The 72,089-nt window shown below is 32.3% G+C and overlaps 3 protein-coding genes across 4 annotated transcripts; 2 read left to right on the top strand and 1 right to left on the bottom strand.

Annotated features, from left to right (window-relative positions):
- The first annotated feature begins 11,694 nt into the window (after positions 1–11,694).
- On the top strand, positions 11,695–18,403 carry LOC134718635 (phosphoserine aminotransferase-like). Its single transcript, XM_063581285.1, has 10 exons — positions 11,695–11,895; positions 13,229–13,289; positions 13,716–13,785; positions 14,470–14,675; positions 14,996–15,073; positions 15,756–15,850; positions 16,488–16,657; positions 17,036–17,164; positions 17,584–17,721; positions 18,247–18,403. Exons 1-10 carry the CDS (start codon positions 11,842–11,844, stop codon positions 18,347–18,349), a joined length of 1,104 nt encoding a protein of 367 aa, XP_063437355.1. The 5' UTR covers positions 11,695–11,841; the 3' UTR covers positions 18,350–18,403.
- Positions 18,404–25,002: 6,599 nt separating this feature from the next.
- Positions 25,003–58,728, bottom strand: LOC134717711 (methionyl-tRNA formyltransferase, mitochondrial-like). The gene is made up of 11 exons (XM_063580203.1): positions 58,670–58,728; positions 53,838–54,331; positions 53,417–53,474; positions 52,402–52,544; positions 51,891–52,013; positions 50,673–50,775; positions 43,919–43,994; positions 41,322–41,413; positions 40,470–40,542; positions 38,082–38,182; positions 25,003–25,155 (listed from the first exon to the last, which is right to left on the bottom strand). Exons 2-11 carry the CDS (start codon positions 54,209–54,211, stop codon positions 25,003–25,005), a joined length of 1,296 nt encoding a protein of 431 aa, XP_063436273.1. The 5' UTR covers positions 54,212–54,331; positions 58,670–58,728.
- A 165-nt stretch (positions 58,729–58,893) lies between these two features.
- LOC134718634 (ras-related protein Rab-11B-like) lies at positions 58,894–68,360 on the top strand. Of its 2 annotated transcripts, none has more exons than XM_063581282.1 (7): positions 58,894–59,145; positions 59,873–59,934; positions 61,816–61,927; positions 62,981–63,064; positions 64,030–64,223; positions 66,138–66,218; positions 67,317–68,360. In XM_063581282.1, the coding sequence occupies exons 2-7, from the start codon at positions 59,898–59,900 to the stop codon at positions 67,424–67,426; spliced, it is 618 nt and encodes a 205-aa protein (XP_063437352.1). In that variant the 5' UTR covers positions 58,894–59,145; positions 59,873–59,897; the 3' UTR covers positions 67,427–68,360. The 2 variants fall into 2 exon arrangements, with proteins under 2 accessions (XP_063437352.1, XP_063437353.1); XM_063581283.1 differs by lacking the exon at positions 58,894–59,145 and adding an exon at positions 59,157–59,265.
- Positions 68,361–72,089: the final 3,729 nt, after the last annotated feature.

Raw genomic sequence — 72,089 nt, 5'->3', positions numbered from 1 at the left:
GCTGGATTCGACCCTGACTGGTGTATATTTACCGTATATACTACCGTAACTATCATAACACGTCATGCATGTATCTCTAATTTCTCTTTTATGAACATCGTTTTTAGAAGGATGATGCGCCTGTCCCAAGTCAGGAGCCTCTGGCCTGTGTTAGTCTTGAATGATTTTTAATCTTAGTTTCTTGGGTATATTTCGGGGTTAAGTATGACGTAAATTATCCCTGAACTAATATGCATTTTTGTATAGAGGCTAGCTGAAGCACGTCTCAGGGTGTGGGAGTTTCTCGCTACATTGAAGACCAATTGGTGGCCTTCGGCTTTTGTCTGCTATTTGGCCGGGTTGTTGTATCTTTGACATATTGCTCATTTCCTTTCTTTTTTTTAAGACATATAAACGTTTTATTCCTAATCATTTCCTGTGTACATTTACCTTAGTCGTCCAGGATCAGGATAATGGTCCCTGTTTACAAAGTGAAACCATCTATCCGGGGGAAATAGAAGGCAATAAAAAAGTAGTCCACTTTTAACCTTGGATTTACATTTAGTGTAAAAATATATCCATATAATGTTAGAAGCATCTAACAGTTCTATACCTAATTTCAAAATAGTAAGTAAATAAGTATAAGACACCCACATAAAAGATGTGCATTTACTACAATAACCATGATAGGCTAATACTTTTTAATCATTTTTTTTATACAATCATTATTTTAATACCATAAACCATAAAAAATGTACTTTGTCTCAAGCTATGTTATACTATATAAAATGTATAATTTTTCAATATTACAGACTCCGATTATGTCTTATGAATGATATCAACGCCTTTCAAAAGAAGAAGAAATTTTAGATTATATTTCAAGTTTTTCCCATTTCCATTCTAATTTCATTTACATTCCTTGCTAGAGTGACACTTGCACAGCAGTATATCTCTCTGTTAACTTATAGATTACACGTCTGTATGGTTACTGTAGAGTATAGTTCTAAATAAACTCATCCTAGATACCAGGACTAAATTTCGTATTAACGCCAGACGCGCCTTTTGTCTAGAAGACTCATCAGTGACGCTCGAATCCAAAGAAAGTTAAAAAAGGCCGAATAAAGTATGAAGTTGAAGAGCATGAGGACAAAATTTCTAAAAGTTTTGCCAAAGTTTTTGCTAAAAAGCGCTGACACTGATGTGTTCGTTCAACAATTATACATGCATACCAATGGTATTAAAGGAGCATTCAATTTTTAGACGAGTGTTTGTTTCTGTATACTAGATGAATTATCGGGCAGGAACATATGTATAAATTTAATACAACCTTGAACGTTTTTAATGTAATTGTAAGCTATCATGGGGTGTTTCTTGACTTAGGAATTAAAAAAATGATTTAAAGATTTGTACTTTTAAGCTTTAAATAAACATATGTTTTTCTGAAACGTTAAAGGAAAATGAAAACGAATTGTAATGGTTGTTTGAAAAAGATTTTATAATAAAGTTGATGATATTAAAATTTGTTGTTTTTTTAAAGCTTTTAAAATCTAGCAATTAAATTTGTTTAAAATTTCATAATAATAAATTATAATGGTTGTTTAAAATCCTAACATATATACTATACAGACTGACTCACACATACTCATAAAACATCTTTATATAGAAAACATTTCCCTTTAACTTTAATAAATATATATTAATTTATGTAAATTTTTCCATTGAAGCTTTAAATGAACCAATGATTTTTTTCTGAAAGAAAAGAAAATGTCAATGGTTGTTAAAAATATAAAAGTAAAATAATAAATCACACAACTTAGTACTACTTAATTTATGCTTAAAAAGTAATCTTAAACAAAAGGCCCACTAACTTTACAAAATGTAAAGGATCTTAATAAGGCAAAATTAAAAAAGAATGGGACCAAATTATATCTTAAATTGTATGATTATACTTACTTCAGTGTTGGTAAACGCAACCACAACTTACTTATCCTCTACATCCCAAGTGGGACATAAGGCCACAAAAAAACGCAACCACAAACAATAATTAAATCCTTAAAATTGACTTATTTGCTGCTAACTATTTGTTTGAAGGTAGCAAACAAACACACTGGCTTTTTTGTTTGGGCTTTTCACTGTTACCCCTTTTTAAAGTCGTCTCCTTCGCCACTGCTGCATTTCGGTAACATTATAGGACATGTAGCAGAATCGTTTGATAATAGTTAACATTATTTTAAATTCGTATACAAAGCCTAATATAATAGTTATATGTTGTGAATGCGGCAATGAGATAACTATCCAAGTAGACCAATTTATATAGAAAGCATATAAAAGTCAAATATAAAACCATTTAAACTAAGCTTAACTTCAACATTTAAATGTAGGTTTTGATCAAACCTTAATATTGCTCTTTCCCATTTCCTTTCCGAATTTCTGTGGCGCAAGGCCTCTACGTGTATGCATGTATATTCGTATATATACGCGGAGTTGTTTTCAGTTCTCAAGTTATTTGTTGTCAAGATTGTTTTAAGCTAAGTTAAAACTGTAGGTCAATAAAGTTCCCATTAGGCATTACTTGTTATGTGGAAAGCCATGTTTTTTTTGTCGCAACAGATAGAAAGTCTCGCCGTTAGTATAAATAATAAATCTGAGCGTCAGATCTGAGCCTCGCGCCGGACCAAGGTTGATATTTTCTCTTTTATGCCGGAATGTAATACCTGGATTTCCTGAATCCACACTTGTTTTTTAGGGGGAAGGGAACGCAGTATGTATGGTTTTGTATATTTATTATTATTTTTTCTTCATTTGTCATCTTTCTTGGTGTTCAAGCCTCAGCTGTGCTTGTATCCACAAAATTTTCATCTTTTTTACACTTTAATTTTGGTATTTCACTTTTCAACACACCGCACTCAACCCATCTAATACTGGGAAAGACTTTATTTTCTATAAGCAATATGAAAAGGTTTAGTTTTAGTTTAAACATATTTATTTATAGTGGATTGGGAAACAAGTTTTGCAACTTATATTAATCCCTTTCCACTTTGCCTCAAGTGTGCAGATAGTAATATCTTTGGTAAGCTTGATTGCTATAGCTGATATAGCTGAACCGTGAAATCAGTTTTATGTTGGGTATAGTACCCTCCTTTCCGGCGGCGTCTTTCGCGTTTTGTCTTACCTTTGGTAATTTCTCTCAGCCTTAGTTCCTTAGTATCTTGTATCTATTTGTGGGTGAAATAGGACAACAGAGCTGACGATTTTTTAAATCATAATCATTTGCTTTACTAATTGATACATTCTTTCATTATGACATTTTTAAATCAGTTTTTTTTTCCCTTTCATTACGTTTTCATTCTTTTCTCTCTCTTTCTTTCTGTTTGTATATTCAATTTTCTTTTAGAAAATACGAAGAATCAGAATATTGTTTTTTTTCTTCAATAATGATTTCAGCGCAAACTTTGTTCGGTAACGTTGCACTTTTAGGAGAAAAATGAAAGCACCACCTTCAATTTGATTGGTTGTTATTTAGCGCTACTGCAATCTAATTAAAATATTTACGATGGGATGATTTCAAAGTTCCAACTTTGAACTCTTCGTTTAGTAGTTGGTTGTTTTTAGCGCCACTGCAATCTAATTAAAATATCGATCTCTGATTTCGTTATAACTGACGCCACTGTCACAGTCTTGACCTTCTTCAAGCTCAGTCATGTCAATAATCTTGACCTTATTCAAGCTCAGTCATGTCAATAGTCCTGATCTTCTATATGCTCAGTCATGCTAATAGTCCTGACCTTCTTCAGGCGCAGTCATGTCAATAGTCCTGACCTTCTTCAGGCGCAGTCATGTCAATAGTCCTGATCTTCTATATGCTCAGTCATGCTAATAGTCCTGACCTTCTTCAGGCGCAGTCATGTCAATAGTCCTGATCTTCTTCAGGCGCAGTCATGTCAATAGTCCTGATCTTCTATATGCTCAGTCGTGTCTATAGTCCTGACCTTCTTCAGGCGCAGTCATGTCAATAGTCCTGATCTTCTATATGCTCAGTCATGCTAATAGTCCTGACCTTCTTCAAGCTCAGTCATGCTAATAGTCCTGACCTTCTTCATGCTCAGTCGTGTCAAAAGTGCTGACCTTCTTCAGCTACAGTCATGTCAATAGTCCTGACCTTCTTCAGGCTCAGGCATGTCAAAAGTCCTGACCTTCTTCAGGCTCAGTCATCTATCATAGATTATAAGCAGGCAAAACATATGTTGACCGTAGAGGTAATATCCATAGATTTGGACACTGATTTTACTGTGTTAGGTGTGGAGCACATACAGAACCACCTCCCCCTGATCTTACACACTATCATGCAAAATTCAGCACTACTTATTCGTCAAAAAAGAAACAATTACTAGTATATATAGTCTTATTAAGTGAATCTCGACAATGTTGGTGTATGTTATTTACGTCATATTTATATTTTTCATATCCCTAGATGCGTATAGGAGGATCGTAATAGGGATACCTTACAATTTTTGTCAAATGACGTTAACGCTTATTGTTGGTGCATGACGATACAACTAGTGAACATGTTCTTTTAGACGATAAAAAAAATTCGACTTATTTTGATGAATCGTGTTACTGTAATGTTTATTTAATGAATGGCTATTATTTGTTTTGAATTTATTGAACCATAAAACTAATTTTTGATTATTCACATTGAATAATCCGCGAAGCGGATTATGTAAATTGTGAAGTCAAAAATTAGTTTTATGGTTCAATAAAATCAAAATAAATTATTGCCATTCATTATAAATAAATTTCTTTCAAAAATAAGGATCAAAGAACTTAGTATATTATTTATCTTGACAATAACATCGTACAGACATGTTGGCGTATTATATGAATACACAAAGTCAGAGTGGGCGTGTCGCCATCAAAATTAACAACATTGAAAATAAAACTAATAATTTTAACCAATCAGAAGACAGCAAATACACAAAATTTATTTATTGGTCGTTATGGTTATATATCTGGAGAATCTTGTATTTTATATGCAGATTTTATACAGAAAGAAGCGTTGTGTGGATTTAGACGTTTGGCGGGGAAATTAGTGGCAGGGTCGAAAGTTATAGGGTTGATAGTAAGGGACTCTCTATGCTCCGTACGGGTAACATTTAGAGAACACCCCTATCAAGTAAATAGTATAGTCGCCCTGGGGTATATAAGAGAGTGAGAATCGACACTCGAGGCTCTCGGTTGGCTGTCGATGAGCCGTCATCAGTCAACAGAGCGTATATATATATATATATATCTTTATTCTCATAAACCAAAGTACAATGGTACAAAGACATATACAAATAAATTAACATAGTACAGAGACATATACAAATAAATTAACATAGTATAAATTTTAAATACAAATGTAAAATAGAGACGTAAAGTGATTACCCAGGAGATTCTAGGCATTTAATAATAATTCTTATAAACTTGCACAGATTGTTTAGTTCAGACGGGTTGCTACTATTCATTAGACTTTGAAATTTTTAAATATTTGGTCTGTTTATAAAATGATGCTTTAGTAGCTGTTGTCTACTATCGTTTATTGTCGAGCATTTTAAAATATAATGGAACTCGTCGCCAATGTCACCGGAATTGCACAAAGTACAAATACGATTTTCTCTTTGAATGTTTTGCCATCTACCAATTTCGATAGGAATTTTTGTGTTCAGTGTTCTAAATCTACAAAAAGAAGCACGTACGTTAGTAATACTTTTAAAAGACGCTAGCTAGGAGAGCTTTATAATCAGGAGACACTTTGTACTGGGTACATTAGACATTAGACATTAGACATTATTTTATTTTTCCAATCATGGGCCCTTGTCAGGCAAGATACAAAAACATCATAATACAATGATTATATAAACATTAGTAAAATACACAATAAGTAATACACAAATAATACATTGATAATATGAGCAATGTAGGATATAATTATAGTAAGAGACATTGAGTGTAATATTAAAAGGATATGATATTAAGTTTATTTTAAAATACGGAAACTAAAAAAATAGTAAAAATAGAACCGGGAATATAGTATCTTAATCTGCAGTAGTTCTCCTCATGACCAGTGCACAGTAGTGAGGGACTTTTACATCACAACAATGCAAAGGTCATCAAGGGGAGATCCTTCAGAACTAGCTACAGATACATGAGATTGGTACAAGTGAACGTACAGGTTAATCGGATTTACTAGGCAGACTGTCCCACTATGACAAGCTGTACTAGCCCGCACTGTCTGGTAGTGACAGACTGTCCCACTCGGAGGACAAGTTGTACCAGCCCGCTCTGTCTTGTATTGACAGACTGTCCCATTCGGAGGACAAGCTGTACCAGCCCCATTGTCTTATAGTGACATAACGTCCCATTGGGAGGACAGGCTGTTATATTGTATAAACTTGTATATATAAGAGTTCATACTTACTTTGTATCGGCAAAGAGCCCGTGTATATATTTTGGTTCAATGTGTATAACGTAGATAGTTGTAGTTTTTAGTATTGCCGTATTGTTGGTGGACAATTAACTTGGATCCAGTTCAATTTATGACAAAAATAAGCAAAGCCCCATCGAAACAACATCTGATAAACAAATTTAATAACTTTTAGATATTTGGATGATAGTTTGGCTCTCAATAATGACGACTTCAGTATGTATATAAATGAAATTTATCCTGTTGAACTTACTCTAAATAAAGCTAATACTAACAATGACCACTGTCCTTTCCTCGATCTTGATATCTATATCACTAACGGAAAGCTGAATACTAAAATTAATGATAAAAGGGATGATTTTTCATTTCCTATCGTTAGTTATCCGTTTTTAGATGGTGACGTTCCCTTGTCACCATCTTACGGTTTTATATATCTCAACTTGTACGATTCGCTCGTGTATGTAACAATGTTTTAGATTTTAACGAGAGAAATTTATGTATTACTAAAAAATTATTACACCAGGGTTTTCGATATCACAAACTAGTCAAAACATTTACTGAATTTTATCATCGGTATAAAAACATCATTCGTAAATATAGCTCAACATGCAGACTTCTTATACGTTCAGGTATTTTACATCCATTTTTTTATGGAAATATTCTTTATAAAGCACAAAGGTGTCAGTATTCACCTCAGAAACTTACAAAACCTTTGAATAGACTTATTAAGAAGGGATATAATTACGATACTGTTGTCAAGTCATTAAAGATTGCATATTTTGGCGTTACTATTGAGTCACTGATAAGGCCTTTGCATCGGAACTAAAAACATTTATTCTAAAAACAGTTGTTGGCATGACACGGGTTGTGTTGTTCTCATATATGTTATGATGGTATGATACTAAACCCCAAACGGGAAGGATTGTGCCTGATGTTCATATGATGAAATCATAATCATTCAGTCAGTTAAATTGAAGTCTGGAGCTGGCATGTCAGTTAACTGCTAGTAGTCTGTTGTTATTTATGTATTATCATTTTGTTTATTTTCTTTGGTTACATCTTCCGACATCAGACTCGGACTTCTCTTGAACTGAATTTTAATGTGCATTTGTTATGCGTTTACTTTTCTTCATTGGTTAGAGGTATAGGGGGAGGGCTGAGATCTCACAAACATGTTTAACCCCGCCGCATTTTTGCGCCTGACCCAAGTCAGGAGCCTCTGGTATTTTTTAGTCTTGTATTATTTTAATTTTAGTTTCTTGTGTACAATTTGGAAATTAGTATGGCGTTCATTATCACTGAACTAGTATATATTTGTTTAGGGGCCAGCTGAAGGACGCCTCCGGTGCGCTAATTTCTCGCTACATTGAAGACCTGTTGGTAACCTTCTGCTGTTGTTTTTTTCATTTGGTCGGGTTGTTGTCTCTTTGACACATTCCCCATTTCAATTCTCAATTTTGTTGACTGGAACGGACGTTTGGGATATAAACGTCTGGTTACACGTTACATTACTTTTTCCAATGAATCACGATAAGGATATTTTGACGAATCACGATTAAATTGTAACTAATTTAACGAGAATGGTAACATAAAATGACCGTTTGAACTAATGAAAAAGGGCATTCATACATTTTACGTACCTTTGTATAGGGGTCATATCTGCAGATAATGCTATAGAATATTAGTATTACTATTTATGCAATAGAGGTCTAGTATAAACCAGAACAAACAGCATATCTAAAACTACTAATATATGTATATATCAAATTAAACCGCCATGATAAACTGGAAATCTATCAAGTTCAATAAAACTCTATTTTTTCTTTTCTTTCTTACAAGTTTAGAAGGTCGATAATAACTATATAATGGATCGAGCTAATATGTAAGGGTCATATCAGCAGGTGATGTTGTAAGTAAATATCTAGAATTGGTCAATAAATGCATTTTCTATGGTGCATATAGGTAGATGTTATCTCAGGATGTTATATCAGTACAAATGTAGGTGATCGATGGTTTTAGTAAGGACATGCAGGTCTATATGAACAAATTGTATGGTGTTTATAGGTATATACAGCGGTGATATTAGCAGGTGGTGTTATGAGCAAAGAAAGGGTCGATATTTTAAGTTAAATATTTATATAAATTTTACTTCTTAATCTTTGTGATCTTTTAAATAAATATTCATATAATTGCCAGCTTTACTTTTCTATTTAAAATTGGTTAATGTACAAAGGGAAACAACTTTAAATAGTAAATCTACATAATATGGGCAATCATTGTCAGATTTAGGGTGCAGATCTAGACGGCAAACTCCTGACTTATGATCATCCTCAAAGCTGACCTGATAAAACGATCTTCTGATCTAAACAATACATGCTCAGTTTATCAATGAACAGAGTCATAATTTTCAGTATACTTTGTCAAACCTTTATCTTGATAACTCATTTGACATGATCATTCGATAATCCATGGCGATCGTATGTTCCGGTTATATTTGATTTATGAATTAACAGATGTGTAACTTTTGTTTGTTGCATAGTAAGATTACAATTTACATGTAAGTAAGTATATCATGAAAAGTCCAGTCTATTCCGGTGAATACCAGTATATTGACTAACTAAGGTTTTATCCTGAAGGGCAAATAAACACATATTTATATATATATTTCAAAATATACATTAATTAAAAGTTGATAAATAGTTAGGCGGATAGTATATTGCGGGTCGCCACTTTAATTAAGGGACCTTCGTGAAGCGAATGTTACAATTTTTTTGTACTAATAAACTGGTTTATTCTTTTAACCTAGCCGGATTTGGAAAAAAAAAGATGGATAAAATATTGGTGTTTTTCTACCTCTTTTAAAAACATGTTTAACATGATTAAAATACTAAAACATCAACATTTCGATTCAGTCCTAATCGTATGACTGAAAGCATATCAGTTAAGAACATATACAAATTAACAATACAATATGAATATACAAGATATAAACAATACATATGATATACAGCAACACGACCTGTCACCATCTGATTTCCCGGAGTAAAAAAAACCGGGAGAGGGGTGAAAATGAATATCCAGGTCTTGCCAGCGCTGAAAATATATAAGCTTGCATAAGACAGTAGGATGACAATCAATTTTCTGCAACACAAATCGTGTACAAAATGTGAAAATTACCTTTTTCGCGGCAAAGGTCACGAAAATAAGCATACATAGTGACATATAAACTAAATGTATTGGAGTAGACAAAAAATCTTCTGCAACCCCTCTTCTCAGAATATCAAATGATCTTCCCCTGGCAAACGGTTATTGTTCAATAATCATAACGGGATCAGTCCTTAAGTTAAAATGACCTACAACTTAATTTAACTTTTTTGTTTATTCTTTGGGATATATGTTGAGTGTGTTGGTCTATTTCTTATTTTGTAGCATTCTTTTTAGGTTTCAGCACCCCGATAATTTCTATTCTTTATATTGTGTCGGGCTTCTATCTGCATCTGTATCTGTATTGCCGGGTACCATGTCACTACGTGTAGAATCCTGTTGAGGCTTTTATACACGTTGGAAAAGAGTGCCGTTGTTATGGACGATGTTCTTGTAGAGCGGCCTTAGATGCCTCTACAGAACCTGCATGCACAACTTTATCTGGTAGTTGTTTCCAGTGAATAGTTGTTTCCACGAAAAATTAGTTTATATACTGTGGACTGGTTTACCGTTTAGGCTGAGCCAGGCTTGTTGCTGTTTGGTACTTTCAGGCCTCTGGTATTATTGATTACTTGAATTTCAAGAATATGGTGTCTTTGATAGTTTGTATAGGTCGTGCTGGTGTGACAAAGTAGTCGGCTGGTAAAGCCGGTACCAGACCCTCAACCGCAAACTCACGGTTAATCAGGATAAGACAGAGGCTGTCTTCTTTCCTCTAGCGTCTCCATTTCAAGCTGGCGTCTCATATAGATATAGGAAGATGTATTGTGAGTGCCAATGAGACAACTCTCCATCCAAATAACAATTTAAAAAAGTAAACCATTATAGGTCAATGCACGGCCTTCAACACGGAGCCTTGGCAGTCATGTTGGTTATCAATATGGACCCAGAACTTTATCTGGTAGTTGATTCCAGTGAATAGTTGTTCCCATGAAAAATGAATGTTTATATACTGTGGCTTGTTTTAGTTTGGTACTTTAATAAGGCCTCTGGTGTTACTGATTACTTAAAATTGACGTTCAATAATATTGTAAGTTTCACAGTTTGAATATGCTTTGCCGGGCTGGTAGAACCGGTACCAGACCCTTAACCACCTTGTAAATCAGAATAAGACGAAGGCTGTCTTCTTTCCTCTAGCGTCTCCATTTCAACATGTTCAAGTTTAGACCGGAATAATCTGTCTCTAGTGTGGGTACATTTGTCATTTCATATTTTCTTTTCATCATTTGGCTATTTTTATATTTTTGGACACAAAAAAAATAAAATATATAAAATAGCCAAATGATGAAAAGAAAATATGAAATGACAAATGTACCCACACTAGAGACAGATTATTCGGTCTAGTTCAAGTTGGCGTCTCATGTTGAAAATGAACGGTACCCTGTTGTTTCTCGACTCCTGAAGCGGTTTTTTTAAGAATCGTTTGCCTCTGTTTTGGATACGTTCCAGTTTGTATATATTACCTTTCAGGTATGGGTTCCAAATTGTAGCGCCATATTCCATTTGTCGATGTATATGCATGCTTCTCTCCTGTCCAACATTCCTCTGCCTGGCACATTTCTCAAGGTCCATCTATTATTATTAAAGAAAGTCCGCAATGCTTCTATAACAAAGTAAAAAGTTATCAAATGTATCAGAATTATAATATTATAAGATTTAGTTTATAAAAACATATCATCTAGATCCTCATCTACAAGATTCAGATGCATCCGATTCCTCGAGGCTCAAGCTCTGGCTATATTTCTCGACATCATGATTTAATTACATTTTACAAATCTTTTCTTCGAGTCTGGGAACAGTAAATATCTAACATGTTGTTCCTGTTCGAGTAACATGAGTAGAGCGCAGATATATTTTAATCATAAATAATGAAAAACCATAACAAACTAATGACAACAACAAATGAGAGAGCGGAAATTTTAAGAAGTGTTCCACTATAATCAGGTCATCGGAATAAAATACTTTTCAATGAGGCATTAGGTCAGTGCGTGTTCGTCTGCTCGGCCAATAAGATTCAACAACATTGAAGTGACCAATCAAAAGGCGTCATGCATGCGGCGTGATATAAAAAGCTTTGTAACCGTAAAATCCTTCTCACTATTTTATAACTAACCCTAGAGAAACTAGGAAACTATATTTTACAAACTTATCAATTTATCATTTAGTAATTAACAGACTGTTAATTAGAAATCATGGCATCTAGAGTAATCAATTTCTCAGCCGGCCCTGCCAAGCTTCCAACTGAGGTAAGTTGACATTTTTTTTGCATTTTTACTCTGTTTACAATAAATAACGTATTATCTAGATTATTTTCAAAGTCGACGGAATTTTTATGTTTATAAAGAATGATTTCATACAAAAGTGTGGTACTGTTAACCCGCATTCTTTCAAATTAAAGCGATTTTTTCTTTGAAGTGGAGACGGAAATCTCGTATCCTGTTTGGAGGGCACATTCATTCCAAAATCTGAAACCAAAATTTTACGACTTTTCATACAAATCGCACATATTTTCTCCGTCGACGGAATTTTGACATTGGTATTGTCTGATTTTAGTGAAAAATGTACACCTTTTTTCTTGTCACTTAAGAATATAAGAACTTTTTCACTTGTGTCAATGGCGTATGCCAAATCCGGGCCGGATCATGTTGAGAAAATTCCGCTTCGGACCTGAATTTGATGATGAAATCACGACTGATGCAATCATATAGCCTTCTAATTTACATAAATTTTATCTAAATGATCACACAATTGGTTTTTATTTCAATTATATAACATGGCAATATTTATTTTTTGGTGTGCAGTGGAAAATCCCCATGCTTATGTAAATTTATGCAGGGTTGTTTATGGGATGTCATTGTGTGAACCTTTAGTTTTGCATATTGAGGTCACAGACAGTCGGGTCACGTTGTTTCAAGTCACGGTCTCCTATGAGGCTATATAACCTTGCTTATATAAATAGAAATTTATATAAACTAGGTAAAGGCTAAATCTACTTATGGAAACGGGGAATTTCTATTAATCGTGAACAATTATAATATTTACAAACAATGAAACCTGTTGATTTCATAAGTCATAGTTATCAGTGGTTATTATTACTTTTCTCTGGAAAACTAACACAGGCACTTGTTTCTGTCAATATGGGGTTTACTAACCATACCAGTACTAAAAAAACACGTCTGGCGTATGCAATTATAATCCTGGTAATTTGATAACTATTATTTATAATTTTCTATTTCGTATCTTCAAAACATCATTATGTATATATAATATATCTCGTCCCTTTTTTAAATATTTTAAATGTTTGAAAGTTTGTTTTGAAATAAAAAAAGTTTTAATACCACTCCATACAATTATCTTTAAAAATACAAGAATAAATGGCTTTTATTCTCAGGCAAAAAAACAATGAAATATTATAACACATAGTGTAAATTATTTAAAATTTGGCAGCCAGTTTAATTTTTAAATATATTGTTTTCATAACTGACATACTACTGATCCTGTTGTTAAAAGTCTGTCAAAATTAAGAGAAAAACATTTTCACCAAAATTATTGTTTTATTGTATTTATTTTATTGTGCAGGTATTGGAGAGAGCCCAGAAAGAAATGTTAAACTACAATGGTCTTGGAATCAGTGTTATGGGTAAGTTTAAAGAAAAAAAAATACCGGTATAAACTAAAGGGGTTTGTTAGTAAAGAAGAAGAAGATATTTTATTTCCAATTATGGGCCCCAAAGGGCATAAACATTGCAACATCAATAATTTTCATAATACAATACATGTACCAACAATTATATAAAAAGGTATATAAATGGTAGTTACCTTAAGTATGTTTTAATCCTTTAAAGTACAAATGTAAGAATAAATAAATACCAGAGAATACAAGCACATTTTTTTTTACATACAAATGATCAAGTATACAAGTTAATCATGTTAATCTTTGATACATGTATTTGAACTGACTATCATCTTATTGATTTTACCTATGTGTATTAGATTATAAAATGATAGATCCTGTATCTATTTTTAACCAATAACAGTTTGTTTCATTATGAGTTTTTTTTAACAGAGTTGAGTCACAGATCAGCTGATTTTACAAAGATAATCACCACAGCAGAGAATGATTTACGTCAGCTTCTGTAAGTATTAATTAAATGTTACCATGGTTACAGATAAGATTTTAAAATCTTAATCTTTCATACTTCACATAAATTATGTTCCCTGTTTATTCATAATTATTGGTGTACTGTCATGACTGGATTTATATTTATTTTCATGGATTAATAAAAAAATCTGTTATAAGTGTAATCCTTGGTTTTGCCAACTCCTACATGACCAGCTCTGGGCCATTGTTACTTTGTGGAACATTTGTATTCATGTTCCATCTCTCACCACTAAATCCTAAAAAATTTGTTCCCCAAGAAAAACTATTAATAATTTATTCACATTAGCTTGTAAATTGATCATATACATATCATGATTTCAAAAATGAGGACAACTGGTATGATTTCCAACATGTTCAATGTGACAACTGTCATCAAAGTTCAAAATAAAGTGCCTGCAATGACCTTCAACAATGCGAAAAATGGATAGAGGATGTAGAAACTATGCAGGCACGGATCCAGAAGTAGGGGGTTTCAGGGGTTGGAACCCCCTTTTTTTGGACGATCAATGCATTTGAATGAGGACATGTAGTTGGAACCCCTCCCCTTTGTCCTGGGTTAGGAACCCCCTTTTTAAAATGTCTGAATCCGCCCCTGCTATGTTTTGCATCGATAAAACCATCACAATAGTATTCTGAAATATTTTTTTGCAATTTTCAGGAATATTCCAGACAACTATAAAGTAATTTTCAAACAGGGAGGTGGAACTGGGCAGTTCTCTGCCATTCCATTGAATCTGATGAACTTCAAACCAGGGGGCACTGCAGATTATCTTGTGACTGGAACCTGGTCAGCTAAAGCTGCTATAGAAGCAGAGAAATATGGCAAGATCAACAAAGTTGTACCTAAAGTCACTAAATACACAAGTAAGAATGCTATTAGTTTGAAAAAAAGGTTGGAGTGAGAATATTTTAAAATATAAGAGAAACATTTTAAGCAATCGGTAAAAAGGAATATGTTCATGTGTTTGCAATTTTGATTTGAATGTTTTTGTGTTTGTAACTCAATTTATGCATTTAACTTGTGTTTCATGCTTATAAGTATAAAAGCAAAGTTTAAGCTTAAGTTTGAATCTAATTTTTTTATTTGAAATTTGATCTTATTTACTATAAGAAAAGGTAGATAAATTTCATTACATTTTTGTAATGCAAGTACATGTATAGATAATTTTTTTATAATATTTCAGGTATACCAGACCCTTCCACATGGAATCTCAACCCAGAAGCCTCATATGTCTATTATTGTTCTAATGAAACTATTCATGGTAAGTTTATGTCGTCTTTACAATTCAGTTGGTATACATTTTACATTGTTTGGTGAATGCTTTAAATTATGCAATATCAGCATAAAAAGTCTATTTCATTTCATGCATTTTGAACAGTTAAAATTCACAACACACTAAAATTGGATAATGAGATGTGTAAGAATTGCCAAAGTGACAACTATCCAACAAAGTTCAAATAAAGTGGATGTAAAAAAACATTGTTACATTTTATGAAATGTACATAGCAAAAAAAGCTTGCATTCTGATTTTCGTCCTTTTTAAAGATATAAAAAAAGAGACTTTGTTGGGCCATAATAAAAAATAGGTTTGTTTGCCCAAACGCTACCTACCCAGGAAAAAAGCTGCCTACTTTTTTTTTTAATCAAATAGGCATGAAGACTAATAAACATATGATACTTTAATTTCATTTTTTGAATAAAAAAAAGAAAATGCCTACCTACCTACCCACTGTCTCAACTTTGGGTAGGGTTTGGGCAAACCAAAATATTTTTAAGTGTGGCCTTGTGGAGTAATTAAACTATGGTAAAATAAGACATTGAAATGTTTAAAAATTGTTTGGAAAACACAAATATTAAAAACGTGTCTTCTAATGACAACATATATACCAATTTTGCTGATTAACCCTATGATATTTTAATGCTATAGTATTTATTTAACACAGGTATAGAATACCAGTATATACCAGAAACCAATGGTGTACCTTTAGTCTGTGATATGTCATCTAATATGTTATCCCGTCCATTTGATGTGTCTAAGGTAAGTTATTATATCCCTTTTATTTATTTTGGCAAATTTCATTCAAAATGATTTCTTCATAATTTGAAGTTTGTAATCTTAACAGAAAAAAACCGAAGAGCATATTATTTTATTGTGTAAAATTTATGAACTTAATTTAAAAAAAAAAAAAATTAAAAGCTAATATCATGAATATAGATCAAATCTGTTGCTAGTTAAGATTGACTTTGTATGATTAGATATTGGAATATGTGGTGTGAGTGCCAATGAGACAACTCTCCATCCAATAACAATTTAAAAAAAGTAAACCATTATAGGTCAATGTACGGCCTTCAACATGGAGCCTTGGCTCACACCGAACAACAAGCTATAAAGGGCCCCAAAATTACTAGTGTTTGACCAGAAGTTGTCAGCAATAAATGTATAGAGGAACTGCCTTGAGTAAAAAAAAATGTCTACTTTTGTTGGATAAGGAAATTTAATAGCCAAGGCTACCGGTCCCGTTGTCCTTGTATGTAATAACTATTCTTTGTTTTACAGTATGGTGTTATATTTGCTGGTCCCCTCCCTGTATGTAATAACTATTCTTTGTTTTACAGTATGGTGTTATATTTGCTGGTCCCCTCCCTGTATGTAATAACTATTCTTTGTTTTACAGTATGGTGCTATATTTGCTGGTGCCCAGAAGAATGTTGGTTGTGCTGGTGTTACACTTGTCATTATCAGAGAAGATCTCATTGGTCACGCTATGGACACTACTCCAGTTATATTTGACTACAAAATCCAAGTTGGAAATAATTCCGTGTACAATACAGCACCTACATACAAGTAAGTTATCAATCCACCATTTTAGACTAATGCATTGTGGTTAGTATTTTCACAACTTATATCAAAATGTTTTACAAGGTCATAAACAAAGAAAATTTAACCAACGACTGGAATAATTTCCATTTCGGGGGTATGAATAATAAAATAACCTACAATTCTTGAAAGGACTATTAAGGCTTTCAATAAAGTTTTAAAAGTTTCTAACTGTCCTTGCATACTGACTACTTAAAGACCCTGCTAAAGTAAATTGCAGATTTAATTGTTAGTATTTTTAATATTCAATGAAAAAGAACAACTTTCTCAGTATCGAAAAAAATGATTTTGACCAAGTTGAATATGTGAATGTTAATTCTAATTTGCAATTATCTATTTTTTCAGTATATACATCCTTGGTCTAGTTTTACAATGGTTGAAAGATAATGGTGGTGCCGAGAAGATGGAAGAGTTGTCTGCTGTAAAATCTAAAGCTGTCTATGACATCATTGATAACTCAAATGGATTTTACTAGTAAGTATATTGTAAAATTGTTAAAAGTTTCCATGTAACATGATCATGCTATCAACACGGTTTTATAGTTTGAATCAAAATAGATCAGAAAACCTTTTGTGGGGCAAAAACCTATGCATAATCACTGTAAAAAAACTAATATATATATAAAACAATTACTATCCACACTGATCTGTGTCCACACTTGTTTAAAGTTTAAATTTTTAAAAAATCATCTTTTCTGTAATTAAATAAATGGAATATTGCAATAGACTAAGTGTTACTAGATATTTGCAATACACAACATACTATGATTAAAAATAGCATTGAAAGTTAAGTTAAGTTAAGGAAAGAATAGGGAATAAAGGAATAAAAAAAAGCACTTTAAGTTAAATCATATCAATTTTGGCATCAAATTAATTTCTTTGTTTTGTTTACAGTTCTCCATTAGATAAGGCATGTCGTAGCAGAATGAATGTAACCTTTAGAATTGGTTGTCAAGAAGGAGATGAAGCTTTAGAAAAACTATTTCTCTCAGAAGCTGAAAAGCGTGGATTGACCTCTCTCAAAGGTCATAGGTATGTATGCATTAATATTTCGTGATATAATCTTGATGCATAAAATTTGCATGTTAAGTAGCTGTTTACAAACAGAAAAGCTTTTTATTCTCTTTGCTGTCCATGATTGTTTGTTTTCAAGTCATTTATAGAATACAGGATTTCCAAGATCATGAAGATAATGGCTGCTTCAACATTGAGTTTGAAAAGTTTTTTATTTATAATAATCAATAAGCCTTATTATTTGCATATCTTCAAATACTTGAATCAGATTGGTCCACTGGATTTTCCCCTTGTTTACACTAAGATGAACTATGTTCCGGAATAACTTACATAGCTGTCACTGTGATCCATCTCATTGTAATACGCAAGCATGGAGCCCTCTTAAGTCAGTCAGCGGGCCCTCCCTAGGAAAAGTTCTGGATCCGCAACTGGCAAGCATGGGATTAAGGAGATTCAGTATTCTTATGTTATTTTCAAATTGCAAAACTTCAAATTATAATAATGATGTGACAAATAATAATTTTTGACTTTGTTCTATTTCAGAGCTATTGGTGGAATCCGTGCATCATTGTATAACGCTCTATCAGTAGAAGAATGTATGGCTCTTGTGACATTTATGCAAGATTTCTTAGAAAAACATCAATGAAGAACCACAGACTCCAACAAGCATTCTTCATCATTTGAATCTCTCAAGAGTTGTCAGAACAATTTTTTCGACATTGAAAGGAATCATCGGACAAAATGAAACTAATGAAATTTGTCATTGGACAATATTTTACAATTTGTCAGCTGACAATATTTTATCGAATCCAATGTGAAAGATTGTTATAAGGTCGATGTTCATCTGACAGTAGATTGGACCATTCATTTTAAAGAAAAAATGTACCGGTAGTTCATCTGACTTTTGACTCAAAATTGAAAATCTAGTCACAATGAAACACAAATGTTTGTTCTCTAATCAATCACAATATCAGATTTATTATGTAACTTTTTATGTATAAATTTGGAAAATTTTAAAGTGCAGCTACTATAAAATATGGCTCAGTATAAAAACTGTTTTGCAGAGAAAAATGTTGTGATATTTTAATAGGGCATATATGTAGTCAGGTTAGTTTAGAATTATGTTATAGTTAATGTATTTTTAATCACCAAAGATCGACATTGTCAAAACGTTTTAGGGCCACACAAATTAATGTTTTTGAATAAGCTGATCAGAAATTGGCAGATGAAGATTTTCTTCAAGTTAAGAATAACCAAAAATTTATAAGAAAAGTGTTTCAAGTGAAAAGACTAAAATAAATTTGTGTAGCCTTTAATTCCAACTAAGATCTTTATAAATAAATATTGAATTCTACTTTTGAATACTCCATAAATAAATCATACTCATTGGACATGTCTTCATTACACTTGTGTTTGAGATGTGATGTTGATCAAGTCTTTATTTTCTATTTGAACATCATTTTGAATACTCTGGTCATACATGAATACTTTTCTATAAAAGTGGGTTGAAACTCTACAAAAATAAGATTAACTCAGTTTTAAAGTTCTGTAAAAGGGACAACTTTTATGCTAAAACATAACTTTTAACAAGCAATCTTTAATAAAGATTCTAAAAAATCAATTTGGTTTTTAGAAATGTCTGTTCAAACTATTGTTTTACAATTTGAGACTGATTTACCAGAAATATTATTTTACATAAATATATTATTTTATTTTTGCATCATTTGTTTTCCTTGTGTGGAGGAATGTTCCATTAATATATGGCAAGACCCTTGTATGTGATAATAATTTTCATATTTTAAATATCATCTCTATATCTTCCAGAAGGTATTTTATAAGGGGTCAAAAGGCTCTTTTATCAAAATTTTACTTGTAGAAAGATAGCATGAACAATTACCCATACAAGGAATTATTCATTAAAACTGTATGCACAGAGATGTATAGCAGTGCCTTCTACCCGTAACCCCCTTTTTTTTGTGGAATGGAATTCAGAAAAGGATAAAATACCTCCCAATAGAACACAATTTTGGTGCCTTAATACCCTCATGTGTTAATGGAATATTCCACATGTACAAGTGCATTGGCACTCGTATGTTGTTATAAGTTAGTGATTGTTATCATTTTATCCATTATAAATTACATGAATGTTAGCATTAATCATTGTAAATTATTTCATTACACAGTCATTATCATAAATACATGTATTATCATTATATGAGATTAAAAAAAGGGAAAAAGAAAAGTCTTTGTGTGATTAATTGATAATTTGCTAGCTGAAAATCTATTCTATTTGTTCGAAGATTTAGGTGCTAGTTTATTTACAAAAGATGACTAGTCTTTAAGGGAAGAGGTTACTCAGTTGTGGGTTTCATTGGGGTCTAAGCGTGACACGGGATTGCCAATTTTTGTAAGCATAAAGTTGAATTATTGTGCTGGGAAATAGGGAAATGGAGTCCATCAGGACCCGGGAAATTACAATAAAATGAGAATTGTTTAAGTACATAGTGTAAGCGGGATATGGGAATCTGTCAAAACAGTAAGGGGGATCCGCGACGGATCCGGGATCACAACCCCCAATGAGACCTCCTCAGTTGTGTCGGATCAATTTGACATTTTGAATAATAGAATTTGTTTGAAATAAGGTGGTGTGTGGCACATGTCAATGAAACTGCAACTTAATGACACAAATTTACAGAAATAGGCGTCTACAATATATGACAAGCTGTATATTCCATGTGAAATCTTAACAATTGAATAATTTAACCAGAAACAATTTAAGATCTGCCTTCTACACCACATAATCATGATTATCCAATAACCAGAAACAATTTAAGATCTGCCATCTACACCACATAATCATGATCATCCAATAACCAGAAACAATTTAAGATCTGCCATCTACACCACATAATCATGATTATCCAATAACCAGAAACAATTTAAGATCTGCCATCTACACCACATAATCATGATCATCCAATAACCAGAAACAATTTAAGATCTGCCATCTACACCACATACTCATGATCATCCAATAACCAGAAACAATTTAAGATCTGCCATCTACACCACATAATCATGATCATCCAATAACCAGAAACAATTTAAGATCTGCCTTCTACACCACATAATCATGATTATCCAATAACCAGAAACAATTTAAGATCTGCCATCTACACCACATAATCATGATTATCCAATCACAATAAAGCAACAATAAGAGAAGATATAAAACATCCATAAAAAAAACACTCCTGAGTTTAACATATAAAAATACATTGATGCATTTGAGACAACTCTCTACCCACCAGAGAGTATTATAATTGTTTTATACCAACCAAATAAACAATACACCTTATCACTATTCCTGGCTGACCCGGCCGCTTGAACTTTTGACATCAATAACAATTACTTTTACATTATGGCATCAGATATTTTGTTTTATGACATCATATTTTTATGGGAACCTGTGTGATATCCAGTAATGGCGGACACATAGCAATAAGGTGTATTATTTTGTGAGAAGGTGCAGTTCAACAGCTGGTATCTCAGTTTTTCATAAAAATTAGGGCAATAGAAGATGAACAATAACAAACATGTTAACCTATTGTTAATTCCAGGCATCAAATATAGTTGACCTTGATTATTTTAGTATCCAAGAAAAAAAGCCTTAATCAGGAAAACTTAACATTGACCAAAAGTCCATGTGAGCAAGGTTAAGGTAATATTAACCTTCCAAGATGAGACATGTATCCATTACAATCATTCAATACATTATACACCACACATAGTTGGAATTATACATGTAATATATATAAGAAAGGACCTAACCAATGAAACTTGACATTACCCTACAAATGAGGTCATGGACATATATTACCTGCCAGACAGACACATCCACTTTACTATCACTCTTTATGCCAAAAATAGTAGACTTATTGGTATAAATATTAAAAAAAACAGATCTAAACACAAATGTCGTGAGGAAAACTCTATATCAAAACACATATCTTTCTTATTTGGGCTACATACCATCATTTAACATCAAGAAGGTTGATAAATTCATATTACAAATACAATATTTAGCGATTACCAAATGAATAAGAATGGAAATGCAAGGCTGGGAGATCATTAATCTGGAAAGGTGAATTTTTGAACATTCAACAACAATGACCAAAGACTCCACCACTTTCCCAGGTCAGGGGAGGGTTTGGATCTCGCTAACATGTTTAACCACGCTTCATGAATGTGCCTGTCTCAGGAGCCTGTAATTCAGTTGTTGTCGTTTGTTGATGTTGCATAATTCTTATTTGTTGTTTATTTTTTTGTACATAAATTAGACCATTACCCAAGTCAAAGTGAACTGCAGTTATTTAGCAGTTTATTAGCATTCACAGTTCCCACTTGATAGCAGTTATTTGGCAGTTTATTAGCATTCACAGTTACCAAATATAAGGCAATGATTAATTTGCATAAAGGCATTCCAATAGCATTCCGTAGCTGTTTCTTAGCAGTTTATTTAGCCTTCACAGTTCTTTGGCAGTTATTTTTAACGAAAAATTTAAATGAGATCTGAATATTCATGAGAACTGCTATAATAACAGCTATCAAATAATGAATATTCATGAGAACTGCTATAATAACAGCTGTCAATAATGAATATTCATGGCAACTGCTAAGTTATACATCCTTATATGGTTTTATAAACTGCTAATAACTGCTGTTGAATGCTATCAGATCTGCCAAAAGTTGCAATACAAAAAGGTGACACATGAATACCGGTAATCAATATACAGTGTACAAGATACAAAAGCAAAATTATTAAAATTCTAATATTTTACTGTTAGTCTTTGTGAAATTTCAAAAAGTTGTACTTAAACTTATATTTGTAATTAGAGCAGTAACTATCTGACTATTCAATATAATAACAGACTTAATTTTAAGGGAATGTAAACAAAAATGTGAGAAGCACTTACTTTAGCTGGTCTTAGATCCCTTATTAATTATGTTAGACTATAGTGGCCGTAATGATATAGGAACAATTAAAAAAGCACTTTGATTATCAAGACATTTAAAAAAGCAACTTATTGAAGAGATATTACTGCTAAGAGGCTAATTTCTACCTTGACTAAGTGATTTTCAAATTAGAAGTTATTTCATTTATCATTATTTTATTACCAAACATGCCAAATGTACTGTTTTTATTCTATTAAATGTGGATAAAAAGACAACAGTTATATCCTTTCTCTTTTGGAATTTTAAACAAATAAATTCTTGATACATGTAATACATATTATGTTTCTTTTTCTGAAACAAACTAAAGTAAAATTATATATTATAAATTAATTTCATTAAATGGATTGTTTGGACAATTTTAACCAATCAGCTATTCACAGTCTACTGGTTTACCTCCCCCTTTTTCAACTCTTGAATATGATAAGATTGTTTTTTTTTACAAAATAATAGATTAAAATAATATTCATATCTATTTTTTTTCAAATAACATCTTGAGCTGTAAGTATATATATATGCTAACATTCTATTACAATCCTGTCAACATCAGATATTCTATTTAAATAAACTACAATCCCCCTTTTTTGGGCTTTCTGTATGATTTCTGTTTCCCCCTTTAAAGTTATGTCAGAATTGAGAATATACACAAGCATTAACTATAACTTTCAACTTACTGTACTGCAGGTGTTTAAAAGTGTTCAATTCATCCAAAATTAAGCTTATATTGACAAAAATACACTTTTTCACTAGCAAGGATTTCCACACAACATGGAGCCAAAATGCACATTTGAAAATGATCAAATTATCTTCAAATAAATGTTTAACTTCAAGCTGAAAACATAGCCAGATCCAAGCATTTTTATAACAAAGATTAATAGGTCAACTGCTATCGAACTGCTGTCATAACTGTTGTCCCGACTGCTAAGAGGAATGCTAAGATGAATGCTAAGACGAATGCTAAGCTGAATGCTAAGACGAATGCTAAGCCAAATGCTAAGAAATGGTGAAATGTGGCAGTTTTTCAAACTGCTATTAGATTGAATGCTTAGAACAGCTAAAGGACTGCTAAAAATATGAAAAACTGGTAAATAACAGCTAAAAAACAGCTAATAATAGCAGTTCAGTTTGACTTGGGTACTTTTCTTGTTTGAATTGTTTTACAATTGTCATTTCAGGGCCTTTTATAACTGACTATGCGGTATGGGCTCACCTCATTGTTGATGGCCTAGCAGTGACCTGTAGTTGTTAATGTCTGTGTCATTTGGTCTCTTGTTGAGAGTTGTCTCATTGGCAATCATACCACATCTTCTTTTTTTATAAAGACTCCAGTAAGTCTTTGTCTCATTTTAGTAAATTTGTATACCCTACACTACTCTTCAATTTCATTTTCCATAATTTGATGTACTACCTGTGTCTAAAGATTAAATAAGTCCTCTTTTGATTACATTGAAATACAAAGTGTTTGCTATCTTCTAAACATGTACAGTGGCATAATCAAATGGGTTAAGATCAAATTAAATCTATAATGGGTTAATTTATGTAAGTTTCAGTAAGTGATCACATTTATTGTGTAGTAATGAGTAAGTTTTACATTTATAGTTCAAATAATTTTATTATACTTCATGTCAAAATGCCAGATTTTGATTGGCTAATACGAGGGTGTCAATTTACTCTATTACCCTTCATGGAGACGCTTGATCAAGTGTGCGCTTTATTAAATACGACTCTATCCTATGACAAATACTCTATCACCCTTCACAGAGACGCTTGATCAAGTGTGCGCTTTATTAAATATGACTCTATCCTATGGCAAATACTCTAATACCCTTCACGGAGACGTTTGATCAAGTGTGAGCTTTATTAAATACGGATGGTTATGTACAAGATGTCACAGTTTATTAATTTGAATTTTAAAAAATCAACAGTAATAACAGAACATTCAGTATAATAAATTAAATAACACCGCGGTTGACAATGTTTTCTCGGGGTACCAATCTGCTCTATCACCCTCTCAGCTATGTGTTATTTATATAATGTCATCCAAAACCTGTTGTATGGATTTTTAATTTTTTTTTAATTTAATTTTTTTTTTTTTTTGATGGATGACATAAAAATTTCAAATTCAATATTAAAGAGTCAACATTAAGAGTGGGACCATATATGTAGCTCCATAAGGGGGTCCTGTCCAATCAATAAAGCCACCTCTGAGGACAAGTTGTTCAGGAATAAGAATGACAAAGATTTTTTTATATTACAAATTTAATGTTCTGTCAAAATACATATCAATTAGCTGCAATCTGATACACGCTCAGACAAATGATTTCTATATCTAGTGAACACATTGTTTTTATACATGTCATTTATCAGATAACCACTATAAAAGTCACTGGCTGTCAACTTCTTCTTAATGATAAACTCTTTGAATCCAACCCAACCATCCTGAAAGGATAAATAAATGAATACTGTAGTAAACCAACTAACTTTTAGAGAGCAATTTATTTTTTTGCAATAACAAAAAAACAAATATAATTTAACTACTGACCCCCTACAGATCCATAGAGGATGAATCAAATTCATAGGGGAATCAGCCTCAGGCCTCACCCCTATGGATTTTACTAACCCTCTATGGATCAGTAGGGGGTCAGTATCGAACCATATAACTTATAATCTATGATGAATTTATCTACAGTATAGTTAGCTCTGGAGAAGAGTAACCATCAACTATGTAGTAGAATATAAGGTTATAAATTGCATATGATATAAAACTCCTGAAAAGTACCCCGTACGTTCAACATTGTATTTTATATTGCTTTTAAATTTTTGATTGAAACTTCACTGATGATTCTATGCAGACCATGAAGACCAAAAGCATGGATGCAGTTTTAGATAATTTTAAATAGATATATCATGTCAAGGAGGGGTATTTTAAAAAAATACCAGTTAAGAGAATGTTAAATTTCGCGAGCCGTAAGGCGAGGGAAATTCATTCTCAAGATGGGTATTTTTCGCAAATATCCCTCAAGAACATGCTATATCTGTTTAATTACACCAAATGTTAATTGTCAAAAACGCATTGATGATCGTGACGTTACAAGCGTCCAGTGGGATAGAGTATTTTTTTGGCAAATACCACGGCAGAGAGGATAAATAAGGCATATCCTTTTTGCAAATACCCCGGCGGCATTAAAATATGACCAATATATTCATTTGAAAACTGAAAATTGGTGAAAAATACACTGGCTTTCAACCAATCAAAACCCAGGATTCTTACATAAGGTGTAATTATATATATAACCACGACAAGTCAACATCTTTTAAAATCTTAATCACTCATGCTCTGATCCCTTCAGTCAATTACTATGGGCAAGGCCGTAACTAGGCTCAATATTTTAGTGAGGCAAAACATCGAGCCGAGCGAAGCGAGGCGAGAATTTTTTGACAGGGTATGGAATGAATGGTGCAAAATCCTGCATTCTAGGCATTTTTAGAGCGTTTTACAATGTCTCAAATTTAGACACTTTTTATACATTCATTTATTATTTCAAGACATGTAGATAGTAACACCAAATAATATTTTTAAGTTAACCACTTTAATTTAGTTAATAAATCAGATAAATATCAAAATATCTATTTGAGTTTGTAGTCTGAACATAGAGCAAAGTACATAGGCTCAGTGGATATTTTTATTCAAACTGGAGCTTGCCAATTTTTCTATGGCCAGTTTCGTCGAAACGTTTCAAAATGTTTTGTCTGCTAACATCTTTATCCCGATGCACATGCAGCATGGCAAGACCGCACAATCTCTCACCACTCATGCATGCCCTTTCCCAAGTTTTCAGTCGTCTCAGGGCAGAAAAGGAACGTTCACAGCAGACGCTCGTTACTGGTAAGGTTAACATTAGCACAAGAACACGTCTTATGTTTGGATAAAAATCCTGGTGTGCATATACAAGAGCTTGTTGGAGGGAATTAGGAACAGATTCCCTTCCGGCGAACTTTGTTTTCCATCTTAGGATCTCCTGGTGCCAGTTTTCAATGTCCGGTAAATCAGGGTTGTATGCTTCTTTTATCTCATCTATGCATTCATCTGTCAGGTAGTCAAATTTTCCAGGTAAGAGATATTGACCCATCATCAGTTGTCGTTGTTCTTGTGGGAATCTTCTTTCAAGCTCAGTGCACACGTGATCTAAAAAGGCATAGAAAATTGAAACTCGCCAAAGCTGTTCTGCCGAGTCAACATTTGGATTGTCTCTGTGTAATTGCCTTCCAACTCTTCGCCGCGGCTGCAAAATTATTTCTACTACATCTGCTAAAACACGGGCTCTCTCGAAAAGTTTAGAAAATGCTTCCTCTGATCTGATCGATTTCAGAGTTCTAAGCAAGTTCCGTGCCTCATCAAAGGCCACTACCATATCACAGTCAACTTTTTGCAAGGAAAGTGTCAAAGGCTTCAAAAATGCTAAGACATACTGTGCAACAACTAGAGCCATAATGAATTCTGGGTCTTCCATCAACCTTCGATGACCACCTGCCTTAGATTTTGAATCGCCACTGCTTTTTTCCTCAATCTTGTTTACTGCATTGTGAAGTTTTTCGTAATTTGTGATTATTGCGGACAATGCATCTACCCGAGCCGTCCAACGGGTTTCACTCAATGGTTGTATGGATTTTTTACGCATAGCTTCCTGCAATAATTTACCGCTGCTATCGTCTTCCTCGTTAATTTCCATTATCTTAACCATAAGGTCAGACTCGGTAAACATTTCTTCTTTAAGTATATTCTTTCGGTTGGCTGAAGCACAAATGAACCAGGTTAGTTGCACCACATTATCCATTATATTGCGAATTGGGTGTACAACCTTGCAACTTTGGGTCACAACTAAATTAAGGTTGTGGGAACGACAATGGACATAGTAAGCTCTGGGACTAGTTCTCCGAATGCGAGTTTGGACACCGTTTACGTGTCCACTCATGACACTAGCACCGTCGTAGCCCTGTCCTCTTAACTTTTCAATCTCTAATCCCCACTTATCTAAGTATGTCAAAATATTCCCAGCAATATTTTCAGCGTCTGTTTTTGTCAGTTCTACGAATCCCATAAACTCCTCTCTGACCTCTGACTTTATCCCGTCTACATACCGAATGCACAATGAAAGCTGCTCCTTAACGCTGACATCGGTAGTCTCATCAGCACATATCGAATAAAATTCGGCTTGCTTACAGTCATTAACTATCCTCTCGCGTATCTCGGTCTCGCAGCAATAAATCAGTTCATTCTGTACCTTCGGCGATAGGTAATGTGGACCTTGTGACTGCAAATGGTTACGTAAAATTTCATCAAATTTAGCTACCCAATCCACAAAATACTGAAAATTACCGTCTTCCTTTTTCAGTTCCTTATCCCAGTTTCCCCGGAGCGCAATATTCCGTTGACCCAAACTAACAATAACATCTATAATTGCAAGCAGTATCTGACGATTACGAACTATCTTGTTCTCGTACGCTTTGCTTAGACTACTACAAATATCAGGTTTACTTTCATTCGAAACCATAATCAGATTATCGGCCTTTTCTTTCGCAGCAGAGTGTAATTTGCTATTCTCGTGTATTCTAAGTGAACCTCTCTTGTCACCGGATGCGTTTTTCCAGTCACGAAAACCAATCATTCCAAACATTCCGTCATCGTGACCGTCACCAAACACTAAGCAGTATGCACAATACGCGGCATCTTCTTCAACTGAGTAGCGCAGCCATGGATAAGTTTTTTCCCAGTCCTTGGAATATTTTCGTCCCTTTGTAGTTGGAAATGTTTTTACATCACTACTGCTCGGAGTAGAAAGAATCTTCAATTTTTCATTTTCAGAAAAACTTTGTTTCTTAATAACGAAAGGATCAAATGATGGGCCAATCTTCGTCACCTTTTCCATTACTTCACCAGTCTGTGGTTCTAATGGTAGCACGCTATCAACACAATGATCTACGTTAACTTCCGATTCCTTCTCCATTGGCACAACAGCAGCATCGGTAGTAACAGTTGTGTCTGAAAAAGGGAATTAGGCTTTCCCGTAAGCAAACAAACAAGACATTCAAATACACAGATAGAAAATTAACTGATAACGCCATGGCCAAATAAGAAAAAGACAAACATGATTTATATTGATTAGACCGTTGGTTTTCCGGTTTGAATGGTTTTACAACAGTAATTCAAATTATTTATGGGGCCCTTTATAGCTTGTTGTTCGGTGTGAGCCAATGTCCAAGTTTAAGGCCTTACATTTATCTATAATGCTTTTACTTTTATAAATTGTAACTTGGATGGAGAGTGGTCTCATTGACACTCATACCACATCTTCCTATATCTATATAATAGCAAAGGACATAACATAAAAAGCTAAAGACTAAGCAACATGAACCCCATCTAAAACTTGGGGTAATCTCATGTGCTCCGGAAGGGTGACGCCGTTATGGGATTGTAGTTACAACATGGGAACATGTCTGATATCATCTGTGTAACGGATATTCCACACTGACAGTCAACCAACTCGTGATGGCGTCCGTGAAATACATGTATATGATTTTATCCAGAGTAAGTTTACTTGTGAGATAATATGGGTACAGGAGAATTTAACTAGAGTTTTCGCCGTTTGTAAACATGTAGGTTTGTGACTTCAAATAATTTCGTTATTTCGGTATATAGTCAGCGGTAAAATATTTTAGATCATCAAGAATCGATAAATAAGGGGTGTGGGAGTATGGGTCCGATCCCGAATAGGATTGTCCTGAAAATATAGACACGTCACGAAAATAGTTAGTCCCGAATTAAAAAAGTCCAAATTATAATAATATCCCGTTTTAAAGGCCCTGTCGTTCTTGAACAGTGCAAATTGGAAAACGGAATGTTATTTTAATTTCTAAGGTAAAAGAAAAATGAACAATTAAAAACTAACACATGCAGGTTTCATAAATATCTATATTTATTTTTGGTTTATCTGTATAGGACGAATAAAGTTTGTGAAATGGAGATATAAAAAGGCATACAGAACTACTCCCTCTATAGACAGTAAATTATTAGTCTATTTATAGTTTTGGGGTTCCAATGAATCTATAATTCAATACTTTCTGAATGATCAACCCCTGTTGTGATCACGAACAACATCACTGGTGACAAATTTACAATTTATATTCCTTCCTCACCTTCATTATCGCTTTTCCTTTTTCTGCAAGAACCTGTTTTCAACCAGAGATCCATGATTATTACCGTTACTAAGTAAACCAGATGCTCCGCAGGGCGTAGCTTTATACGACCGCAGAGGTTGAACCCTGAACGGTTGGGGCAAGTATGGACACAACATTCAAGCTGGATTCAGCTCTTAATTTGGATTGTGATTAAATAGTTGACACAGCATAGGTTTCTGACACAGAATGAATGTGTTCTAATGAACTTAAAATTTTTGTTTTCTCTTAGAGCAATTCACTATGTTGTTGAATATTAATCCTCTCAAAAAAATGTTTGAAGAAATTTTCATTTTATTTATGAAATTTCATTTCAAATGAGAAAATTGAACCCATTTTTTTTTTTATCACATCCCCCTTTCCCTTATTCCAAATTAATCTCAATTAAATTTCTAATGGAGTTTGCAACAATAACTACTCATTTAAATACATCATAAAATATTAAGATGTAAAAAAACTGCTTGTTATCACTGAATGGTAAAGATTATTTTAATTTATCAGTTGGTAGTAAAAAGTGAATATACATTGTATATAAAAAAGATTTGAGTTGATTCTGGACAAAGAAAGATAACTCCAATTAAAAAAATATATTGCTATTTCACAATATTGTGCAATTAGATATTTCTTGCTTACTATTCTGGACAAAGAAAGATAACTCTAATTAAAAAAAAATATTGCTATTTCACAATATTGTGCAATTAGTTATTTCTTGCCATTGTGCAATACTGTGCAATTGAAAAGACTTGCTATTGCACAATACTTAATATAATATTTTAGATCCTGATTTGGACCAACTTGAAAACTGGGCCAATAATCAAAAGTCTAAGTACATGTTTGGATTCAGCATATCAAAGAACCCCAAGATTTCAATTTTTGTTAAAATCAAACTAAGTTTAATTTTGGACCCTTTGGACTTTAATGTAGACCAATTTGAAAACAGGACCAAAAATGAGGAATCTACATACACAGTTAGATTTGGCATATCAAAGAACCCCATTTATTCAATTTTTAATGAAATCAAACAAAGTTTAATTTTGGACCCCGATTTGGACCAACTTGAAAACTGGGCCAATAATCAAGAATCTAAAAACATTTTTAGATTCAGCATATCAAAGAACCCAACCGATTAATTTTTTGTCAAAATCAAACTAAGTTTAATTTTGGACCCTTTGGACCTTAATGTAGACCAATTTGAAAATGGACCAAAAATTAAGAATCTACATACACAGTTAGATTCCGCATATCAAAGAACCCCAATTATTCAATTCTTGATGAAATCAAACAAAGTTTAATTTTGGACCCTTTGGGCCCCTTTTTCCTAAACTGTTAGGACCAAAACTCCCAAAATCAATACCAACCTTCCTTTTATGGTCATAAACCTTGTGTTTAAATTTCATAGATTTCTATTTACTTGTACTAAAGTTATGGTGCGAAAACCAAGAAAAATGCTTATTTGGGTCCCTTTTTGGCCCCTAATTCCTAAACTGTTGGGACCTAAACTCCCAAAATCAATACCAACCTTCCTTTTGTGGTCATTAACATTGTGTATAAATTTCATAGATTTCTATTAACTTAAACTAAAGTGATTGTGCGAAAACCAAGAATAATGCTTATTTGGGCCCTTTTTTGGCCCCTAATTCCTAAACTGTTGAAACCAAAACTCCCAAAATCAATCCCAACCTTTCTTTTGTGGTCATAAACCTTTTGTCAAAATTTCATAGATTTCTATTAACTTAAACTAAAGTTATAGCGCGAAAACCAAGAAAATGCTTATTTGGGTCCTTTTTGGCCCCTAATTCCTAAAATGATTGGACCAAAACTCCCAAAATCAATACCAACCTTCCTTTTGTGGTCATAAACCTTGTGTTAAAATTTCATAGATTTCTATTCACTTTTACTAAAGTTAGAGTGCGAAAACTAAAAGTATTCGGACGACGACGACGACGACGACGACGACGACGACGACGACGACGCCAACGTGATAGCAATATACGACGAAAATTTTTTCAAAATTTGCGGTCGTATAAAAATGTAATCGAGAAACATCACCCGTTGAGATGCTGAGTTATATCCGGGAAGAATGATTTAAAAGGGATGGCGAAGTTAACTGTTATAGAAATTAAGGTGGAAAAAAACAAAAAACATATTAATGTATGCTCACATTTATTTACCATAAAGTAAACTACAAAAAAAAAAAAAAAAAAAAAAAAAAAAATATTTGTGTCGAAATTTTAGTGAGGCAATTGCCTCACTTGCCTCAATGGTAGTTACGGCCTTGAATTATTGGGGAGCCATTTTACTATTTATTCTATTTTTAAGATATCTCTAATAATATGAACAATATTTTATATTATTAATTAACTGGAGCTTATTTGACTAAATACGAGTAAAACTGCCAAATCGATAATTTTGTCCTATAAGGCCAATACGGATTTTTCCGTATTGGCCCGGGTTTAGCAAGCCCAATATTAGCATATTCGATTAGCTCTAGACTAATCGGTTGAAATCCGGATAACTCTAGAGTACTACGGCTAGTGTCGTCTGACAGGAGAAAATGACAACAAAACGATGGAGCAATAGCTCTATACAAAATATAGATCATGCGATGGATGCGTTAGTTGAAGACTATTTTCACTACGACGCTTTATCTAATAGGGAGGCAGAGTACATCAAGAGAAATCTCGCGGATGTCAATGGGGAAGGAAATTTGATTCTGGAAGAAGTTGATTCAGCGAATTTCAACTTCCCAAATGAAATTCTGCAGGACATTGAAAATGCACAGAATCATGAGATTGACGAATCAGACAAAGAAAATAGCTCGAGTAGCAAGAGGTTTCGCTCTGTCACTGATGAAGACACTGACTCTTTTCTAGCTTTAAGTGTTAACAAGAACACAAAAACTAAAACAAAGAGTGACTTGAAAGTGATGCTGGATTTTTTCATATCTGTTGGAGAAATGCGTGATTCAGTGGAAATACCTGCCAAAGACTTGGACAGTCTGTTATCAAGATTTTTTCTTGGAGTCCTGAAGAAAAATGGTGACGAATATGAGCCTGACTCTTTATCCTCTATGTTCAACAGCTTGGATAGACATTTGAAGGACTCAAAAAGTAGTATAAGGTACGATTATTTTCATGTAGATTATTTGATATCTGTGAGACATGTAACTCCCTTGTCTTGATATAGCATGATAGCCTTTGCATTATTCTGTCAAGCATTATGACTCGAATATTCAGTGCCAATATTTTAATTTTAGCCTTGTGTCATTTTTTTTGGTAAAAACTATATATATCATCTGGGTCAATGTGGTTTTGATGATCTTAAGCTTGTGTACAATGAATATTCCTTGGTTTCTCTTTGCTATAAGTATAAAACATGTACATACAAAAATTACATGTCAGATATTATGCATATCTTTTCTTTAATGTTTCAGTATTAAAAAGGATCCCGAGTTCAACCACACAAGACGGGTATTAGAAGCGAAGCGAAAGGCATTAAAGTCATTGGGCAAGGGCAGTAAGCCAAACAGAGCTGAACCTTTGACGACTGAGGAAATCCAAATCTTGAGGGAGAAAGGCGTTATTGGAACACGTAAGTTTAAAAAAAATGTTGTATTCCAGCGTGTCAGTCAGTAACTTTTAATTAAACATTTTTCTAACCTTGTGGCAAACAAATTATTTTATTTCCTTGTCGCCCTCTATCCATCCCTGATTATTAAATGGTTGTTCTAATAAAAAATGTTTAAAATACACATAAGGTCTTGAACAATGAGAGTGTCTCCAGAGGTCTTTTGCATTTTGATACAGTATTTGTCCTTTAAATACTATTTTAAGTTGGATATTTACATTAAGATACATGTATTTTAGTTAAGTTCTTTTTTTTTCTTTTTCCAGAAAACCCTGATGCATTACTGAATGCTGTGTTTTTAAATAATGCAACATACTTTGGTCTATGAGGTCGACAAGACCATGTTAACATGACACGGGGAGATGTCAAGTTAAAAGCTACATCTGATGGAAAGGAGTATTTGGAATTTATTGGTGAGATTATGTTATGATTTCCATCATTTAAATAGTTGATATTTTAAATCTTTTAGAAATCACAGAATATATACTTCTGTGGATAATGGATGTACATGTACAACAGTCCTGACAAAAGTTGGTAATTTGTGCTTTTAAGGATATTAACCATTGTTTTATATTTATCAAAACAAATCTTATTTACTATGCAATACATGTTTTTTGTTATATAAAAGTGAAAGTTTTGTACAGACAGGAAGGATAATTCTTCTTTAAATATTGACATAAGCATACTTTTTTCAGAAAGAAGCACCAAAACCCGTAGTGGAGCAAAAAGCAGGGATTTCCGGGATATTACGCCAAAGATTTTCGGGGAAGGAGGAAGTAATTGCCCTATTCATGTTTACAAGGAATACAAATGGCATAGACCTCAAGACACATTAACTGATGAACATAGATTTTATTTGAGGCCTTTAGATAATAAACATGAGGAAATATGGTACACTCGCCAAACCATAGGCAAAGATAAATTAGGTAAAATGGTAAAAAATATGGCAGAAAAAGGAGATCTTCAAGGAAGAAAGGTTAATCATTCGGGAGGTAAAACTTTTGCTACCACACTACTTCAAAATGGTAGACCTGCCAATGAAGTTGCTCAATTAGGAGGCTGGAAAGGCATTAGTACCTTAACTCATTATTCAGTACCGTCTATTGAACAACAGCAACAAGCTTCTCACACAATATCTAAGGTCATGTTGCCGAACTCAGATTTACAGACGACATCAGATTCAGAGGAACCTTGTGAACTTTCAAACTCAAATACATTAGTTCATAATAATTTAAATGCAAATGTATCAAATACAAATAATCAAACTGCTAACAAACATGACAACCCAATGGCCATGTTTGCAGGTGCAACTATAACAGGTGGTGTTTTCAATATTAACATATACTCAGGGGAAAGAAAGAATACTATAAACTGCAGCCAAGAGCTTTAATCTGAAAACTAGATAAAAGCATGTTTTTTACTTGTTGTGTTTATTTACTGTTGATTATTTAAGAAAATTGTTACTATTTTATTGTTTTGATTAAAATCCTCAATTTTCATTGATACATATTCAAATCACTACTATTGAAGTCCTGAATGTCAGATTTTCACACTATTTTCAATCTTCATATTGGGCCGGCTAGAGTTCATATTGGACTGGTTAATTAATAAAGGTATCATTGCGTAACAATTTTCATATTGGCTTAGTTATAGGTCCTCGGGCAGCCATATTGGCCTTCGGCTTCGCCTCAGGCCAATATGGTACCCTCAGGCCTATAACTAAGCCAATATGAAAATTGTTACGCAATAATACCATATTATATATAAGGTATCTTGTATTATCTTGTTTTTAAAAGATACTGACTACTGTGAATATCTTCATTTTCGTGGGTATTAATTTTTCAATAATTGCGGAAAACTTTCCTTTTTCATGAATATGGACCATAATTTGGTATTCGGCCTTTTGTTTCTTTTTGTATCCTTTTTTATAAGTTCTTAAATTTTAACTTTTATTTAGTGGGTTGTGTTGGTGTTAGAATAGTATGAATGGAACAATTGAGTTTTTCGAGAAAAAATTAATACATTTTGATTCACCGTTTACGTGACATGAAACCAAACAGGAAACCAATCTTTATTTTCTTTATTTTGCACAATATAATTCAAAAGGCATAAATAAACACCATTACTAGTGTTACTTGCTTCATGTTAATATTTAAAATCTATTTTCAATGTTATATTAAAGTTTTTTTTAAACCTGACAGGAAACCATAAGAAACCGAAAGCATTTTTTTAGTTTTATTTTATTGCAAAATCTGCTTAAAATAATCTGAACAGTATACTTTTTCTTAAAATCCATCGTAAATGTAACAGTATTATAAAACTCCTAAATATGTGCTTGTTTTGAAAACAATTAGTACAATTCATTCAGAATTTTCCATATTTTCTCCATTGATACAGGATACCATAATCGTTGAATCATGATGTTTAAGCAAAAAAAATGTTTTTATATTTGGTTTTGATTTTCCAGTTAATATATACAATTTATTCCAAATCATTGGCAATGTAACATTCTTTAAATCCAGTAAAGAAAAATCCTTCAACTTGGAATTAAAATCTTTAAAATAGACACAATGTGATACTTGTGACCTGTACACCATCTACAGGGTTTCCACATTTTAACCTACTTTAGTGGGCTAAAATCAATAAAGTACTTCCTTTCAAGTCATGCATGCTAAAAGTTTACCTCTCCTTTGACAAATTTATTGCGTTTCTAATAAGTGTTTGCAGAACATGAATAAAAAATATTAATTAAAAACTGTGACAGGATTCCAACTTTGTACATTCCAAGTGTAACGGTATATTAACATGTATTTTTTATTAAATTATATTTATTCACCTAAAATATCCAGTAATATTTACTGCTGAAGTTAAATCAATCCAACGAGCATTGGTACAATGATAAGAGACGTAATTTCGATTGATTTTTCCAAGGACTCTTCACGTCATTATCGGGAAACGAAGTGTGTTCTAACGTCTGTCAAATATGAAATCGATTTTGTCAAGTCATTGGACATTTATTTTCACACAGGATCGTATGTAACATTATGCACATAGGAAAAATAACAGACCACCGGCGCAATCTCTTTGACAATTGTATTTTCCCCTTTTAAACAAGACGAAACAAGTCTACAGATTATGTTTGCTAACATCCCGTTGGAAACAAAAACAATGTTTAGACCTAGTATTTCGTACATCCGGCGGTAATGGCGTGATCACATGTTAGTCACATGTTTCACGTATGACCGGAAATGGTTAGAACTTAAGGACAAAAACAATTTTAATAAATAACTGGACTTCTGTTTAGTGTGAAATGTAACGCATAACGGCAACGTAATTTTCTTACTTAATTATTACGAAGATCAAAACAAGACTGTAAATCATCTCGGATTTACCTGTTTGAACATCTCGCGAGAGTTCATATTTGCATATTGTTTTTAAGAATTCTATTACAACAAAGCAGATTACATCATCTAAAAATTGCGTTATGAAATCGGACACAAAAATCACGCCACTGTTCTTACATCTGCTACATAAATACTTATAGTTCTCGGCATTTTCTTCTCACTATTCTTATTGGTCGATGTTCTTTGTTATTTGAAAGCAAAAGTTACGAATTTGCCGGTGACGATTATCTATAAATCAGTCAGCGTTATGCTCTTCGGAAGCAATAAATAACGCGAGAAACGACACAAAAATACGGTTGTAGAATCTTTGAAATTCTTATATTTTAATTTTTTTTCTAGGGAAGTGTAGCATACACTTGTATGTTGATAAAGATAATAGCATCTTTAGATGTAGTTGCAACTTTTCTTACAGTAATTCACATTTTATCACTTTTCTATAGTTATAGGAAACGGAGCCCAATAGCAAATTATGGTCCATATGTGATTTCTTGGCTTAGCCACGCTCTGCCTACAACCTGATACAAAATTTGTAATTTGTTGAACATTTAAATTTGTGGTTCACCTGTACCCTCGAAAACTGAAATTTGGTATCAAACGATTAATAATGAATAAACTCATCATAGATACCAGGACTAAATTTTGTATACATGCCAGACACACGTTTCTTCTACAAAAGACTAATCAGTGGAGCTTGAATCCGAACAAGTTAAAAAGGCCAAATTTATTGTATCTTATAAACTTTATGAGACACCATTTTAAGACATCTTGAAGTTTATAGAATAAATAGCCAAACAGTTCAGAATAAATATCATCGAAATAACTCTGAGCATTGATAAAATGTAGAGGTGATTGTCATGGGGGTCTCATTGGGGGGTTCCGATCCCGGATCCCGCTTACTGTTTCGTCAGATTCCCGTATCCCGCTTACACTATATGCGTAAGCAATTCTAATTTTTTTGTCATTTCCCTGATCCTGTTAGACCTCATTTCCTGTTTTCAAGACACAATAATTTGACTTTCACGTGTCACGCTTACAAAAAATCGGCAATCCCATGTCACGCTTAGACAGCAATGAGACCCACACCATAGTGATATAACCTACCTTACATTTGATCCAACAAATCTTACTGTTTTTCCCATAACATGGTGTTCCTGGGGGCAGATTGAGGTGTGTGTTGCCGTAGTGATACAATATACTTTCATCTGCAATGAAATAAAATCTCTATATAAACCAATGTTCCAAGCATCAGAGTACTAGTATACATTTTAGTTAAGGGGCCAGCTGATTCCTGGTGTGGTATTTTTTACCAGCTTTAAAACGGGTCGGGTTGATGTTTTTTTGACACATTCCCATGTTCCATTTTCAATTTTATTCTGTTAGATTGGAATATATAATATAAGTGGAAAAATATAAAGCTGTCAAGAAAGAGGGTCTGGATAGGGTTCAAACAATAGAGAATAACGGGCCCAGAGAAGGAAAAATGGTCCAAAAAAAAAAAGAGAAAAGAATACTAGTAGATTAAAATAGGCATAAAATTAAAGAAAAGAGATCAATGCCAGGCAAACCATATAAATAAAGAATAATCATTTAAATAATGAGGAGTACTGAAATAAAGGTCCCCTCCATACCTAGGCCTTATAATGAATCAAATATAATTATTTTTAGAAAAATATGTGAATGACATAAACTTTCAATTCAATTCTAATAGAAGAGAGACAACTCTTGCATTTTCTATGGATTCTGATGATTTGTCAAAGATAGAAAAGATATTTCTTAATGAATAAACAAGATAAAAACAAGAGTGCACACGCTGAAACTCGTCTTCTTTACTAATATTTGATATTATGTTACAAGTCCTTAATATAGAGCTTTATTACAACTGTCACATTTAAAGGTACGTACTTACCAAATATAGTTATCCTATTACTTATAATAAGAGAGAATTTAACATACAAAAAATCTGAACTTTTTTTTAAATAGTCACTGAACCATGAAAAAGAGGTCAAGGACATTGGACATTTGACTAACGGAAACTTTGCATATCACTAACATGAGGCATATATATACAAAGTATGAAGCATTCAGGTCTCCAACATTCTAAAATATACAGCTTTTAAGAATTTAACTAACGCCGCCGTAGGATCACTATGATCCTTTTGTCGAGCTTTTATATTTCTGCAACAAAAGTTGCAGGCTCAACAAAAACTTTGACCTTATGAACACATTTATACCATCCCTTAAAATAATGAGAGAGGTTCTAGGATTTCATATTTTCATGTAAACGCTTTGGTGTTTGTGTTTAAATGATAACATATAATATTTGTAAGAATATCTGATGTAAATCTTTGGTAAAACCTCCTATATTCTTTTTTTTCTCCTCTTTTAAAACAACAAAGGAGTAGGTCCAGTAAGGACCTATTTTGGCCTCAAATTTCAGTTCCATCGGACGAAAGATTTTGACCACTTTTTAAACACTTAAGTGTCTATTTCATATGATTCAATTAATTTGTGTGAAAGATTTTAACTTATCCAGTCATTAAAAAACGATCTTATTCAAGCTCAAATATGAAAAATCTACCAAAGATGCAAAAAAAATGTCACTTTTCAGATGGTTTTTGTCAAAAACAAAAGTGGCTGCATCTGTGTTCATCCTCAATCTTTATATATGTTATGTATTATCATCAAATACAACTTCCATTTCAATATTTTGGATGAACACGAATGCGTCCACTTTCGTTTTACAAGGAAACCGTCTAAAATTTAAGTAAAATGCTGGAATTGTTAAGATTTCAGTAATTTAGCCTGACTTAATGGTGCTAGTACTCAATATATGTGCATTGTATTGTCAAAAACAGCCCATATTTATGTAGCAGAACCATTCTACTATCCAATAAATAACTAAAAGTTTACATTTTAACAATTTTGTAAAACTGCTATATTTTGGGGCCAAAAACGGGTATTACTGGACCTACTCCTTTCAATTATTCAAAACACAAGCCTTCATATTCAAACCATCAAGTGTGAGGAAATATAAAATCTCTTTATTCTCTATGGTATAATCAATAGTTCTGGAGAAAACTATTTTATCACCAGTGTCATGCTATTTTTTTTTGCTGATGAAAATTTTCTATCTATTTTGTTGTTTCCTTTAATGTGTATTTATCGTTATATGTGAATATGGGAGGGTAGGAAGGGACCTTCAAAATATCCCTACAACCATGACAACCAAGAACCATTTTTTTAGATAATTTTGCATAATGGTAAGAGACGAAAACTGACAAAGATTCATGACCCACATTTAATGATTACACTTTCCTTCCTACCCTCCCACACATATTTTAATGGAATAACCCTAACACAATATAGCCTGTAAAAGTTTATAAAAGGGGGAGGGGTTCCAGGGGTTTTTGGGGCCGATCAATGCATTTGAATGGGAGAATGTAGCTGGAACCCCTCTTTTTAAAATGTCTGGATCCGCGCCTGATTTACCTGTCTCATCTGTCACAGGAACCATACTTTTTAACTTGACAAGAACTTTACCATAATGACTCTTCAGTGGAAACTACAAAATAATTGTACACTTACAATAAAATTGAGAATGGAAATGGGGAATGTGTCATAGAGACAACAACCTGACCATAGAAAAAACAACAGCAGAAGGTCATCAACAGGTCATCAATATAGCAAGAAATTCCCGCAACCGGAGGTGTCCGTCAGCTGGCCCCTAAACAAATATATATACTAGTTCAGTGATAATGAAATTCATACTAATTTCTTGTTCTCAATTTTCTATAAAAGACACTGGATTCATAACTATATGTGTCAATGTAAAAGTTGAATAAAGCATATACATGTAATTATATTTTTGAAATAATATTCAATAGACTCTATGATAGAAAACATTACAGTGTAAGAGTATAAATGTAATGAAATGTTAAATTCTTTCTTAAACAGATTTAATCTGGAAAATTTGTCATGTTTGTATGAAATAAGTATGAAATTGAATATTTTCTAAATAATTCAATTTTGGATGCAACGTGTCTTCTGATTGGCTGACATTATTTTGTTATGAGCCCATAGACATAATGTGACTGTGACGTCATCAACGTCTTTTCATGTTTTTTTACGGTTCAATATGGAATTTAGAATTAAATTAAAAGAAATGACTGAATTATTTTTTCTGTCTATTCGAAATAACATAAAAAAAAATGAAAGTTATTTCTTCATAGACAGAAAAAATATTACAGTCATTTCTTAAATGGAATAGGCATGTCATGAACAATTTAAAGGCATAAGCTTCATTGGGAATAGTATATAAAAATTTGGGCACTTAACACTTACATCTTCATGTAAAGCTCTGTATTGTCTATTAATACTCTCTCTAGTCTGGTTTTCCCAGTCTATATAGGTCATCTCTGGTTTTGTTTTGTTTGCTGAAATGTAATCAAGATAATCCTATATTTTATCAGTAAAATCGTTAAAAAAACATATATTCTGGTTTAAGGTGGTACCTAACACTACAGGGAGATAACTCTGTAAAGTCAGTTAAAGGTTTTAATTACTTTGTGTTGTAAAGAGAATAATAAGCTTCTCAGTGATAAAAAGGTGTTTGTCAAATTGCTATATAACTGTTCCGGACCATATGAGTATTTGGACCATACGCGTATGGTCATGACCATATGCGTATACTCATATGGTCGGACCATATGAGAATGATACTCGTTTGGTTATTAACGGGCCGGACCATATGAGTATTTGGACCATATACTGTGAAGGTACTTTAATTCGTGGGTATCAATTTTCGTGGTTTGAGCAATATTTACATGTTCGTGGGTTTTTGAATTCGTGGATTTTAGTTTTCTAAAAAAAAATTAAAAAATTAAATCCTTTTAAAAGAAACGTTTACAAATAGTTTAGATTAAAGGAAATTGCAAAGTAAACATTGACCTGTGTAAATGTAGTGATAACACTAATTAACCCATGATAAAGTGATCAACAGATTAAAGACCATCAAAGGTGTTAATTAGGCCATAAACATGTCACCTAAAGAAAACAGTAGCATAAACAAATGCACTAAATGTATCTTGCATTGTCAAATAATTCTTATCAAAATCAAGCTCAGCATGAAATTTTTATTTCCCGTATGTACGAGAACTATGAAGATATAAAATGAACACTTTATCATATAAACATATCAACACAGGAAATCTTGACTTTCATCGATCAAAAATATTTTAGGAGAATTATAAGAGCAAAAGTTGTACAGTTTAGGTTATAAAAGATTAAATGGGTATAATCCTGCATGCGGTTGTAGTTCTGTGACTGTTATTAAAGTATTTTCAGATTTCAGATTCTATATATTCTCTAGATCATATCAGTAGTCAAACCTACCGATGGGGATCTTTGCATGTCTTGATTTGGACAATGGTTGTTTTATTTCGTTGGACACTTAAATTCGTGGATAAAGCCATCCACGAAAACCACGAAAATTGGTACCCCACGAATAAAAGTACTTTCACAGTAGATATTTGTTTTTCAATAATATGCATTAGAAAACTTTATAAAAAACAGTGATTTCTACATGCAATTGTATTATTTACATTTCAAATAGCATTAAATAATTATGCCAAAGCTACTTTTCATTGCTAATGGTATTCTTGCTTGTATGCGTAGGGTGACATTTACTTCCATACAGTACCATAGCTTTTCTTGGGTCCTTGGTCATTCCGATGTGGGTACAATGTTTTTAAAAAGCTCTAGATCTCCAATATTGTAACAAGACTGAAGTGCATCATATCACCAGACAACTTAGAAAATTAAACTAGGTTCCTTGCCGGTTACGTCATTAATTTTTTAACAACAAAAACATGTATTAGCATAAAAATTCTGAATATTGCACTGCTAAATAAAGGCTTATTATATAAAGTTTCAAAAGTAAGCAAATTATTACACTCTTTATCCTGTCGACTTTTACGTCAGTTTATACATGTTATAGTAAAACAATTGATTTCTTGTGTAACAGTTCATTAAGATATTTTTTGGAAGTTATCTTCCCAGGTCAAAAATTTGGCCATTCACTCGTAATAACACATCGAAAAATGAAAAAAAAAAATGTGTTTACTGTAGTTTTGACTCGTGATGAAATTTACTGTCTGAAACTGCTTATTTCATTTTGTTAATCTTGCTATTTTTAATTTATTTTATAGATCTATAATAAAATTACCTTTGGAAGGGTCTTTTTCATGACGTGACAACTAGAAGTAAATCTGTTAATTACCCCGACCATACGCGTACGGTCAAACCATATGCGTATGGTCGGACCATATGAGTATATACCCATATGGTCATGACCATACGCGTATGGTCCAAATACTCATATGGTCCGGAACATAACCAGAGTTTCTGATTAAACAGTTGGTTAAATTTTTTTGAAACTTTTATATTTTTGTCAAAGGGTCAAAGCAAATACTTTGTCAAAATTTTAAGAAAATTAAACGAGCCAAATTAATTTTAGTTAAAGTGTTAGGTACCACCTTAAATACACACTGATTCATATTTTCTAATCAGCAAGCATAGAAAATCTTCATAACTTTGAAAACTGTTTATGAGTGTTTATATAATTACTAAGTTTTTCAATTAAGATTAAGAATGGAAACGGGAATATGTCAAAGAGACAACAACCCAACCAAAGACCAGTCAACAGCAAAAGGCCACTGTATTAAAGCCATTAAGAATGTCCACTAGTCTTATTTTTTTACTTTAAGTCAGATATTCGGAATCCTAAATAGTTTTATAAATTTTGCCTGCTAACCCTCACTTTTCTTTTCATAATTTTCTTTTACATCGTTTAAAAAGTCAGGGAGTAGCAAACATCCTTAACATTGAATAATGAGTGTAATTTAAATCAATTGACAATTTTCATTTTTAATCTTACTAACCATAGGTAACTTCTTGTTCAGTCTGAGGAACTTCTTGTCTCTCAAGGGTTGATAGATTGAATAAACACTTTAATAACTGGAATAGAAAACTGTTTAATAATACATTGTGGATAACACAGTTAATTGTATTATACTAATAATTGTTGAGATGGACGATGTTTCTGTGAAGTCATAGTTTAATTTTGATTACTTCAATTCAATTCTAAATTCACGAAAGTCTTCATGCATACACTCTTCCATTGTGACTTGGAGATCGAAAATAAAATGCCACACATTCATCATATTTATGACAAAAAGGTACATTGTCTTAATTAAATTACCTGGCTAGTAATAAAGTTTAACACCTTTGAAGTCTTATCCACAATAATTGATTGTAATGACATGATTAACCTTGTTACCTAGGGGCAATCACCAGGTGTCATATATGGACCATAATTTGCTATTGGGCTCCGTTTCCTATAACTATAGAAAAGTGATAAAATGTGAATTACTGTAAGAAAAGTTGCAACTACATCTAAAGATGCCATGATTTTTATCAACATACAAGTGTATGCTACACTTCCCTAGAAAAAAAATTAAAATATACGAATTTCAAAGATTCTACAACCGTATTTTTGTTTCGTTTCTCGCGTTATTTATTGCTTCCGAAGAGGATAACGCTGACTGATTTATAGATAATCGTCACCGGCAAATTCGTAACTTTTGCTTTCAAATAACAAAGAACATCGACCAATAAGAATAGTGAGAAGAAAATGCCGAGAACTATAAGTATTTATGTAGCAGATGTAAGAAGAGTGGCATGATTTTTGTGTCCGATTTCATAACGCAATTTTTAGATGATGTAATCTGCTTTGTTGTAATAGAATTCTTAAAAACAATATGCAAATATGAACTCTCGCGAGATGTTCAAACAGGTAAATCCAAGATGATTTACATTCTTGTTTTGATCTTCGTAATAATTAAGTAAGAAAATTACGTTGCCGTTATGCGTTACATTTCACACGAAACAGAAGTCCAGTTATTTATTAAAATTGTTTTTGTCCTTAAGTTCTAACCATTTCCGGTCATACGTGAAACATGTGACTAACATGTGATCACGCCATTACAGCTGGATGTACAACATACTAGGTCTAAACATTGTTTTTGTTTCCAACAGGATGTTAGCAAACATAATCTGTAGACTTGTTTCGTCTTGTTTAAAAGGGGAAAATACAATTGTCAAAGAGATTGCGCCGGTGGTCTGTTATTTTTCCTATGTGCATAATGTTACATACGATCCTGTGTGAAAATAAATGCCCAATGACTTGACAAAATCGATTTCATATTTGACAGACGTTAGAACACACTTCATTTCCCAATAATGACGTGAAGAGTCCTTGGAAAAATCAATCGAAATTACGTCTCTTTTCATTGTACCAATGGTCGTTGGATTGATTTAACTTCAGCAGTAAATATTACTGGATATTTTAGGTGAATAGATATAATTTAATAAAAAATACATGTTAATATACTGTTACACTTGGAATGTACAAAGTTGGAATCCTGTCACAGTTTTTAATTAATATTTTTTATTCATGTTCTGCAAACACTTATCAGAAACGCAATAAATTTGTCAAACGAGAAGTAAACTTTTAGCATGCATGACTTGAAAGGAAGTACTTTATTGATTTTAGCCCACTAAAGTAGGTTGAAATGTGGAAACCCTGAAGATGGTGTACAGGTCACAAGTATCACATTGTGTCTATTTTAAAGATTTTAATTCCAAGTTAAAGGATTTTTCTTTACTGGATTTAAAGAATGTTACATTGCCAATGATTTGGAATAAATTGTATATATTAACTGGAAAATCAAAACCAAATATAAATACATTTTTTTTGCTTAAACATCATGATTCAACGATTATGGTATCCTGTATCAATGGAGAAAATATGGAAAATTCTGAATAAATTGTACTAATTGTTTTCAAAACAAGCACATATTTAGGAGTTTTATAATACTGTTACTTTTAAGATGGATTTTAAGAAAAAGTATACTGTTCAGATTATTTTAAGCAGATTTTGCAATAAAATAAAACTAAAAAATGCTTTCGGTTTCTTATGGTTTCCTGTCAGGTTTAAAAATCAAAGTGCTGGATAGCACCTGTGGAAAGTTTGTAACGGTAGATTGTAATATTTCAAATAGATAGTATGTAGATTGCATGGTTAACTTTTTTTTCCTACTTAAAAAAGAAAAAAACTTTATCAAGAAATGATTGTAACAGGATGCTGCTACAAAGTCTCCCAAACAAAGCTCTCAAAATTAGTCATTCCCACGGGTCGCCTGACATTAAGCAAAGTCCAATACAAATTGGTCTGGTCTAGTAAAGTGATATTCATGATTTGGGGGTGGGGATCTAGACAGTTTACAAGTTCTCAAACAGGCAGGAGGTAGGATAAGAGTGGCCCTATGGGACTAGCCTTTTATTTCATCTGATTTGTTTTATTATTCCGTACAAGAATGTATGTTGTTTCAGTGTGGGGATTTCAAAAGTTTTCAAGTTTTCGAAAAGGGGGTGGATCTTGACTGTTTACAAGTTCTCAAAACAGGATGGGGTGGGGTTACACCAAGGGACATAATTATATTTCAATTTATTCGTTTTATTGTCCAATACAAGAATATTTATGATTAAGGGTTGGGGATCTCAACCGTTTACAAGTTCTCAAACATGAGGGGTTGGGGATGACTCTGAGGTACTCCCACTATATTTCATTGGTTTTGTTTTGTTGCCCCATAAAATAGAATATATATGGTTTAGGGGTGATCATCTCGACCGTATAAGTTTTCAAAAAGAAGTTTGTTGGGTCACCCCTGTGGACTTCTTCTATATTTCAATTTGATTTATTATATTTTCTCATACAAAAATATATATGGTTTGTGGGTGGGGATCTCAGCCGTTTACAAGTTCTCAAACAACAAGGGGATGGGAGTGACCCCTAGGGACTCGCCTTCTTTTGAATTTGATTTGTTTTATTGTCCAGTACAAGAATATATGGTTAAGGGGTGGGGATCTTGACCATTTTCAAGTTGTCAAACAACAGGGGGTGGGGCTGACTCAAAGGGACTCCCACTTTATTTCATTGAATTTGTTTTGTTGCCCTATACAAAAATAGATATGGTTTAGGGGTGGGGATCTCGACCGTTTACAAGTTTTCAGATATGAGGGGTGGGGCTGACCCAAAGGGACTCCCACTTTATTTCATTTGATTTGTTTAGTTGCCCTATACAAAAATATATATGGTTTAGGGGTGGGGATCTCAACCGTTTACAAGTTCTCAGACATGAGGGAGTGGGGCTGACCCAAAGGGACTCCCACTTTATTTCATTGAATTTTTTTTTTTGCCCTATACAAAAATATATATGGTTTAGGCATGGGGATCTCGACCGTTTACAAGTTCTCAGACATAAGGGGGTGGGGCTGACCCAAAGGGACACCCACTTTATTCAATTTGATTTGTTTTGTTGCCCTATACACAAATATATATGGTTTAGGGGTGGGGATCTCGACAGTTTACAAGTTCTCAGACATGAGGGGGTGGGGCTGACCCAAAGGGACTCCCACTTTATTTCATTGAATTTGTTTTGTTGCCCTATACAAAAATATATATGGTTTAGGGTTGGGGATCTCAACCGTTTACAAGTTCTCAAACATGAGGGGGTGGGGCTGACCCAAAGGGACTCCCACTTTATTTCATTGAATTTTTTTTGTTGCCCTATACAAAAATATATATGGTTTAGGGGTTGGGATCTCGACAGTTTACAAGTTCTCAGACATGAGGGGGTGGGGCTGACCCAAAGGGACTCCCACTTTATTTCATTGAATTTGTGTTGTTACAATAATATATATGGTATATGGGTAGAGATCTCAACTGTTAATAAGTTCTCAACAAACCAGGGGGTAAGAGTGACCCCAGGGGACTCGCCTTTTATTTCATTTGATTTGTTTTATTGTAACGTACTAGTATAAAGAACATATAATGTTTAGGAGTTGGGATCTGACTGTTTTAAGTATTCAAACATGAGGGGTTAGGTGGGGTGACATCATTGACTCAACCTGAAATTTAATTAATTTTATTTGTTTTATGGTCCTGTGATCATTACTGAAAACCATGTGTGTCTGTCACTTACTGTTTTCTTCAAGTTTATAATTTATTATTGTTATTGAAAATTTAAAAAAAAATCCCTTAGGGTTCTTTAGTAAATTCCTCCCTCCTGTCTAGTGTTGGCCCCTCAAAATACAACTAAATAGACCCCAAGGAGAAAAATAATAAGAACTGAGCAAAAACTTTGTTTAGGAGTCTTAATAGCAATTAGTATAATTACGATTTTTGTTATAGTCCGATTTCTAATGCCGAATATGTAAAAGGCCGAGTTTATTATAGTCCGAGTTTGTTGTGGGCCGAGATCAGATGAGATACCATGATACTTCCGATATTCTCGGGCTTTTACATATTGAATAGAAATTTGTAAAAATCGTAGTATAAAGCGACGAAAAATGTTTATCCATGAAATATTAATTTTCTCTTCAACCGGAGGAAGGTAGGAAACCTTTGAAACCGGGATTGTAGTACTCCCGTTTGGAGGCACACATATATTGATCTGACGCATGTCTGAAGAATACCGATAAAATCATAACGTAGAAACTGCTGTCTCGTGTGTGTATTGATTTTACTTTCCGCGTAGCGCAGATCCGCGAAGTAGTGTTTGTTCGTCTTTCAAATGAAGTTGAATTATTTGATTTATCGATGAAAATTCAGTACATTTATTATTCAAGCTGTATGCTATTAAAATAGAAAAGAGCTCAAAATTTCAAAAGCATCTTTCTATTATTAGTTTTCAAACATAAGTACTACATTATTTAGAAGTAGGACACACTTCCTAAAGTAAGTTAGGCTGTCTCCTTTCCGGTTAGGCCGATGCCTTAAGAAAGTTTATTGCTATAGCAAGCTATAGCAAACTTTCCAAAAACTTTAATATAACATTGAAAATAGATTTTAAATATTAACATGAAGCAAGTAACACTAGTAATGGTGTTTATTTATGCCTTTTGAATTATATTGTGCAAAATAAAGAAAATAAAGATTGGTTTCCTGTTTGGTTTCATGTCACGTAAACAGTGAATCAAAATGTATTAATTTTTTCTCGAAAAACTCAATTGTTCCATTCATACTATTCTAACACCAACACAACCCACTTAATAAAAGTTAAAATTTTAGAACTTATAAAAAAGGATACAAAAAGAAACCAAAGGCCGAATACCAAATTATGGTCCATATATGTAATTTAACTTCTGATAAGAAATCAATGAAACAAAAGGCAATTTTACCAAAACGGCACAAGGGTTTTTCGGAAAACGGCGTCAGGGCAGACGGGCACGGCTTAGGGCATCCAGGGCGCAGCGCCCTTCTATTTTGGGCTTACGAGACCACTGGTATGAAAAAGTGCTTTCCTTTAAATGACTTGATATTTTCAAAAAAACATAAGCCAAGCAATAAAGACTGCAAGACAACTACTGAAGATTCATTATTATTCGTTGAATACAAATTTTTGTGGATTTCGTGGTAACAGACAAACCACGAAATTAAATGTTCAACGAATACCAAATTTTCTTTAGGCTTGTATGCAGATTTCTCCAAAACCCTGAAATAAAATATCCACTAACATATAAGTTTTCCTCAAACCACGAAAATTGATATCCACGAAAATAAATGAATCCCCAGTGAGTGCAATAATTCAAATGAAGTGTCAAAAGAAAGCCGCAATATTGAAAATTTAATTATGCATCCTAATTTCTTCCAAAAATGCTTAAATCATGTAAATTGTCATTGATACCTTTATCTCACGTTTATTTAGAATATTTTCTTCAAGAAGCAACGTAGCAAGAATGACTTACACTGATTCATGCTTTGAAAACATACATGGAATTTACACATAGCCGTCTCTGGTCCATGTTTAACCATAGTCAAGATAACATCTGGTATAAGATTTAAAACAAAAGTAAAGTTTTTGACAATGTTATTTTGAATAAATAAAGAGTCTAAGGCAGATATAAGTACCACTGATGTTGCACACTTCAAATGATACACTGCCGATTTAACAGTTTATGTCAGAACTTCGAATTTGAATCAAACAAAGTTTAATATCTATAAAAAAGAAGATGTGGTATGATTGCCAATGAGACAACTATCCACAAAAGACCAAAATGACACAAACATTAACAACTATAGGTCACCGTACGGCCTTCAACAATGAGCAAAGACCATACAGCATAGTCATGGTTTGTTTCTAATGTCAATCATTTGGATGGCCAACTTGGCAACTGATTACCATAATTACCTTTTGTTTTTTAGTCTTAAGGGATTAAAATCGGAATAATATATATAAAATGTTCCGCTGGCCAAAAAATGTTTTGGAAGCCCTGGTTGAGAGTCGTCTCATTGGCAATCATTCCACATCTTTTATTTCTATTTTATATAATTGATTCAGCAATAGTGTTTACTACTAAACCCACCATTTCACAAACTTTAAGTTTCACTTATTTATACCTGTATGGTCTAGCCAATGGACAACATCGTCACAGGTAAAATAGTGCTAAACAGATTATCATTGGTCATCTCAAATTGATTGCTGTTCTCACTTTCATCGTCCAGGCTCAAGCAAGAAAATCAATCTCGTTGAGATGATGAACGATAATCTATAATTACATATTTAACCTTACCATTTTCCCTCCTATAGGTCCTAACATATTATGTAACTGTCTAGTTGTGCAGTCTGGAGGCACTGGGAACTTTTCTTGTATCAACACAGGTCCAGTGTCAAAACTAAAAATATACAGAAGTGATGGTCTTATATCTTAATGACTTTGGCCTTGAGAGAAAAAGGTAGGGATAACATATCTGTGATGGTCTCTATTAAATTTTATCCACATTTGCCAATTCCTGTCAATTGACCCTGTTATTAGAGATCCCTTTCTTAGTTGTCTCCCTTATGAGGAACATTAATTTTTATTTACAAATTAGAGAGCTAGCTGAAAGAGCAAGTGTACCTGTGCCTAATTTGAGTAATCTTGAAGGTTTTCAAATCTTTTACTTTCATTAATTTGTTATTAAAGTAAATACTTTTGACATCAGAAATTGTTTTTTGTGAAAAATTAGTTGAAACGCCGATACACCACTTTCAATTTGCTTTGCTTTGCATTGGCCAAAGACAATTATGTTCGGTATGAAACCAGTCTACGATTCACAAAGGGAAGTTATTCATTTAAAAAGTGTGTAATAACAGAATCAACTCGGTATGTATGGACTATTTATACAGAACGACTGTAAAACAATGAACATGAAGCTTGATTTGTAAAAAAAGAATATGTTATGACAATTTATTTCATTGTCATTATGTTCAAGAATACTAAAGTATCGGTAAAGAGTAATTGGAATAGCAATAAATCTACATTTGATAATAACACATCACAGAATAAAGTGTCTTTTAAGAAGCTCTGATTTGTGTTTTATTGAAAATTAATTGGCACTCACACCACATCTTCCTATATCTAATTCAATATTATTGGATGGATGGACAGAATGGCAGACAGACCTATATTTATAGACGCCCCTCCTTTTCAAGTGGGTTTTAAGTCAGGAACCTGTCATTCAGTGGTTGTCGTTTGTTTATGTGTTACATATTTGTTTTTTGTTCATTTTTTTACATAAATGAGGCGGTTAGTTTTCTTGTTTGAATTGTTTTACATTGTCTTAGCGGGTCCTTTTGTAGCTGACTATGCGGTATGGGCTTTGCTCATTGTTGAAGGCCGTACGTGACCTGTAGTTGTTAATGTCTGTGTCATTTTGGTCTTTTGTGGATAGTTGTCTCATTGGCAATCATACCACATCTTCTTTTTTTTGTTTATTAATAGCAGCTGCAAAACAAAAGAAGCACTTACTGTTTGGGTCTAATTTCCATTATAGATATCCCTGTCTCTTTGTCTCCGTTTAGTATGGTATGTACCAGTGGTGAGGCTCCCCTCCATCTTGGTAGTAAACTTGGATGAACATTTAATATACCACTGAAATAAAACAACAAATTATTAAATACAACAATTTGATATTATTTTATTTTTTTATATCATTTAAAACAGAAAAAAATATTATTCTATTCATTCAGGCTGTTAATTGGCATATATTTAGCTGATGGAGTATGAAAATAGAATACTTACAGTGTACTTAAAACTCATGATTTGCTGTCTTTGGTTGAAATATTATATCTATTACAGAATTTAGCATTAAAAATATTTTAATTGGGCATATAATAATGATAATAGAGTGAGACTTAAAATGTAAACACACATGTACATCAGCATTCAATTTCATACATTTTTTTCCCATTGTTTGAACCTTCAGCATTTGTCTCATAAAATTTGCTATACCTGTTGCATAAAAAAAGTTTCTACCTACTATGGAAAGCTATTTATAACTTTTTCAGGGATTAAGCTTCCAAATGATACCAATACTCCAACGTCGTATTTACCATCAGGTACAACCAGTGGCCAATTATGAACTACTAATCCTGCTTGCTCAGCATAACGTCTTATAGATTTCTTAAATATGTGAAAAAGTAGAAATTGGGTATCACAAATGTTACTGTTTACGCCTCTTTCCATATTTAATGATGAATTTTTCATAATAAGAACTGGTAGTACCATATCTTTCTTTTTATTATTTTTTTTTAGATGCAGTTTTAAAGCCATTTTGTCTATAAACATGTCTAAGGTTATAGTTGTCTTTTTGACATTCTTTTACATATTGTCATGATTGTATTTATAGTGTGTCATAGATTAAATTGTTCATTCAGTGTACATGGTGTATGTTTACTTCTTTTTGTTAATATTTCATTTTGATTGAGTTAAGCATCAATTGAAATGGTTTGTCTTTTTAAGTTTGATGTTATACTACTGTTTCAGGTTAGGGTGAAGGTTGGCACCTTTTTAAAACATTTAAACCTGTTGCATTTGTTTGCACCTATCCTAAGTCAAGAACCTGTTGTTCAGTGAATGTGGTTTGTTGATGTGGATCATAAGTGTTTCTCAATTCTCGTTTTTTTATATAAAGATTAGACCAATGGTTTTCCTGTTTGAGTTGTATTACACTAGTCATTATGGGGCTTCTGTAGCTTGCTGTTTGGTGTAAGTCAAGGCTCTGTTCTGAAGGCCGTACTTTAACCTATAATCAGGATAATGTTTTTTTGAGAAATACCTCCAAATTATCCCTCAACCATGTCAACACATTATTACAAATTTGATGAGAATCTGTCAAGGCATTAAACTGAATTTTTTGTGCAGCATAGATTCATTATTTGGTCATACAGACATATAAATCCCAGATTTTGTTTACTTTACTAAAAGCATATACATAATGTATAGGATCAGAAATTTAAAGCTAGCATAGTATATAATATAGTACATTGTCTTACTTTTTCTTTGCCAGTTACAACTTCTAAACTTTCAACAACACTGTCTTTATCTTGCAATCTGTAAAGAAGATTAATAAAGTTAAAAAAAATTATTGAAACAAACAAACGCACACACACACATGTCTAGGTAAATAAATTACAAAAATAAGGAGATGTGGTATGATCATGATGATTGCAAATGAGACAACTATATATGCATTTTGAGGTTATGATTATTTTTTTTATTTCTAGATAAAAATTTTGGATGAAAAAATGCAAAATATTATCACATTTACTTACCTGTTATCTAACAATGTTTTTAATGGTTCAGGAACACAGTTACGATCGACATTAATGAGACTTAATTGAAGTACATGTAGTATGAATGATGAATTTGAAGTCATTAAAGTTGATATAGACACAAATAGTACAAAAGTATTACCTATTCTCATTTAAGCATTTTAAGGTAAAAAGAGAGAAATGGTCAGTTCCAAAAAACAATATTTTCCATGGAGGTGATGAACAGGGACCATCTTGATTCTTTCCATTCACAAAACTACTGCAGTGTCGTCTTTGAATATATCTTCCACAACATGCACAATAGTTATGTCCCTTTAGTATTCTCCTTCTGTTTTGATGATTGAAATAACTCCCCACAGAAATGTTCTGCAGGTTTAATGTGTGTTTATCAGATGCAGTGTCTGTTTCTCTAATGTAGCTGTGACAACTGGTAGAATTGGATGACAATCTTATAAATTGTAGCCTTAGGGCCCTGTACATACAGTAGGTAGTTTGATAAATCTTCATCATGTTCATATTCTTTATTTATAAAATAAATAGTACTAGATCACAATATATCCTTCGCACATTGCTGTTGCAGAATGTTTCTCCAACATGTACATTACTTCCAACTTAACTCTGTAGTGACTATAAAACCTACAAAAAATATTTATGTGTTATAATTATAATATATATATATACAAAATACAATAAAATAAAAGATGAAGTTTGGTTTATTTTGTGGCATTTGATTAACAATCCAATTTGCAAACACCCTAAACTTTCAGTCTAAATTTTTATCTTTTTATGTTTATTTGTATAAGGTCGGTTTCTATCCGACACAGGTCACAGCTAATATATCAAATTTTGTCTCAATAAATATGACTTATTGAAAGGCTATTTTATATTTTTTCTGTGATAAAGGGCTAGCGAATTGGTAGTCCAAATAATGATGACATCTGGCAAGGCTATTTTAATTTGTTTCTGGTTTGCCTTCTAATTTTTTTCTGGGACGCCTTCTTTCGTGCAGTGTCCAAGAAAAAAAATTAAAATAGCATTGCCAGAACTCAAAATCATTTGGACTAGCGAGCAGGCGAGTAAACAGACCCTTATAATTTATATATTTCATCGTGTGATGTGTTTTTGTACTAATAACAATTTTCACTGTTTATGGTTTTTACTTTTAAGTTTTTATTCATATGTGTACTCAAATTTTAAATGCATGTTCTGTCGAATGTTTTTAGGTATCTCAATTTTTTTGTCAAAGCTTACTACGAATTTTTTTTCTTTGGCGCCATACATCTCGATGTACGGTGTCAAAGAAAATAGCTTTTCAAGACGTCATAATTATTCGGACTAACGAAAACATATGACACACCGATTCATCTTTTTTTTAGACTCTTAGAGATAATACCCATTTTTAAGAGTGGGTCGAGTTGTCAAGAGTATATTTACAGGATTAAACCATTTTTTCAATAGTGTGGCCAATTTTTTTTTTAAGTTTGGCGAGTTGCTAAACATGACTGTGTCGATTTTTTAAAAAGTGGGTTGAGTTGGTGAAAAAAGTAGGACGACTTGGGGGTTACACTAATGACTGGACCGAATGACAGGACCGAATGACAGGACCAAATGAAAAATGCTAATAACTTTTTCATTTCTTAAAGGATTGATCTCAAATTTGAAATATAATGAGATTTCATCATTTGATAATTTAATTTAAGAAAAAAAATTAAAAAAAATGATAAGAAACTTTAGAAAACGTGACATGACCAATTATGATAATGACAGGACCAACATGGAGAATGACAGGACCAAATAAAAATGCTTATAACTTTTTTATTTTTCAAAGAAATTATTTCAGATTTGAAATGTAAAATGGTATGCCATATTTTGACTCCAACATGTTATAAAAAATATAGATTTATTTTCAAAAACTTCCGAAAACGTGACATGACCATTGCTGACTGACAGGACCAACCTCGACAATGACCTGACCAGATGAAGTTGCTAATTTCTCTTTTATTTCTTAAAATATTTTTCTGAAAGTTGAAATATAATAAGATTTCATCATTTGATAAATAGATTCAAGGAATTGTATACCATTCCTTGATAGATTTAAGAAAAAAAATAAAAAAGATTGTAAGAAACTGTAGAAAACGTGACATGACCAACTCTGATAATGACAGGACCAACAGCGACAATGACAGGACCAAATAAAAGTTCTAATAACTTTTTTATTTTTCAAAGGAATTCTCTCAGATTTGAAATATAAAATCATATGTCATATTATAAAACATAAATGTTATAAAAAAAATATCGTTTAAACGTGGCATGACTATCGCTGATTAACATGACCAACCTCGACAATGACAGGACCAGATGAAATTGCTAATTACTTTTTATTGTCTAAAAAAAAAATCTGAAAGCTTACTGTAATGTGACCTCGACAATGACAGGACCAAATAAAAATGCTATTCACTTTTAATTTTGAACAGGAATAATGTCAGATTTAAAATATAATAAGATCTCATCTTTTAATACATCAATTTTGCAAAAACGAGAAATGACCAAAGTTCTTCTATAGAAATCCTGGTTGAAATTTATAAAAATAATTAAAAAAAAGCACACATTAAGATTGAATGAAAAGTTTTTAGAAAAGAAGGAAATAAAGATAACTTGGGGAAAACGTTATATATAGGTCTGCGAACGCTCACCGCGTTATTTGAACTTTTTATTGGTATATTGTAAACCGAGTTGTAGAAATATTATTGAGCTTGAGAAAATTTTGTAGATTTATTAAATCTATTTCTGTGAAAGTCTATCCTCCTGGTTAGTACAACTATATGTTTATTCATCTAACTATGTATTTGGTTTATGAGAATAAAGATCATTCATTCATTCATTCATTCATTCAGAATACTTTGTATATTAATTAAATACCGGTCATAATCTGACACGTCTGAAAACAGTTATAAGGTAACAAACAAAAGGTGTGACATAAGCCATAAATAAGTTGATAAATCCAATAAAGATTGTGATGACAGTAATTAAAATCACATAATAGTTCATGTCGTTGTTTTATTAAAGGGAAATTCCGCGATTTTTTGTTTATCCTCACCAATATAAAAAAACACACTTGCAAAGTTTTAAATTAATATTCCTTCTATTATTATAACGGAGAAAATTAAGTATTTGTAACTTTTTTGGTTGAAATTCTCGAGTGGGTCGTGAAGTTTTAGCCCGATTTGTTGAATTCTGGATTCTCAGAACAGTAAATAATTATTGCCATGTATGCTTGAGTATATGCAGGGTATATATCTTGATAGTTTTTCACGGACTACTTTAAAAAGTTTGATACCTTTCCAAACTGGCTTAAATTGGGCTTCATGATGTCTAAAATATTATGATGATTATTCAATAAATCTTAATTAATCTATAGTTAAATGAACTATCTCTTCAACTATAAAATGATTATACGTTATAACATATAAATATTTCAAGATCTTTTTCTTAAATATAGTGATAATTCCTGTCTTTTTGTCCTGTGGCTCTCCGCCAACTGAACATACGTTTAGTAGCTATGTCAAGATTTTTAACCACCATAGAATATATTTTCCTGAATTCATAAGATATATCTTATCAATTATGGATCAGAATTGAACAATTTCAGTAAAATAAGAAAGACATTATGATTTATCATCGGCCAAAGCATAGCTGATGTTGGTCGGGTCACACAAACGCAAGCTTTCAATACGTTGTTTTCTATATTTTTCTTATATGATGTGCCAGAGACATATAATACATGTATTATATGTCTCTGGATGTGCGAAATGGTCTAAATTGTCATTTATTTTAATTTTGAGAGAAATATTCTGACAAATATAATGAATATTGTTATTTGGTCCTGTCATTAATTGTAGATTTTGTCCGGTCATTGACAACGTTAACCAGGTCACAGTTCCGCAAGCTTTTTATACCTTTTTCTTATATCTATATATAAAATGGTTTTATCTCCTCATATTTTAAATTTCATAGAAATATTCTGAGAAATAAAAGATTAGCAATGTCATCTGGTCCGGTCATTTTTTAGGTTGGTCCTGTCAGTCAGCGATGGTCATGTTACGTTTTTGAAAGTTTTTGAAAATAAATCTATACTTTTTTATAACATAAATATATTAAACTGTGACATATCATTTTATGTTTTAAATCTGAGATAATTCTTTTGAAAAATAAAAAAGTTATTAGCATTTTTATTTGGTCCTGTCATTGTAAAAGTTAGTCCTGTCATTATCAGAGTTGGTCATGTCACGTTTTCTAAAGTTTTTTACATATTTTTTTTCTTTTTTTTTTCTTAAATCTATTCAACAAATGATAAAATCTTATTATGTTTCAAATTTCAGAAAAATATGTTGAGAAATAAAAGAGATATTAGCAACTTCATCTGGTCCGGTCATTGTCGAGATTGGTCCTGTCAGTCAGCGATGGTCATGTCACGTTTTCGAAAGTTTTTGAAAATAAATCTATATTTTTTATAACATGTTGGAGTCAAAATATGGCATACCATTTTATATTTCAAATCTGAAATAATTTCTTTGAAAAATAAAAAAGTTATTAGCATTTTTATTTGGTCCTGTCATTCTCGATGTTGGTCCTGTCATTATCATAATTGGTCATGTCACGTTTTCTAAAGTTTCTTATCAATTTTTTTAATTTTTTTTCTTAAATTTATTTATCAAATGATGAAATCTCATTATATTTCAAATTTGAGATCAATCCTTTAAGAAATGAAAAAGTTATTAGCATTTTTCATTTGGTCCTGTCATTCGGTCCAGTCATTAGTGTAACCCACGACTTGGTCGTTGGTGTGGGTCGATTTACCAGTGGGGCGAGTTGTCTTGATTCCATACATAGCATAGAATATAAGAGTTAATGCAAATAAAATTAAAACGTTCCATAAAGTCGTAGAAAGCATATATAGTGCACTCAACCACTTACGTATTTTCTGTTTATCATTTTCTACAACATGTACAAGTTTCTGGTACTGAAAGTTGAAACCGAAAACCAGACTTATACGAAACTAAAAGTCTTTTATATTAATTTCCTTTTTTTAATCATAAGAACTTAAAAGAATACAACATATGCATAAGAAAACTCAGACAATTCATATTTTGACCTTTTCATTATTTAAAATGCACATATTTTAATTACAATTTATACGACAAGCGGCTTTAAAATCAAGACTGATAATTTGGATTGACAGGTGTGATTGACTTACCTGGAAAATTGACATACTTATAATTAATTTACAAGAATGACACAAAGATATGCAGATATCTGAAGTAGCATTTTATTGACTTTTAACGACTTTAAAAGAAAAGGCTATTCATTTCATAACCAGATGGTATACGTTGAAACTTGAGCTTGCACATGCTCTCTGTGTGTGACACATCAAAACATTGACTCAGTTATTGGTAATTTTTATTTTTAAACCATGCATCAACAAGTTTGTTTTCATTTCAATAGTGCTAGGGTTATAGAAATTTTACACGAATTATATGGCACTGCATGTCACTGCTTAAAGACTGAATAAAGTAAGATTAATGACTAAATATTGTTGTTTTGCTGTTGAAAAGAGTTTTACAAATCATGTATAGTCATTAGTCCAAATAATTATGACGTCTAAGAAGGTTATTTTAAATTTTTGCTTTGACGCCTATCTGCATTGATGGAAGGCGTCAAAGAAAAAAGTACAATAGCCTTTTAAGATGTCATATAAAATATTTGGACTACATAAAAAAAATTTTCCCCCCTGATGCAGTCCTGTTTTCATTGATTGAAACATTAATGAATGAGACCTACACAAAGAGTTTTAAGATCATTAGCAATACAACAGGTGCAACTTGTGTAGCAGAAAGAGCTTTCTTTGTGGTTCTTATCTTGTTCATGCTGCTCATTATTTAAGTGATTAGTTTTCATGGTTATCTTATATCTTTTTGGTGTTTTTTGCCTTGGCGATGTCGCTGTCTCCTTTATGTGTTATCTATTATATATTTTTATATTATTAGAAAGTGACTTAATTGGGTATCACCATGATCACTTACCACAAGAGATTTTTCAGACATTCTAAATCTGTCATTATTAATCATTATGAGCATGTACTTTATTTCTTCTATGAACTTTTCTGGGAATATATTTCAGATACATATCATATGATTGGTTGAAGATGGCCTCTGAAGAGCATTATGATTTTATATGGAAAGGTATGTACATCATGGAGGCTCCCACAGGGTACCCCCTCAGGTCGCAAGGTCGCTTTTAAATTTGTCGGAGGTCGTTTTTTTTCAAATTTCACAGGTCGCAGGTCGTTTTTAGAAGGCCCTCACAGAGCTCCAGATATGCTGCGTATTTGCGTGATCACGCAATACAAATAATAAAAAACCCAATGCAATTGCCCAGTGCAGGTTTCAATAACCCAATTAATTGAAAGGAACACCCAATTGTATGCCAAAACCATGAGTTCTCTACCCTTTTATTGGCTACTGTTTGCGTTATTTACCCTTGTCTGTTTACAGTCGTCTAAAAATCTGTTTTTATAATATTTATAATTGGAAATTTCCTTTCGTTCTAAAAATAGATCCCTGCATCAAGTAGTTGGGGTTTTCTGTTGCTCAATAAGTACACGTGTTTTTGAAAACATTTCGATCTTCTCGGCTTTTATCCAATTAGCGTGTGTCATGTAGTCATATTTTTTTCGCATAGCTCGGGATTTATCATAACATACATTGAATTAAAACGAAAGTGAATGTCCGGTAAAAATATTGAAAAGCTGAGGGAAAGTTATGATGATAACAAGACTCAGCCAGTGTATTTAGGAAGTGTCCATCGAAAGCACGGGCGTGTGTGCGTACCTTAACGAAAACATTGCTAATAAACACGGGTTTCGTCAAAAACGAAATCAGTTGGAAAAAGTGAAAGGCCAAATCAATTATGACATGATAAAGCATCAGAAACCAAAAGTTCTGATAAAAGACACCCAGATTTATGTAAATTGAATAAAACAAAATCATTCAAGTATAATTAGAGTTTATGTACTATTTTTTTTTCATTTTAAAGTTAATTAACGAATACACACACAGGCACTGGTCTCAGAATTTATTATATAAAGGTATAAGACGAGTGCCTGTGAATACACATATCCGTTTTTGTGAGAAAATACAAAACTGGCAGAAGGTTTGAAATGGGACACAAATTAAACCTACAATTGCTCCTCAGTGAATAAACCAAATAAAACAGCTAGCAAATAACCCTAACCCTAAACCAAATAAAACAGCTAAACAAAGAAAGAAACATATTAAAGATGGAAAAAAATCTGGGGTTGATATTTTCTAAATATTCAATATTGTGTTGATGAAAAAACCCAATACATTCAGGAGCTTGGTAGTGAAAAACCAAATTTGATATCAACATGAGGGGTGAATTGGAATTGATAATAAGATATATAAGAAAATGGTGGGTAAAAAACCCAATTTGTGAATTCTTATCTGGAGCTCTGCCCTCAGGTCGGAAGTCGCCTCTAAAAAGCCCAGAGGTCGCAGGTCGTTTTTGACCCTGCGGGAGCTTCATCATATACATTCATCACATTGGGTAAAAATACATATTGAGAGTGCTTATAGATAAATTGTTTGGTTGCTGTTTAATATCATGAATGTTCATCCTAAAATATAACCTTCCTATGATCCTATCCATCTAGTTGCACATTGTGCATTATTTAATCAGAGAAATCACAAAGAAAAACAGTATGAGTGAATGAACACTAATTTTAAACATGTGAAAGTTTTTATTATTAATCCATATTGGTTCTAAGTGTTGTTCAGATATGTACACAAAGTTGTTGATAATGTAGTCGTAAATTATAAAAAAAGAAGATGTGCTATTATTGCCTTCAACTATGAGCAATTAAAACAGTAATCTATATATTTCAACAGCGTTCATAAAAGTTTTAGTAATTTATTTGTTCATTTTAAAATTTTCTCACATGTTATAAACATAAAAAAATGTAGTCAAGAACATGTAGAATAATGTTTAGATAGATTACCGTAGTTAGAAATAGTTTAAAATGATATTTCTGAATATTATTACAGTTGTTCTGATAGGAGATTCTGGAGTAGGGAAAACCAACCTGTTATCTAGATACACTAGGAATGAATTTGATGCTGAAAGTAAAACAACTATTGGAGTGGAATTCTCTACAAGGTAAACAATTGGTTAAAAAAGAATACAGTATAAGTCAGTTACAATCCAAAAGAGAAAAAAGAGTTACTGAAAATTAACATGAAGTTGAAATTGGGAGTTTGGTATGACATCCATTATCACTAAACTTGTATACGTATTTGTTTAGGGGCCAGCTGAAGGACGCCTCTGGGTGTGGGAGTTTCTCGCTACATTGAAGACTCATTGGTGGCCTTCAGCTGTTGTCTGCTCTGTGGTCTGATTGTTGTTGCTTTGACGCATTCCCCATTTCCATTCTCAATTTTATTCAAACATAATCATGATAATATACATAAAAGAATTTACATTTGAGGTAAAAGTAATAAAAAATTTTTTTTTAGATCAATACATGAAAAAGTTGAAAAAAAGTTCTTTTATTTATCATTGTTAAATTTTAACCAAAATTAGATACTTTTTAACATTGTGCTTAATGAATATCAAAACAAACCTTTCCCTCAAATTTTTTTTTTTCACACTTTGTCCTTTCTACATGTTCTATGCATTATGTATTTGTTTCAAGCAACATAGAAAAACTTAGTTACATTTAATCCTAGAAAATAATGAGATTAGGTTGTTCATAGATTTAAAAAAAAGATCTGAAGGTTTTTAATTTGAACTGAAGCATGTAACATTCAAATGTAGTTATATAATTAATATAGACTATAATTATGATGTTTCAAGCATTAGCAAACTGAAATTTTGTAGCATAAGTCATAATCTAAAAAAGGAGCAATTAAGAAAAAGAATATATTTTAACACATACTGATGATTCAAATTGATAGTGGTCCCAGAAATGCCAGATGGATGACCTCCTTATTCCGGAGTTGGACCTTAAATTTGAATAATGCACAGATCATAAGCCTTTCATTCTTGAGAGTGATTATAATTAACACATGACAGACATTTCATTGTGCAATAGAAGATATTAAATTATAAATACAAAATTTCAGGTCCTTTCATCACTGAAATTACGTAAATCCTTAGCATAAGAACCAGTAACATGTGTAATTCAAATATAAAAAATGCTTTTTCTTTCAGAAATATGGTTATTAAAGGCAAGACAATAAGAGCCCAGATTTGGGATACTGCTGGTCAGGAAAGATATAGGGCAATTACTAGTGTGTAAGTATAGGCATGATAGGTATATAATCATAATAAATAACTAATGAGTAACTTTATAGAAATGGAGATGGGTTTGATTGCCAATGAGACAACTATTTACAGTCCACAAAAAGTGAAAGACATAAACAACTACTGTAGATTCTTTTATTCTTGTAATCTAGTTATTAAGTCAAAGCTAGTATGCTTACAAGTCTATAGGTTGCACTTTGTAAATACAGCTGTTTCTCAGACCACGCCTCTTTTGGGGAGATCTTGAATATGCATAGAAAATTAATTTTGTTTACATACTGGTTCCCAGTTAAGCTCTCTGTGTTCAATCTATCAGAGACATAACTTGGGAATGTTACCAGTAAATATTCATGCAAGTCAGGAGCCCCTGGCCTTTGTTAGTCTTGTATTATTTTAATTTTAGTTTCTTGTGTACAATTTGGAAATTAGTATGGCATTCATTATCACTGAACTATTATATATTTGTTTAGGGGCCAGCTGAAGGAGGCCTCCGGGTGCGGGAATTTCTCGCTACATTGAAGACCTGTTGGTGACCTTCTGCTGTTGTTTTTTTCTATGGTCGGGTTGTTGTCTCTTTGACACATTCCCATTTCCATTCTCAATTTTACATATTGTTTATAACTAATGTTATCCAAATTTGAAATGTCAGTTTTAAATTTGGCAATATTTCAACCTATTCTGGCAATACTGTAAATTCAGAAATTATTGTGTGCATTTATTATTGCAATTTTGTCATTTGAGACTCAAATGCGATTTCAATATTTTGTGATACTGAGAAAAGTCCGGCTCTATTCAAATGAAAAATTTCAAAATGCGAGTTGAAATTATTGCGATTATAACCCTGTCACATTTTTCGCAATAACAAAAACATCGCAATAATTTCTGAATTTACAGTTATATAAAACATTACAATAATTTCAGAATTTACGTTTTTTTCTTCCATGTAATATTTTCAGCTATTATAGACAAGCTGTTGGTGCTTTAGTAGTATATGATATTACAAAGAGACATACGTTTGAAAATCTACAGAAATGGCTGAGTGAGCTACAGCAGCATGCCGATCCTAATGTTTGTGTTATAATAGTGGGTAACAAAACAGATTTACGTGATCAAAGAACAGTCACACATGAGGAAGGCAGAGCATTTGCAGGTATAATACTGGACAATAAATATGTTTTGAGGATAAAACAGTATTACATTGGTTGCAATGAATTACATTGATTTCTGAGTTCAATAAAAAAATGTGGTTATTTCACTCTCTGACGTCATACAACAATAAGACATTGATAACATTGGTTGAATGGGTAGGAAAAATATATAATTCCTTACAAATTCTACGTTAATTTCCTAAAAAAAAGCCATTTGCCAATGTAACAAAAAGAATAGCTAATCAAAGAATTTAAATATCGAAAAAATATTCAACTCTTAACCAAATAACACTGATGATTAATTCATGCGCTACATCACTGTGTATCATCAGTACACTGGTTATAGGAACTAACCAAGCGGGCATGATCGATTTTGACCTTACATGGTAACATCTTTGTTTTGCTTTATCAATATTCAATGTACATTTCTCAACATTTGAAATTCCTGCTCCCAACTAATTTCCGCATCGATTTTTTCCTATTCACATAAAACAACAATTATTTTGTACGTGCGTTATAATTGTGAATGTCAACACCAACTTTCAATTTCGATACAGTTGTTGAGACATGTACATGTTTTATCCGAAAGAAACCTAATACAGGGCAAAAGTAATAGTTACCAATCATAAACCTACCTGTGATTACTCATTCCTTGAAACTTTTTGGGTAATAAACGAGTATGAAAATAAAGTTTTTGTGTACGGTGTACAACAACTTAACTATGCACCGTACATAAGGTTCATGTGGTCAGCTAAACACCGTACACAACGCTTCTTTAGAGATAAAATATTGAAAAAATAACCTATGTATGAAAGATTTCAATGACAATTATTGAAACAGCTATACTTATTACACACACACATTGACCTATCAGATAAAGATGTGCAATGAATATAGAATTATATCGGATGAGACGAGGACCAACTTCTTTTGCAAGTATTTGCACATGCTTTTAGTAATCCCTCTTGTTTAGGGAAAATAATGAGACATCTCTAATCATCAACCTACGACCAAATCATTTCTTTAAACAGCAATTATGTTTAGATTGAAGTACATATTGATATTATGTGAACAAAACAAAGATTTTTTGTTACCTTGTAAGATCAAAATCACTCACGCCCGCTTAGTTAATACCTATATCCGGTGTACGATGATACACAGTGTACATGCATTCTTGAGTTAGTTTGTTGCTTGATCACTCGTTGAATATTTTTCTCTGTTTGAATTCTTCAATTAGTTATTCTATGATTATGTTAACTTGTTTATCTACATCTTTGTTAATTTATTCTCAAATACTTTTTGGTTTTGGTGTCTTGATCAGTTGTCTAAATGACAACATTTGAAGTACTGCTTTCATTAATTTGTACTAGTACAAAACTTACATGTCTCAATCTTTTAATTTCTCCTTTTTTAACGACTCAAAGGGGGACTACTGGAATTCATTTTTTTCTTTTTTTTGTAACATTTAGTTTTCTATTATTATTGAAAATAATATGAAATCTGTTCTTTTTCATGCTGTTTAATTGAGCTTATGATAATGTATGAAATATGAGCCAAATGAACATGGCTCAATAATTTAATGGAATTATACAAATCAATACTTTCTGTAATTTTCAATTTAATTATATGTGGGCATGCTATATATTGTATGATGTATTGGAGTTCTTATAAGGGTATCATAAGTGAGCAAAGGTGACAGTTCAACTTGGTTATTCCTATGAACAGAACTGAAAATGTGTATACTTTCATAATATTCCTGTCAAGGGTGAAGAGTATTTTACAAAATGATAATAGCTCCACAGTACATACAGTATAGCTATTCAAAGAAGTACATAAAATATTATATAAGATATACTGTATTAATTTGTACACTCACTTTTGATCTACAATAATGTTTTTTCCCTTTTTTTATTCAGATGAAAGACATTTTTCATTTATTGAAACGTCAGCTTTAGATTCATCGAATGTCGGTGAGGCATTTAACAACCTTTTAATTGGTAAGTTTTTTTATTGATAATTAAATTGCATGTATTTCATTATAATAGTTTATTTTGATTGGCTAACACCAATCTCTCATCATTCTGAAATTAACCTTCATTTCTAAATGAAAAGTAGCATTCATGGTGAGTTGATTTTCCACAAATAACTGAACAGGTAAATGAAAGAAAAACTTGATAAAACATGTTTTCAAAACCTAGCAAAAAAAAAATGTAATTATAAGTATAGAAGACCCCTTGGTGGCATTCGGCTGTTGTCTGCTTTTATAGTTGGGTTGTTGTCTCTTTGACAGACACATTCCCAATTTCCATTCTCGATTTTATTCTTTTATTTATTTTATAAGGTTGTAAAAGCATTGATTGTGCCCACATTTTTAATATGAAGCATTTCTGTGCTTGAAAAAATACTTAGGTCAATGCTTTTGCACCCGAATAAATTTACAAAAATAAGCATTTTTAACTGAATTCCTTACATATTAAGAGCATGTTGTCTAACCCTTGACATTGTGTCCACTTTAGGAAAGTTTTGCATTAAGGTCCTCTCCTCAAAAGCCCCTCTATTGCATTTTACTTTGACAATCTGAATCCTCTTATTTTGAATCAGTTACATAGAAAAACTATGGATACTGGGTATCCATCTATGACACAAAATCAGTGTAAATAGATATAGGAAGATGTGGTGTGAGTGCCAATGAGACAACTCTCCTGATTACCAGGACACACATTTGCTCTTCATTGACTTTATTAAGAATTTTGTTTTCGTTAAGTTCTATTGAATTTCATTGTGATAGATGTTAGTAACATTTAAATATATTGTTGGAGATTGGTTGTATGTGTAGAGTCAAATATTTCATGTAGATCCAGGATTAGAGAAAAATAAGTAATAGATTTATTGAATTATATTGGTTCTGCCATTGGAAAGACAGGTTTGAAATTTTAACTTTCATTGAAAAACATTGTAGAGTTATGACTTTCCAGTCATGTGGTATACGTGCCAATGCAATAACTCTCCATCCATGTCAGAATTTGTAAAAGTAAACTATTACACCCATATACATTATACAAACATGATAAATGTGGAATATTTTTTGTTGCTAGATATTTTCAAGAAACAAGTTGAAGAATCAGAAGCTAAAGCTGATACTACATCTAGAGTTGTGCCAAATGACGATTCAACCAATGAAAACAGTCAAGCATGTGGTTGTTAACCAATCAGAGGATGTTTTACAAATGAAAATATATGTAACCTGTGAAGTGATTGGATGAAATATACAAAATGAAATTGCATACAAATAGCATCATTTTGATCATATACATGGAATCAGTTATTAATTCTGTATTCAAGAAATTATTCATTGTTGAAACTATCTTGAAATATAGATAAAAACATATCTCAGCTGTTAATATGATTGGTAGAAAGAGGAAAATGAATGACAGAATCGGAATAGATGAGATTTTTCACTACTCAAATTATTTCACCATTCAAATTATGAAAATGATACTTGAAACATGATAACAATTTTGATAGATATTACAGAAAACTGATACACATGTTAAATAGAAACTAAGTGCATTTAAGGACATTCAAACTGTAAAAATTTATGTAGTGTGTTTTCATCTTTTGTTCCATTTAATTACTGTCTGTGTCATGTAGACATGTTAGCCACATCTTCTCTTATTGTTATAAATGTATGAAATTCATAAATCAGAGGGTTATATGGTGAACTATTTACTTTCAAAATGTATTTTTATATATATATTTTACTCAGCACAGCACATGCTTCTATCATTATATTATGGGAAATGATGTGTACAATATTTCAGAAAATTGAAGTATATAAAAATGAAAATGGAAATGGGGAATGTGTCAATAGGTCATTTCTGTACCTTTATTTTTCCATTTTTAGCAATCAAAAGTTGTAAGCTGAACCAACCAACAATGCAATTCAATTACCACCAAAAGTACTAGTTTGACTCTCCAAAAAATAGTGAATACCTCTGTTAATATGGGGACGAAGACCCCAATATCAGTAGATAAACCATTAAAAAATAATTTCATTGTACTTATGAACTTAAAATCGTTCAAACTTTTTTTTGTCTTGTTTTGAATTCCTACATCTGTGCAAAAATCTACAATATACTTCCTTTGAGTAAAATATATATTTATCAGTCTAGTATAAAATAGAAAGGAACAAAATACCAATTTCATTTTGAATAATTCCTTAATATGAAAACGTTACCTGATGATGGCGTTTATTTGTTAACTTTGCATATGACGTCATAAATAAAATAACGTCACAACTAAAATCCTGAACAAGAGAACCAAAATTGGAAACGTTACAGTATTTTCGGTTCTTTTTTTTTTTAACAAAAATTCAAGTTACAAAAAATAATTCATACAGACTTTCTCCCCATTTACAGGTAATGCCTGCCTCATATTAAGACAACATGCATTTTGTGCCCATGACCTGAACTTAGTCTGTACAATATTTTGTAAAATTTAAGAGTGAGAGAATAGAATTAAGTCATGACATAACAAGCTTGTATCAACCATTAAAACATCATTCACATTCTTGGTAGATTATAGCAAGTATCTGGAGTAAAGATCTGATTGTCAAGTTTAAAGCTTTATTTCTGGTCATAATATTATAATTTGATTTTTTTTTTATATCGAACATATTTGTATATAACATTTATATTAGTGACTATGCATGTATTCTATTATCATGATTATATTTGCTTTTTATGCTGTTTTTTTCTTTTTTGGGGGTTTTGTTTTGTACAATAAATTTTTGAATTATAATACATTTAAGCTAGTCTTTGTATCTGGCATCAATATGTTGTATTTTCTAGGAAATCAACAAATTCCTGGTCAAATGATGAAACATTGTGAATTATTAATCATATTCTAAATTATACTTTTTACGAAACAGCAAAATTTCATTGTGTTTTCTGTAAATTTTGGTTTCGTAGTACATGAATTTGTTATAGTCAAAAAGTTTAAGGAAATGTATAGTCAATTCTAGAGAGTTGAAAAATTGCTACGAATAGAAATTTAATGCACACCAGACTTAAATTAATTTCTCCTTAAAAAACTGTTTTATAGCAGGGATTGTTATTAAAGTCTTTCAACAGCTATATGTTTAATTGCAATCTCCATTCAAATTTCACTATGTTTTTATACGACCGCAAATTTTGAAAAAATTTTCGTCGTATATTGCTATCACGTTGGCGTCGTCGTCGTCGTCGTCGTCGTCGTCCGAATACTTTTAGTTTTCGCACTCTAACTTTAGTAAAAGTGAATAGAAATCTATGAAATTTTAACACAAGGTTTATGACCATAAAAGGAAGGCTGGTATTGATTTTGGGAGTTTTGGTCCCAACATTATAGGAATTAGGGGCCAAAAAGGGCCCAAATAAGCATTTTCTTGGTTTTCGCACTATAACTTTAGTTTAAGTTAATAGAAATCTATGAAATTTTGACACAAGGTTTATGACCACAAAAGAGAGGTTGGGATTGATTTTGGGAGTTTTGGTTTCAACAGTTTAGGAATTAGGGGCCAAAAAAGGGCCCAAATAAGCATTATTCTTGGTTTTCGCACAATAACTTTAGTTAAAGTAAATAGAAATCAATGAAATTTAAACACAATGTTTATGACCACAAAAGGAAGGTTGGTATTGATTTTGGGAGTTTCGGTCCCAACAGTTTAGGAATTAGGGGCCAAAAAGGGACCCAAATAAGCATTTTTCTTGGTTTTCGCACCATAGCGTTAGTATAAGTAAATAGAAATCTATGAAATTTAAACACAAGGTTTATGGCTATAAAAGGAAGGTAGGTATTGATTTTGGGAGTTTTGGTCCCAACAGTTAAGGAAAAAGGGGCCCAAAGGGTCCAAAATTAAACTTTGTTTGATTTCATCAAAATTGAATAATTGGGGTTCTTTAATATGCCGAATCTAACTGTGTATGTAGATTCTTAATTTTTGGTCCCGTTTTCAAATTGGTCTACATTAAGGTCCAAAGGGTCCAAAATTAAACTTAGTTTGATTTTAACAAAAATTGAAACCTTGGGGTTCTTTGATATGCTGAATCTAAAAATGTTCTTAGATTTTTGATTATTGGCCCAGTTTTCAAGTTGGCCCAAATCGAGGTCCAAAATTAAACATTGTTTGATTTCATCAAAAATTGAATAATTGGGGTTCTTTGATATGCCAAATCTAACTGTGTATGTATATTCTTAATTTTTGGTCCAGTTTTAAAATTGGTCTAAATTAAAGTGCAAAGGGTCCAAAATTAAACTAAGTTTGATTTTAACAAAAAATAAATTCTTGGGCCTCTTTGATATGCTGAATCTAAACATGTACTTAGATTTTTGATAATGAGCCCAGTTTTCAAGTTGGTCCAAATCAGGATCTAAAATTATTATATTAAGTATTGTGCAATAGCAAGTCTTTTCAATTGCACAGTATTGTGCAATGGCAAGAAATATCTAATTGCAAAATATTGTGAAATAGCAATTTTTTTTTTAATTAAGAGTTATCTTTCTTTGTCCAGTATAGTAAGCAAGAAATATCTGCAAGAATTTTTTTTAATTGGAGTTATCTTTCTTTGTCCAGAATCAACTTAAATCTTTGTTATATACAATATACAATGTATATTCACTTTTTACTACCAACTGATCAATTTAAATAATCTTTACCATTCAGTGATAAAAAAAAGTTTTTTTACATCTTAATATTTTATGATGTATTTAAATGAGTAGTAATTGTTGCAAACTCCATTAGAATATTTTAATTGAAATTAGTTTTGGAATAAGGGAAAGGGGGATGTGAATAAAAAATTGGGTTCAATTTTTATACGACCGCAAATTTTGAAAAAATTTTCGTCGTATATTGCTATCACGTTGGCGTCTCGTCGTCGTCGTCGTCGTCGTCGTCGTCGTCCGAATACTTTTAGTTTTCGCACTCTAACTTTAGTAAAAGTGAATAGAAATCTATGAAATTTTAACACAAGGGTTATGACCATAAAAGGAAGGCTGGTATTGATTTTGGGAGTTTTGGTCCCATCATTTTAGGTATTAGGGGCCAAAAAGGGCCCAAATAAGCATTTTTTTGGTTTTCGCACTATAACTTTAGTTTAAGTTAATAGAAATCTATGAAATTTTGACACAAGGTTTATGACCACAAAAGAGAGGTTGGGATTGATTTTGGGAGTTTTGGTTTCAACAGTTTAGGAATTAGGGGCCAAAAAAGGGCCCAAATAAGCATTATTCTTGGTTTTCGCATAATAACTTTAGTTTAAGTAAATAGAAATCAATGAAATTTAAACACAATGTTTATGACCACAAAAGGAAGGTTGGTATTGATTTTGGGAGTTGAGGTCCCAACAGTTTAGGAAAAAGGGGCCAAAAAGGGACCCAAATAAGCATTTTTCTTGGTTTTTGCACCATAACGTTAGTATAAGTAAATAGAAATCTATGAAATGTAAACACAAGGTTTATGACTATAAAAGGAAGGTTGGTATTGATTTTTGGAGTTTTGGTCCCAACAGTTAAGGAATAAGGGGCCCAAAGGGTCCAAAATTAAACTTTGTTTGATTTCATCAAAATTGAATAATTGGGGTTCTTTAATATGCCGAAACTAACTGTGTATGTAGATTCTTAATTTTTGGTCCCGTTTTCAAATTGGTCTACATTAAGGTCCAAAGGGTCCAAAATTAAACTTAGTTTGATTTTAACAAAAATTGAAACCTTGGGGTTGTTTGATATGCTGAATCTAAAAATGTACTTAGATTTTTGATTATTGGCCCAGTTTTCAAGTTGGCCCAAATTGAGGTCCAAAATTAAACATTGTTTGATTTCATCAAAAATTG

The sequence above is a fragment of the Mytilus trossulus genome, chromosome 5 (genome assembly GCF_036588685.1).
Source record: "Mytilus trossulus isolate FHL-02 chromosome 5, PNRI_Mtr1.1.1.hap1, whole genome shotgun sequence".
In the NCBI taxonomy this organism is placed as follows: Eukaryota; Metazoa; Mollusca; class Bivalvia; order Mytilida; family Mytilidae; genus Mytilus; species Mytilus trossulus.
Note: the sequence above shows the minus strand (reverse complement) of the source record. Positions and strands in the feature narration are given on the sequence as shown.

Excerpts from the sequence above, each read along its gene's own strand:
- LOC134718635 (XM_063581285.1), top strand. The coding sequence starts at position 11,842 with ATGGCATCTAGAGTAATCAATTTCTCAGCCGGCCCTGCCAAGCTTCCA. Across the intron at positions 13,786-14,469 it reads AATGATTTACGTCAGCTTCT|GAATATTCCAGACAACTATA; the intron begins GTAAGTATTAAT and ends TGCAATTTTCAG. Across the intron at positions 17,165-17,583 it reads AACTCAAATGGATTTTACTA|TTCTCCATTAGATAAGGCAT; the intron begins GTAAGTATATTG and ends TTTTGTTTACAG.
- LOC134717711 (XM_063580203.1), bottom strand. The coding sequence starts at position 54,211 with ATGAACATGATGAAGATTTATCAAACTACCTACTGTATGTACAGGGCC. Across the intron at positions 43,995-50,672 it reads GACCTATAGGAGGGAAAATG|TTATTAAAGTGTTTATTCAA; the intron begins GTAAGGTTAAAT and ends TTTCTATTCCAG. Across the intron at positions 40,543-41,321 it reads ACAGAGCTTTACATGAAGAT|TTTCCACTGAAGAGTCATTA; the intron begins GTAAGTGTTAAG and ends ATTATTTTGTAG.
- LOC134718634 (XM_063581282.1), top strand. The coding sequence starts at position 59,898 with ATGGCCTCTGAAGAGCATTATGATTTTATATGGAAAG. Across the intron at positions 64,224-66,137 it reads GGAAGGCAGAGCATTTGCAG|ATGAAAGACATTTTTCATTT; the intron begins GTATAATACTGG and ends TTTTTTATTCAG. Across the intron at positions 66,219-67,316 it reads ATTTAACAACCTTTTAATTG|ATATTTTCAAGAAACAAGTT; the intron begins GTAAGTTTTTTT and ends TTTTGTTGCTAG.